The sequence below is a fragment of the Papio anubis genome, chromosome 15, assembly GCF_008728515.1.
Source record: "Papio anubis isolate 15944 chromosome 15, Panubis1.0, whole genome shotgun sequence".
Classification (NCBI taxonomy): Eukaryota; Metazoa; Chordata; class Mammalia; order Primates; family Cercopithecidae; genus Papio; species Papio anubis.
This window is the reverse complement of record NC_044990.1, coordinates 48,505,268-48,577,356: the sequence shown is the minus strand read 5'-3', so window position 1 is coordinate 48,577,356 and position 72,089 is coordinate 48,505,268. Positions and strand designations below refer to the sequence as shown.

At 36.1% G+C, this 72,089-nt stretch overlaps 1 long non-coding RNA gene across 1 annotated transcript; it reads right to left on the bottom strand.

Moving 5' to 3' along the window:
* Positions 1–39,621: 39,621 nt before the first annotated feature.
* On the bottom strand, positions 39,622–64,370 carry LOC103879307. Its single transcript, XR_001896607.3, has 2 exons — positions 64,092–64,370; positions 39,622–40,745 (listed from the first exon to the last, which is right to left on the bottom strand). It is a non-coding gene; the product is annotated as an uncharacterized LOC103879307 (long non-coding RNA).
* Positions 64,371–72,089: the final 7,719 nt, after the last annotated feature.

Here is a 72,089-nt window from a genome sequence, read left to right as displayed (position 1 = left end):
TACTGTTTTAATTACTGTAGCTTTGTAATATATTTTGAAATTACAAAGTGTGATTTGTTCTTCCCTCTGGTTACTTTTCATATTCAACATCTATATTAGTCTGTTCTTGTGTGCTAATAAAGACATACCTGAGATTGGGTGATTTAGAAATAAAAAGAAGTTAAATGGACTCACAGTTCCACATGGCTGAGGGGGCCTTACAATCATGGTGGAAGACAAAGGAGGAGCAAAGTCATGTCTCACATGGTGACAGGCAAGGGAGACTGCATGCGCAGGGGAACTCCTCATTATAAAACCATCAGATCTCATGAGACTTATTTACCATCATGAGAATAGCACAGGAAGGACCCACTCTCATGATTCAGTTGCTCCCCATTGGGTCCTGCCCATAGGTGAGAATTATGGGAACTCCAATTTGAGACTTTGGCGGGGATGGAGACAAAACATGTCATTCCACCCCTGGCCCCTGCCAAATTTCATGTCCTCACATTTCAAAACCAATCATGTCTTCCCAACAGTCCCCCAAAGTGTTAAATCATTTCAGCATTAACTCAAAAGTCCACAGTCCAAAGTCTTATCTGAGACAAGGCAAGTCCCTTCTGCCTATGAGTCTGTAAAGTCAAAAGCAAGTTAGTTACTTCCTAGATACAATGGGGTACAAGGGTTGGGTAAATACACCCATTACAAATAGAATAAGTTGTCCAAAACAAAAGGGCTACAGGCCCCAGGCAGGTATAAAATCCAATAGGGCCGTCATTAAACCTTAAAGTTCCAAAATGATCTTTTCTGACTCCATGTCTCACATCTAGGTCATGCCAAAGCAAGAGGAGGGCTCCCATGGCCGTGGGCAGCTCTACTCCTGTGGCCTTGAAGGGTATAGCCCTTTTCCCGGCTGTTTTCATGGGCTGGCAACGGGTGTCTGCAGCTTTTCTAGGTGTACAGTGTAAGCTGTCGGATCTACAATTCTGGGGTTTGGAGGATGGTGGTCCCCTTCTCACAACTCCACTAGGCAGTGCCCCAGGGGGAACTCCCTGCGGGGGCTCCAGCCCCACATTTTCCTTCTGCACTACCCCAGTAAAAGTCCTCCATCAAAGCTCTGCCCCTGCAATAAACTTCTGCTTTGACATCCAGGTATTTCTATACATCCTCTGAAATCTAGGTGGAGGTTCCCAAACCTCAAGTTTTGACTTCTGTGCACCTGCAGGCTTAACACCACAGATAAGCAGCCAAGGCTTGGGGCTTGCACCCTCTGGAGCCATGACCTGAGCTTTACCTTGACCCCTTTTAGTAACAGCTGGATAAGCTGGGATGCAGGGCACCAAGTCCCTAGGCTGCACACATCAGGAGGACCCTGGGCCGGGTCCATGAAATCATTTCTTACTCCTTGTCCCCTGGGCCTGAGATGAGAGGGGCTGGTGCAAAGACCTCTGACAAGCCCTGGAGATATCTTCCCTATCGTTTTGGTGATTAACATTGGGCTCCTCCTTACTTATGCAAATTTCTGCAGTAGGCTTGAAATTCTCCCCAGAAAATGATTTTTTTTCTATTGCATCATCAGACTGTGAATTTTCCAAACTTTTATGCTCTGCTCCCTCTTGAACATTTTGCCGCTTAGAAATTTCTTCTGCCAGATACACTAATTCATCTCTTTCAAGTTCAATGTTTCATGGATCTTTAAGGCAGGGATGAAATGCCACCAGTCTCTTTGTATAGCAAGAGTGATGCTTACTCCAGTTCCCAACATGTTCCTCATCTCTGAAACCACCTCAGCCTGGACCTTACTGTCCATATAACCATCAACATTTTGGTCAAAGCTATTCAACAAGCCTCTAGGAAGTTCCAAACTTTCCCACATCTTCCTATCTTCTGAGCCCTCCAAGTCCCTGGGAAGTTCCAAACTTTCCCACGTTTTCTTGTCTTCTTCTGAGCCCTCCAAATGGTTTCAGCCTCTGCCTGTTACCCAGTTCTAAAGTCACTTCAATAGTTTCGATTATCTTTATAGCAGCATCCTACTCTACCAGTAACAATTTACTATATTAGTCTGTTCTCATGCTGTTAATGAAGACATACTCAAGACTGGGTAATTTATAAAGAAAAAGAGGTTAAATGGATTTGCTATTCCATGTGGCTGTAGAAGCCTCACAATCATGGCAGAAGGCAAAGGAGGAGCAAAGTTATGTCTTACATGGTGGCAGGCAAGAGAGAGAGCATGTTCAGGGGAACTCTCCTTTGTAAAACCATCACATCTCATGAGACTTATTCACTGTCATGAGAACAGCATGGGAAAGACGTGCTCTCATGATTCAATTACCTCCCACCAGGGCCTTCCCACAACATGTGGGAATTATGAAGGCTTCATTTTGAGATTTGGATGGGGACACAGCCAAACCATTCAGCATCTTTTGTGATTCTGCATGAATTTAATAATTTTTTTCTATTTGTGTAGAAAAAGTCATTGAAATTTTGATAGAGATTATATTAAATATGTAGATTGCTAAGGAAATTAGGAAAGTATGCCCATTTACAATGACATGAAAAATAACACAATGATTTAGGTATACATTTAAGATGCAATAGACATACACTGAAACATACATAAATTAAAGAAATTCAATAATATTCAAACAAATGAAAAGACATTCCACTTGCCCAGATTGAAAGGCTTACTAATTGTTACAGGACATCTTGTATTTTTATTCGTGAAATCTAGCAACTCAACCTGGAAGCTACCACAGGTAATCCCAGCTACTCCCATCTATGCAGCATATTATACACCAAAGGATTTGGGGAGCCGGAAGAAACAACTGCCAGTGATCTCAGTTGACTGTTTATAACTGCCAAGAGCACAATGGCTTCTTCTGCTCTACTGGGAAAGGAGTTTAGGCTTTTCTTTTCTTTTTTTGTTCTTCTTTTTTTTTTTTTTTTTTTTTTTTTTGAGAAGGAGTCTCGCTCTGTTGCCCAGGCTGGAGTGCAGTGGTGCAATCTCAGCTCACCGCAAACTCCACCTCCTGTGTTCAAGTGATTCTCCTGCCTCAGCCTCCTAAGCAGCTGGGATTACAGGCACATGCCACCATGCCAAGCTAATTTTTGTATTTTTAGTAGAGATGGAGTTTCATCACGTTGGTCAGGCTGGTCTTGAACTCCTGACCTCGTGATTTGCCCACCTTGGCCTCCCAAAGTGCTGGGATTACAGGCATAAACCACCATGCCTGGCCCGAGTTTAGGCTTTTCTTCAGGAGAAAATAGATATGGGGATGGTGAAGAGTTGACAAAAATCAATCTACTATTTTAATTTATGTGGTATAGTCATAGCTCAAACACAAGTATTTATTAATATATTTTACTTCTATTATTTACTTCTATTATTATTACTACTTAAGTATTATTGTTTTGGTAAATGCATATCATTCCTTTAGCTTGAAATAACTCTTCCTACATTATTGGATATTTAGGTTGCTTTTAAAAAGTATTTAAAGTAAGATGAATGTAATTACACATTAATGAATAGAAAAAGTACACAAGTACTATTAGAGATAGTTTTCCAAATGAAATAAAATGTGAGACGGTCATAGCAAATGGAAGAGCATAGTACAAATACAAAGGCAGGGCAGAGATATAAAAAATCAGAGTTAAGAATTACAAAACAATGATCAAATGAATAAAAGATACATGAAGCCATTGAGTTGGGAAAGAGTTGTTTTCATGGCAAGCAGTGACATGCCTTAACAAACACTCTTTAAAAATATTAATTCAAATAAGCAATAGAATTAAGATTTTCCTAGGGTTTAGATGCCAATAATATTCAGCAGTTAATGTTTAATATTAATAATTAAGAACATTTACAGAGTTAAAATATCGAACCAACCTTCAGGAAGACAAGGTCTCAAGTTTCAATTCACTCATCAGCATTATGATACTTCGCCAATCATTTAACTTTTCTGTACTTCAATTTCTCTCCTTATTGGAACTACAGCCATACTTCCCCATAGAGAAATTTAATGTGTACAACTATTGAAGTCCTTAAGAAATTTTAATTCAAGTTAGTCCTTTGTATAGAAACTTCAGTGAAGACTGAATGGAGGCTTCAAAGTTGTATATGAACCAGTTGCTGGGATATACACAATTTCACTAAAAATTTAGTTTCTTAAAAAGTTCTTTACCTTTTTCTCCTAATAACTCCTAACTATCCCTCTCAGTTTCATAATTAACCTGTTTTTAAGGTGCAGTAGCCCACACAATATTTGGAAAAAGCAAAATCACCTTTTCATTTTGAAATGTGTCAGGTTTCTCTATTATGTGGTTTCCAAACTTTCGTCTTTCTGCACATCTTCCTTCCAATGAAGTTTGTCTAGCATGGAATATAATCACGTTCTTCAGCTTGAATAGTATGACTGATAACAATTAGCAATGATTTTTATGTTTTGAATTGTCATCCCTAAGTCAAAATTTGGTTGTAAAAATAACCCAATAAAGGTCTTTTTATCCTATTTTTAAATTTTAGAATGAATTATATTATAATTTAAGGTTATATAGGTTAGTTTATATTTACGATGTATAGTACTATTACCTGGTGATGGAAATAAACTTTAACTTTCTTTTCTTCTTATTATTATTATACTTTAAATTCTGAGATACATGTGCAGAACGTGCAGGTTTGTTACATAGGTATACACATGCAATGGTGGTTTGCTGCATCCATCAACCCGACAACTACATTAGGTATTTCTCCTAATTCTCTCCCTCCCTTACCCCCCAACCCAGCAATAGGCTCCAGTGTGTGATGTTCCCCTCCCTGTGTCCATGTGTTCTTATTGTTTAGCTCCCACTTATGAGTGGAAACATGCAGTGTTTGGTTTTCTGTTCCTTTGTGTTAGTTTGCTAAGAATGATGGTTTCTAGCTTCATCCATGTCCCTGCAAAGGACTTGAATTCATCCTCTTTTTATGGCTTCATAGTATTCCATGATGTTTATGTACCACATTTTCTTTATTCAGTCTACTATTAATGGACATTCGGGTTGGTTCCAAGTCTACTATTGTGAATAGTGCTGCAATAAACCTATGTGTGCATGTGTCTCTATAGTAGAATGATTTACAATACTTTGGGTATATACCCAGTAATAGGGTTGCTGAATCAAAGGGTATTTCTGGTTCTAGATCTTTGAGGAATCACCACCTTGTCTTCCAGAATGGTTGAACTAATTTACCCTCCCAACAACAGTGTAAAAGCATTCCTATTTCTCCACATCCTCTCCAGCACCTGTTGTTTCCTAACATTTTAATTATCGCCATTCTAATTGATGTGAGATGGTATCTCATTGTGGTTTTGATTTGCATTTCTCCAATGACCAGTGATGGCCAAATTCTACCAGAGGTACAAAGAGGATCTGGTACCATTCCTTCTGAAACTATTCCAATCAATAGAAAAAGAGGGACTCCTCTCTTACTCATTTTATGAGGCCAGCATCATCCTGATACCAAAACCTGGCAGAGACACAACAAAAAAAGAAAATCTCAGGCCAATATCCCTAATGAACATTGATGTGAAAATCCTCAATAAAATACTGGCAAACTGCATCCAGCAGCACATCAAAAAGCTTATGCAACACGATCAAGTTGGCTTCATCCCTGGGATGATTCAAAATACACAAATCAATAAACATAATCCATCGCATAAACAGAACCAATGACAAAAACCACATGATTATCTCAATTGATGCAGAAAAGCCTTTCAATAAAATTCAACACCCCTTCATGCTAAAAACTCTAAATAAACTAGGTACTGATGGAACATATTTCAAAATAACAAGAGCTATTTATGACAAATCTACCGCCAATATCATACTAAATGGGCAAAAGCTGGAAGCATTGCCTTTGAAAATCAGCACAAGACAAGGATGCCCTCTCTCAACACTCCTATTCAACATAGTATTGGAAGTTCTGGCCAGGGCAATCAGGCAGGAGAAAGAAAGAAAGGATATTCAAATAGGAAGAGAGGAAATCAAATTGTCTCTGTTTGTAGATGACATGATTGTAAATTTAGAAAACCCCATCGTCTCAGCTCCAAATCTCTTTAAACTGATAAACAACTTCAGCAAAGTCTCAGGATACAAATCAATGTGCAAAAATCACAAGCATTCCTATACACCAATAATAGACAGAGAGTCAAATGTTAATGTTTAAATTTTTTAAAAATAGTATTTTATTTTATTTAATGTGAATTTCTTAAGGCAAGATTTTGTTCCTGAAACATGACTTTGATCTTGTGTTGTAGTCACTGTGATCAAGTGAGTGTTTTGGTAGACAAAATTTGGTAGACCAATTAATAGATTGCCAGTTATTTCTAATATTACTTTTACCTCAGTGTCATTTAAATTTATCAATAAATTTATACGTTGAATATAACCAATTTAAATTTATAACATTTTTCTTTTTGTCCTTTGTAGGCCAGGATATAGCATTTATATTTACAATGTCAATTAAATGTAGTGGATTCTTTTGTTTTGCTGAAATAAATCAGCATTTGCAATATTGCGTTTACTTAACCAATATTTGTTTGAATTTGATGTAGTTAAACCTATTATGTTCCTTGATGCCTTAATCTCCAACCAGTTTTCTCTCTTTTAATGACTGTGGAATCTTCATTGGTTCCACACATTAAGATGTCATGCCCAAAGTAGATTCCAAGGTGTTCCTGACCTAGAAATCTATGGCAAGATATGAATTTTGACATTGTCGTATGTAAAATGTAAATCTACTTTAGTAGGAGATCTACTGCTATGATAGAGAAATTGTAGATGTGAAATGCAAACCATGTACTTATGTCGCATTTGAAGTTTTATCTCGTATTCCAAATCCACTTAATTGCATATTCTCCAGTGTTATTTATATCAACAAATGACACTTCCTTTAAGGCAATTTCCCAGGAAGGATTTCAGAGATAATTCTTGATTGCTTTTTTCTTCCTGATACCCCTCACCAAGTTTTCTTTATTATGCCTTATGTATTTTTGAATAAAATACTACGTATATGTTTTTGTGTTCTTTGTTTTTATTTGATGGCCTTCATCTCAAATATAGGTTGAAGAACAAAGCCCTGCCATATCTCTCTGCCTTGACTCATATCTCCTTTATTCCATGAATTACAGTGTAGCAAGAGCATTTTTTGCTTTAAATAACAAAACTGATCACACCATGGCCTTGCTTACAACCCTTATTGACTCCTCGTATCCCTCATTCTAACTAAATTTTAATGTATGTTTTTAAAACTTAGAACCAATTCCATGCTTATTGAAAGTTGCAGGTGTGGTACAAAAATATTGTTCTCTTCTTGAGCCACATAAATGGTATTTATACCTGTTGACCCATCACCATCACCCCAAGGTACATTAACAGGTGTTTTCTACAAACAAGCATGTTTTTCTACATAACCTCTGTAGAAATATTCAGTTCGCAATTATGTGTAATATTTCATTGTCATATTTCTTTAGTTTCTCTTGATATGCAAAGGGTTCCTCGGTCTTCCTCTGGTTTCTGTAACGTTGACATTTTTTAAGGAATGCAGACCAGTTTATTTTGTAGAAGGTCCCGCAGTTTGTATTTGTCTGATGTTTCCTTATGTGTAGATTTATGTGTTGTATCATTGGGCAGAATGTCACCAAGCTAATGCCATGTTCTCATTGAGTGACACATGATATAAATTCACCCTATAAATAATGATGCTTACTTTGATCATTTGATTAGCTGGTATCTTCCAGGCTTTACCTCTATGAGTGAATACCTTTTGCCTTTTGTAATTGTCAGGCATATTGCCAACAGCTTGTGGGAGAAATTTTGATGATAATATCTTATTTCTGGTTAAAATTTCAACGTGTTTATTTATTTGATTATTTTGTATTTATATTTTGGTATTTTATTCCATGGGGTATAAATCATCACAATAATTATTTCCATGTATATAATATTGCTCACATTTTGCCAATAAGATCCCCTTTATGCTGCCTTCTATGACAACTTTGACATGTTTGTGGGGTATCATGTGATGTATCAATAAATGTATATATTGTGTAATAATCAAATCAGTATAATTGGCATATTCATCTGCTCAAACACTTATTTATAACACTCTGTGGTAAAAACATCCAGAATCCTCTCTTCTAGCTATTTTGATACATATATTACATTATTGTTAACTATATTTGCCCTAGTGTGCAATAGAATACCAGTACCTATTCTTCAGATCTAACTCTAACTTTGTATCTGTTGATCAACCTCTTCTCGTCCCCTTTTGCCTACTCTCCTGAGACTCTAGTAACCACTATTCTACTCTCTACTTCTTTGAGAAAAACTATTTTAGATTCCACATATGAGTGAGATCATGCGGTACTTGTCCTTCTTTGTTTGGTTTATTTCAATTAACACAATGTCTCCTAAGTCCATCCACATTGTCGCAAATGACACAATTTCATCCTTTTTTAATGACTGATTAGTATTCCATTGTGTGTGTGTGTGTATCACATTTTTTTAATTCATGCATCTATGGTTTATCATTCTTGGAGCACTTCATTAAATTCTCCTCAAGAATATGTTCCAGGCTCATATGATACTTTCCTGTCCCAGTCCTGGAATCAGCCATTTCTTGAGGGAACCATAATTTTGCTAGTTAGTGATAGGACCTAAAAACCATGATTTGGTCGCTCTGCGTGCTCATTGTTGTTGGGTTGTTGCTGCTCCCGGACTCTACATGGAAAGAACATGAGAATGCACACACACATGCACAGTCATTTACATTTGTATTTACCTGTATATATCTAACTATTGAAGATCATGAAGTCACAGTGATAACTACAACCTAATACAAATTACAGGATTCATGCCAGCTTTCTCTTTTCATCTTTGTAACCCATGTTTCTCAAATAGTGAGAAACTTGGTGCCTAATATCCTTATTATATTTCCTTATTTGATCATTCACCATGCATGTATCTAATCTCTCATTGCTGCTGCCAATTACTCTTCCTTTGTGAAGATGTCATCTTCATCACATTCCGACTGTGATACCCCTAATTGGGTCATTCAATCCCCAAAACTCTGCTGATTCTCTGTTTACTTTCCCATTTTTTCACATCCCAATGAGAAACATCCTGTAGTGTGAAAGTCCATCTAATTTTATCTTGCTCTGATACCCTCAGTGCCCACTCCACGAGCATCCTTATCACCCCAAACATCGTTCTAAATAAATTAGGTAATTATAATGAAAACACATGAGGTTTCCTTACTGAGATTTCTGTAAACATTTACTGTATACTAGACATTATCCTTCACTGTGATTGTGCTTATTAGACGCACACAAGGCCTTACTGACATCACCCTATGGGACCTTATTGACAACCCATGTTGAAAAAAGAAAACAGAGTCAGATGGAAATGAGGTAGATTTAAAAGATTGCTTAGTTTTTGAATGGTAGAGCCTGGATAAAGTTCAAATTTCTCAACTTGGTAGATAGTTTTCTGTATGATCTGCGTTCAGGCTTTGCGTCTTAATAGTTACTAAGTTGAAATATATAAATGTACCAAATTCAACCATTTTTACACCTACAAAAGAGAAATTTCCCAAGTTTCCTCCTATTTTTATTCTCATATTTCCTGTTAATATTTTTCTTCCTATTGCATTGTAACCTACAACCTATGTAAGTATTTGAAATTTCACTATCGTGTCATAGTGACACGCACCTAGATCCTTGAGAATGTTACTACAATAGAGAATGTTTCACACTTTCCTGCAACTGTTCCCTTGGTATATATTTATTACTATTCCAGGACCTAACTTTTATCTCCAGCTCTGAGAAGATTTGCTTGATTTCTCAGATAGTATTAAATACCTGCCATATATTCTCAAGTTAGTGTGTTCTATTACTACATCTATCATTATACATTGTAAACTAATTGCTTATTTTCTAACCCTCCTATTTATTCAATAGGTCTGAATGTTTTATATATTTTTCTACTGAATAGTAGAAATAGTATTAATATGTTTTAATAATAATAGTAGTAGTAATATATTTTCTACATTTCTTAATTCTTATTCTTTGCTGTGTTTTCCTAAACTCAAGTAGAAAAATATTTTTTTTCTTTTGCTTAGCCTTCTGCCTTATCTTCTATTTCTATTCATAACCCAGTTTCTGTTCCAAAAGTTGACTGACAGTTCATATTTACTGAAACTAAATTTCTCACTCTTGAAGAAAATGTAAATATAAATACATTTGCATATGTCCTTATTTCCTCTAAGGGAACAGATGGATGGGGAGATTGTAGAGTAACTTGCATTTACCTAACAATCAATGTCATATACATAAAACTATATGTAGAATAAACATAGCACTTCCCATATAATTTTACTGCTAGTGCACTCTTTATACATGCCACTTATTCATGAAGATTGATTATGACCTTTTACAATCTCATTTGGAAAATGGGTAGATGAGAAATCAAACCTACTTTATAAAAAATACTGTTACAGGACCCATTTGTCAATCAGAATATATGATGCTTTTGTATCAATCTGTCAGCATAACTTTTTTAGTGGACTTGTAACTTCACTCATCTATCTTTATCTGCTATGAAACTTCATATTGTATTAGTCCTACAGCACAATAAAACAAATGGATACTTTATGACTTCCAATTGAAAATAAATGTTTCATGAAGATCATTTTTCTCTTCACAGAACCAGCTGAAATACAAGCATAGGATTACTTTTCTTTGTGTCAACAGATTTTTAAGAGAAAAAAATCCACTAAAGTTAGTTTACTAACTATTCAAAAGAAACTGTACTATTATTCAAAGGTGCATTATCCTCAGAGTGTTATTACTCCACTGACAATGGGTAATGAGCCTTATAATCAGTGGGAAGTCTGTGCTGTTAGCCTGTGATCAAAGATGAAAGGCGGGAGTAGGTTTGTGTAGAGCCAGGTGTCATGGAATTTGCCTGAAATTTGAAGCCAATCTAATATCTCTTTCTAGTTTAACCAAATTTTTCTTTCCTTATTGATGTAACTACATTTCTACTATTTTTGGATCTTTAAATTTCATATAGTATTCAATAAATAATTTCTGAATGAATGTTATTTAAGAAAAACACTAAAAGTATTTTGATTAACATTATTTCATATATATCATCTGCATATTGCACATTGTAATAAATACTTATAAAGGACATACATTTAATTATGTCTTTTTTCTGCCTTATAAACAAACAAAATTATGCCAATTTGAATATAAATTTCTTATCATCTCAATATTCATATGATCAACCGAATAGTTACTTTCCCAATTTCTTTATCTTACATATTTTAACGTTCAGGTAACTTCTTATCCTGATTTTATAGATCTTGGAGTTAATAAAATATGCATTGTCCAAAAAAGTAGCTTTTTGGTGTTTTTTTTGTTTGTTTTGTTTTTTAATCTCTTGCAATCCTCTTTATGTAAGACTCAATAGTCTTTTTGTTCCAATTTACATATTCATTATTACCTTTCAAGTCTTAGCCATCGGGGGCATAGTTTTGATCATAATACTAAATACTGGGTAGTAGAGATAATAGTTTAAGAATATTAATATTACATATTCTTGACTATTTTTTTACCTTTCCTGTAATTTCCATTTAAGAGCCAAGTCTCAATGATTAAAAGCAACTTCCCCTCTAACCCTGAATATGGTAGATGTCTCAACTGTAATAAGAGGCAGTCAGGTTACGTTTTCTAGAAATGATGAAAATAGAAAGTAAAAAATGTTTAGATACAGAAATGGAGAAATGGAAAAATCTACCTCTTCTCACCTGGGAAGAATATGAGAAAGGAACGGGATGAAAGGAAAAGTTTATGGTTACCATCAGGAATTTTAGTGGATTTGAAGAGCAACAGTAAAACAACTGGGCAGCATAGATTCAGTGCTACAATTAGCACATTCAACAGAATAAAACTGGTATCTCAGTGTTGCAGTAAAAGAGGCCCAGTTAGCACTCTTAACCCTTTCCCAGATTCTTCAGTTTCATAAAACAGACTCAGAAGTCTTTGTGAGAATTCAGGAGGTAATCAAATATTTAGGCTGGTAAGGTGGCTAAAGGGACTTTCAAAGCAGGAACAAAATAATGTTGGAGATGGAGTTGCTGGACGATTGCATGAGTCATGGGTGAACTTGGAAAACAACTTGACATCTAGGATTATCCCCAGTATTGGAGGGGGCAAAAGTCCAATCAATCCAGTAGGAGCCTTTTTCAAGGTAAGAGAATAAGACAAAAATGTACTGGTCACAGATTTCTGTACCAGATGATAGCAAGGCACTGGTGATTAAACGTCAAAGTGATATTGCGAAGGAAATCAGAAGAACCCTAACCCATTGACATTATTTAAGCCCCTCACAACCCCTATGTAAAGAGAATCCAATGCACAGATAAGTAGCTTGACATGCAGAAAATCTAAAATACTGAACATTTACCCAACTAAGAGCAAATCATCCATAGAATGATAGAATTTGTACTGGTAAATTCTAAAATATGATTTCTCGATTTACTTCCCTGATTCTCAAAAGAGTATCAGGAAATACTTGTCCATGGGTCTTTCATAGTTCTACATGTATTGGGAACAGAGATCATGGTGGGTTTTGATACCGGGCTGTCTTTTGAGGATGTTTAGGTAGCAAACAGCCTTGGAAGATAGAGACAGGGCCTCCCTCTGGACAAAAGGCAGGTTTGTTTGCTCACCAGTTTAACAAAGATAATCTATTTGTCTAGGAGAAAGATTGGGTAGGCTTATGCACACCACATTTAAAAAGTTGATCTTTCCTAAATTTGGGGTTACCTCAGCTGTGACAAACCCACTGTGTGCACAGAACATACCCAGACTATTTTGATTGTTCCCATGGGGCATGAGGGATGGGAAAACCAGTATGACGATGAAGCTCATGCTGGGGGCTGTGCTATGAGCAAAGATTGTCCCATTTAAAATGTGGTAGACTACGTTTTTAGCTTGGTACTAGGGAAAAAACTTACAGAACTTCCATTCTTCATATAAGGTAGAAAGTGGATGAGGAAGACAGGCTCAGATTTAATACACATAAGAAAAAACAGTGGGAGTTTACGTATACATATACACACATATGCACATACACATATAAATATATGTACATAGATACTAACATCATAAGGAAATAATTTAAAAATACCTCACTAAAAACTAAGATTTTTTATGTCCTCTGCACGTCCTTTGGTGTTGATATGGGGCTAGTAAAGTGTTTTTCTATTTTAATCATTTAAATTGGCTCTAACTCATACTGTGATCTCCAATAAATTGTAAATGATATCTATGTCTTATTCACTCTCTTCTGTATATTATTAAATCTCTTTTTCAACATTTCATGATTATAAAATTAGTAACCATTATAGAAAAATTTGAGTTATAAAAATTTCAAGAATAATAGAATCTTTTTGCTATTAGTATTCAGAAGAATGCCTGCTAATTTATTTGTGTATTTACTCCTAGTGTTTTTAACACATTTTATTTCTATTTTGTTATTGAGATCATTACTCAAATACAATTCTGCATTTTTACAGCCTTGGCTTCAGCAGTACCTTTGTCTGCAGTTGAGATTCAGAAATATCCAGGTCCTCTTGGAATCTCTTTGTAGAATGAACACCTGGGAGAAATTGTGTTCTGAGGAAACAGGGCTGACACAAAAGCTCGGCTGAATAATAAAGACCCACGTTTTTGGAGGAAATGATGATATTAAATTTAGCATGGTTTCTGTAATTCAGAGTTTTTACGAATCTCATCTTTCATGAGTTTATCCCCCTGGGTAAATGCATGCAAACATGGTCATTGTTTATTTAAAGATGGTCAGACTTGGAGAAGAAAATAAATTTCTTGGGATTCTCTCTTAATTGATTTTAATACAAGTGAAGACAGAAAGATTATCATCAATTACAGCATTCAGCACAGCAAAACTGTATCATTTTAATGATTTAAACATATCAGCAAGGGTGATAGGAGTTTCCAATGGGTGATATTGTGTAAAGCAGAAGCAGCACTGTATTCCACAGTAAACAGCAACCCCACCGTCACATCATGGGTTGAGATGACATTACCCACTAGTCATAATAGAAATATCTATTAGAATTATCAAGATGGGGTTTCACTTCAAGTAAGGAGGGGTAAATTGTATTTTCTTCCTTTTTTCTTTTTATTCCTGGAAAAAAAAAAACCAAAAACAAAAACAAAACAAACAAAAAAACCTGACAACTATTTTATAAAACAACAAAAACCTGAAGACACTGGGCAGTGAGGAAAAACAGATAAAATCAAGAGGGGATCAACACTTGGAAGACAGAAATGGCACTGGGCAGGTTTCTCATGATTATAAGACTGGTTTGAAAGCAGGAGCCAACCAGTAGGAGCCCTGCTGAGAATCTGAAACCTGAGTCTTTACTGGCTAAGGAGCTGGATTACTTAATTTGGCGTAATCACAACACATGTGCAATCAAACTAGAACTCAGGACTAAGAAACTCAATCAAAACCGCTCAACTACATGGAAACTGAACAACATGCTCCTGAATGACTACTGGGTACATAATGAAATGAAGGCAGAAATGAAGATGTTCTTTGAAACCAATGAGAACAAAGATACAACATACCAGAATCTCTGGGACACATTTAAAGCAGTGTGTAGAGGGAAATTTATAGCACTAAATGCCCACAAGAGAAAGCGGGAAAGATCTTAAATTGACACTCTAACATCACAATTAAAAGAACTAGAGAAGCAAGAGCAAACACATTCAAAAGCTAGCAGAAGGCAAGAAATCACTAAGATCAGAACTGAAGGAGATAGAGACACAAAAAACCCTCCAAAAAAATCAATGAATCCAGGAGTTGGTTTTTTGAAAAGATCAACAAAATTGACAGACCGCTAGCAAGACTAATAAAGAAGAAAAGAGAGAAGAATCAAATCGACGCAATTAAAAATGATAAAGGGGATATCACCACCGACCCCACAGAAATACAAACTACCATCAGAGAATACTATAAACACCTCTACGCAAAAAAACTAGAAAATCTAGAAGAAATGGATAATTTCCTGGACACTTACACTCTTCCAAGACTAAACCAGGAAGAAGTTGAATCCCTGAATAGACCAATAACAAGCTCTGAAATTGAGGCAATAATTAATAGCCTATCAACCAAAAAAAGTCCAGGACCAGATGGATTCACAGCTGAATTCTACCAGAGGTACAAGGAGGAGCTGGTACCATTCCTTCTGAAACTATTCCAATCAATAGAAAAAGAGGGAATCCTCCCTAACTCATTTTATGAGGCCAACATCATCCTGATACCAAAGCCTGGCAGAGACACAGCAAAAAAAGAGAATTTTAGACCAATATCCCTGATGAACATCGATGCAAAAATCCTCAATAAAATACTGGCAAACCAGATTCAGCAGCACATCAAAAAGCTTATCCACCATGATCAAGTGGGCTTCATCCCTGGGATGCAAGGCTGGTTCAACATTCGCAAATCAATAAACATAATCCAGCATATAAAAAGAATACTTTTAAGACTTATTTGTACCTTACGACTCTTGTATTATAGTGACTAATTATGATCATATATTCTATACCATGACAGCATATTTCACAAGCTATTTTTAGTTACATAGTAATGTATGTGATTGTTGCACACACTGTTTAAAATTTAATTTACAGTATAAAATTAGGTTACACCCAACATAAATACAAACCTCCATTGTAATAGAATTCATACTGACATTGAATTATATATTACTTCAAAAACTGCTAATAGTGGTACACATTTGTAACAAGATTTAATTGTAACTAAAGTTCTTAGGTTTTAAGTATCACTGGAGTTATATAAAGCTTTATACCAAAGAAGATAGAGAGATACATGAACAGGTAGGCTGACATAACACCACAATTCATTATGATATGTATATGTACACACACACACACACACACACACACACACCATTCATTTGCAGAAACAGAAGTAAAAATAATGTGAGTTGAGCAAATTGCCACAATTAATAATGATATATTATTTCTTTATATTTGTATCAGGGCATTTTAATCTCTAACAAACTAACCAACTGATATGGTTTGGCTCTGTGTACCCACCCAATTCTCATGTTGAATTTTAATTCCCAGTGTTGAAGGAAAGGTCTGGCGGGAGAGGATTGAATCGTGGGGGTGGACTTCACCCTTGCTCTTCCCATAATAGAGTTCTCATGAGATATGGTTTTTTTAAATTGTGTAACACCTCCCACATCTCTTCTTCCTGCTCAGGCCACGTAGAATGTGCTGTCTTCCCCTTTGTCTTCTGCCATGATTCTAAGTATCCGGAGGTCTCCTGAGCCATACTTCCACAGTCTGTTGAGTTGTGAGTCAATTAAACCTCTTTGATTCATAAATTACCCAGTTTCAGGTATATCTTTATAACAGTGTGAGGATGAACTAATACACCAACTAAATGAGACCCAAACAATTTATATTAAATATAAATATATGTATTTATATATATATATATGTACATAACCAGATTTCCAGAAGGATAATAGTCTGGAATTGGTATGGCAGCTCAAAAATATCATGAAGACTTAGGATTTTTGATTCTTTTTCTTAGACATCTCTATTGTATTTGTTTTTGTTGTCAAGCTCATATGCTTATCTTCACAAGAAGGCTACAGAAGATTGATGCATTATATGTTCTTAGAATTTTATTGAAAACATGAAGAAAGATAGTGCTTTTTCCTGTTCCATCTTCCTTTTTTATTATGGAAGATTATATTTCCTAATAATATCAAAAACCTTATACATGATCAAAAATAATTTAGCCTTATATCTACACCTACACCAATTATAGTCAAGGGGAGTGATTTTCTCATCATTGGTTAATGTACTATTATGGCTATTTCACAAGCCTAGGATAAGGAAACCCTTTATTCCGAATATACTGCAGCTTGATATCTGAGGAAACTCAGCAAGTAGGAAGATGTTGGGTAATATACAACTAGTGTATCAGATAGAAAGCAAATTCACATGTGTACTATGAGATAAAAAAATTATGTAATTTGGATTTACATAATTATATGAGAAGCTAGGGAAGTAATTCCAGAAGAGCAAGATGGCAAATAAGACTGTTACTGAATCTAACAGCAGATTTGGTGAAAACATAGTAGACACAGAAGCAAATTCAAATCCAGTGTTTATTGCAAAAAGAACAAAACATTCTGATTAATAATAGAAATTTTATATGATATTTGTATACTATTAAAAACTGTGAAAGTTCTGAAGTTTAAACTGACTTAGAGACAGACAAGTTAATCTAACACAGCTTCATGAATATTGGTTGAAAACATGAGACCCATGGTTCAAACATGAGAGACATACTAGTAGCAGCTAATCAATATTTCTGTGCTCATTCTCTGAACTTCGATCCTCACTGGAGGATGCAGAAGGGGCTAGATGACACTTGCACACATACTAAATAGTGCTAAAGTAAAGAAAACATGGACCTAGAAAACTTAAATAACTTACAATGAACAATAAGTACATCTGCCCTTTGCTCCAATATCTAACTTCTAAGGCTGTAACTAAGCAGACTATTAACTCTGTTACAATAAAATGTCTCTATTTCCCAAGACTGTTGGTGTAAAGCCATCGTGGAAGGCAGTCCTGAAAAAAGGACAGTATATTTCTTATTCACAAGAAAGAAATTAGACAGAATTATCTCCCAACAATATTTCTAGAGCATCTTGGCTTCCAGTGAATATTCACACAAGTATGTCAGTGTGTTAGCCACTCTGATTGACTTACAAAGCCTGGGACAAAACCATTAAATTTGTCTCATGCAGAGTTTGAAACGACTATCAACATGACACCAAACAGCAGGATGAAGCCATCCTGCAGCATTGACCTTAACCATGCTTCACCAGGTCTTAGATGAAAATCAATGCGCTGCTAGAATCTACCTTAGATATCCAGGTAGCTCTCTCCCTCAGTTTCTGTATTGACCTTTCCACTTGTCCCAAGACACTAGTCTCCTTAGAGTAGGAATTATTAGCAACTTTAAAGACTACAACTTGACTCACAAGGATTAAAAACTAGGATAATTCCATAATCCATAGCAATCCTGGCCAGTGAGTTAAAGATGACAAAAATGACCTCCATGACTGAAGTAGTATTAATGCTTACCTCAAGTAGGGTCAGGGACAAATTTTAAAACATCTCTTTTATTTCCATGAATCCAATTATAGGAAAAGTTGCCAAAGGTATACATGTAAATAATGAGTCAGTTATTCTTCCAGTAAATTCCCATGGATAACCAAGGGTAGCTTCATGTTGGAGAAATCTCTGTAGTCATCTAAGGTTTACATGATTTACTGGTAATGTTTACTTAAACATTTGAAAAATATCTCTTGGACTCCTTTACTGTACAAGTCATTGTATTTTTAGGAGGTAGTTAATGTCTTCCTTCCATAAGAGAAGTACATTGTTAAAGGTACACATGGTAGCCCAGAAAATAAAGTTAAAATCACTGGGGATCCCCAAGTATTGAACTACATTAATTGAGGTGCCTAGGTTGACATTACCTGCAACTTAAATTCCCAGCTGGTTCGGATTGGTAGTTGGTAGATTTCAGGGATTAAAGTTCAGTCTGAATAAATGATTCTAGTCTTGTTTTGAAGGAGCTGCATAAAGGCAGACAGTACAATCTGTGCTGTTAGTGCATGCTGCCAACTTGATGGCATTCTTCTGCCTCACAGAATGTCTAAGTGATGTCTTCTGGAATGAAACCTTGAAAATATTCAAAGGTAGTTAGAAGTAATTTTGCTGGAAAAACAGGATCTGGGGCTCTCACCAACTATTTCTGATCAACTTTAGTTAGAGATGAGGGGAGTGGCAGTCAATCATGGTTAAAGCTGTCTGGCCGGGGACAAAAAAGCAGTTTATTAAACTCAAGGTTTTGCGTTTTTGCAACATTTGGGGAGAGCTACTACATTTTTTTTTCTTTAAAAAGACTTCAGAACTCTTTTAAAGAGACAAATATCAACCTTCATACTTCTTTTAGGTTTTTGGTATTGCATTTTCAGGTGTCAAGGTCCCATTACAGGAAACAACATTCTTTATTATTATTTTTTTAATCACTCTCACTTGGACCCAGAACTTTAATTTGGTAAGGGTCAGGTGCAGGAGGGTTAAAAGCATATTGTACCAAACTTAAAGGAAGTAATTCAATTTAACCCATGTTGCACACAGTAGAGTAGCAGGATTTGTGATTAACTCAATTTAGTCATTGACATCTTTTTATCAGGACTATGTCAGCCCAACAAGATAATCGAGATTGCAGATCAAGAATTAAGTTTGAATCCTGTAAGTCCCTATTGGGTCATGCTTAAACCTATAGCTGTGTCAAACCAGGTTGGTATGAGGTTGCTATAAAGGGAAAGAAGGATTAACTTGCCCCAAAATAGCCGGGAGAGAATCTTGAATTTTCTAAATACTCATGTATTCCTTCACCCCTTTTTTCTTCATAATTAACCAGGAAGCAATCCAGAGGAGAAAATATCTTCTTGGGACAGCCATTTGATTACCAACCTACCTTTCCAAATACTTAGATCAAGAGGGGGAGATGGAGATAGAGTTGACATGGTTTTCAGTCTACTTTTGAGAAGGTATTTCAACAACATAGATGCCTATGGAGTGTGCCTAGAGAGTGTGAATACTTAGTCAAATACTTTGACTATCAGCCCATTTTTGAGTAACCGTTATAATTAAAGGCACTTCATTATCATATTGAAAATAATCAGGAAAACTTAAAACATAGCGTAAAATTATATTCAAGGTTCAAAATGATATGACAAGATTCAGCAGATTAAACTGAAAGAACAATTCTGATCTATGAATAATATGTCCAAATGTATTATTTTTCTTAAACTATTGCTTCATGAGATGAGCTATTTTAAAATTAATCCAAATTTTACCTTAGTGTTTCCATATACTGATGATACAACTAGAAAGAACAAAAGTTATGTTTTGACAAATTAGATGTAGATTCTCTTTGCAGAGGAGAAATAATTGAGTAAAATATTTCCTTTGAAACTGTATACTATGTCATATAAAAGAGAGTTGGCTAGAAATTAGCTTCAAATAGATATTTAAAATAGTGACCATTGTGTACTTGTCTCACAATATTTCAGTGGTTAACAGTATAAATATTTAACTCTTAAATTTAACCATTTTTATTGTATGTTCAAGATTATATTGAAAATATTTTTCAACTAGGACTACAAAGCAGAGAACCTTAATAATGGACACAGACCAATCAGAATGAACATAAATGAAAAACTGTAGCTCTACTGGAGAGTACTGGCTTATACGAATCAAGTATGGACAGAAAAATATTTATGTAGACAAAATTTTTTAGTAATTTGGAGTGTTGATTTGCTTCAAATGAATCTTAGAAGTCAATAAGAGGAAAATTCATCCCACAAATATTCATGGCAAAATATCACTGGGATAATGTACTTGATATCACTGAAATTTAAAAGCTTGGTGACACAGAAATATCACATCTCAGGTGATATTTTAATTTTTACTAATGCTCTAATATGACCAGAACATGGCTCCTTTACATACATTTTATTCTGTCTCTTACTCTTGCTTTCTTCTGCATATTACTAAAAATAGTATGTGTGTATATGCATGTTTGTGTGTGAGAACTTACAGCAAAAGAGAGCTATTGGAGGCATTCTAATCACAGTTTTCATACTGCTGTAATATCTGCATGATGAAAAAGACATTTAGAGTAAAATACCAACAAGTATAATTGTAAGTAGTTGCAATTTAAATATGAAAATGAACGGGCATGAAAATAATTCACAGTATTCAGAGATGGAAAGGCTTTTATTACAGACCTTTACAAAGTGTTAAGATATTTTGCCAGTTTATATTATAATGACAATAGGTATGATGGTATTCAAGCATCAGATTTTATTTTTACTTGGTTTGAAACATGCATTTTAATAAATAGCATAATGCTGATATTAAAATGTTATCTAACGTCAATCGTCTCTTAAAATATTTCCAATCAGGCCTAGAGTGAACGTTGGGTTTTGCTAATATGACTCTGGCATTAAGTGGTACATTAGAATAAAAAGGAATTAATAATCTACTGGACTTTCATATGTAGAGTACAGATAAAATTATGTAAAGAATGTGGGTTTTGCCATTGTAAAACAAGTAGATATTACAATAGTGAGAGAAAAAGTATCATTCTAAGTATCCTTAGATGTTTGATTTGAGGTATTTTTAGCTAGATAAAATGGAGTTAGATACTATTATTATGGTAAATGTAATTTTACTATTAAATTTAGAATTACAGGAAATTTTCTTTTCATTGTTTTAATGTTATGATTTATGTCCTTAGACAAATTAAAATGTTTTAAAAATTTCATAATCTGTGCTAAGTTTTGCTTATTTGCAGGTAATTTTCCATAGATGTCTGATAAATGAATTTTCTGAAATTATTACTGAGAAATAGGTTCAATGGAAGCTATTAGTAAAATTTAATGTTATGAAATATTAGTCCTGTACTGAGTTCAGATGCCTATACTAGACTGATGAGGTAGCTGCATGACCTTGGGCAAAATATGAATGATATTTTTTCTAACTTTTGTCACTTTCAACATGAGGGAATGTACCATCATATATTGAAACTTTTATCCTTTTAAGTTATAAGTCATAAATGAGTGTCAAATGCTTAACAACCTCTTTAGAGTTATAGTTTAAGTCAGGAATATTTAAACTTTAGTTATAACTGAAATCAGGATTTCAGTAATGGTTCCATTCCCTATCCTGGCCTAAAATATATTTGTGTTATAGAAAAGTAGTGTAGTCAATAAGAAAAATAATGATTCCACCTTCCTCTCCTGCAGACAATCTTTTCTATTTTTTGAGAATAGAAAAATCACAAGTGGAGCTCCATTAGAAACCAGACATTATTTTTTTCACCTGATTGAAGCCTTTTAGGCCTTACCCTAATTATAAATGTGATCCCCTCATTCCCAGATGAAAAGGTTTGAATGTTTTTGTCCCCTCCAAAATCCATTTTAAAATTTAATTCCCAATGCAATGGTATTGGGAGGAGTGGACTCGAGGTAATTGGTGGGATTAGATACCCTTATAAAAAGACTTGATGAGGGGAGTTCACACTGTTTTGTTCTTCCACCTTCTGTTCCATGAGGCCATAGCATTCCTTCCTTCTTGAGAATGCAGTCTTCAAAGTGTCATCTTGGAAGCAGAGACCTTGTCTTCACCAATCAACTTGCCAGCCAGCACCTCATCTTGGACTTCCCAACCTCCAGAACTGGGAGAAATAAATGTCTTTTCTTTTTGAATGACCCAGTCTGTGCTATTATGTTATAGCAGCACAAACCAACACTCTAGGGAATACATATGTTGTAGTACTTAACAACTTTGCATCCCACCAAGGTTACATGCCTAGGATACTTTAGAACAACTGGTCTTCTGGGGTTCCTCCAGAATATTTTCAGGGGCTCCTCTGAATATGTGGAACAAATTCTCATAAATATTTCCTGCAATTACTTCTTTAGTAATTCTGACTTTTATTATATGTGAAGCAGCAACCTATCCTAATCTGTGTCTTCTCTATTTACAATTAACCTTTATTGTCAACTAATATTCTTGTCCTTAGCTAGCCAATGATGTCTGTCAGTACTAAAAATATTTACACCAATTTCTGATTGTACAACAGTTTCCTATGATCCTACAATTAGCTATCAGTGGAGGCTGTGAATCTTCATGCTTAAAATTACTTATTCAATGTCTGTCTTCTTAATTGGCCTTAAATTTCAAGAATGAAGTAGGTTCTCCGTCTTATTCATACTTTTTCCTTTGAAGCTCTTATGGTGCAGGTGATATACAAGCATTTGTTAAATGGATAAATCAACCTGGAAGAAGAAGTTCTAATAACAGTCTGCCCCTTAGATGTGTTCTACTTATTCCTTGGGTTATTCACATGCAAAGTAAATGTTTATTGTTGTTCTTGCTGCTGCTGTTACTGTGTTCTTCGTTACTGACATCATAAATTGAAACTAGAGTAGAAGCAATATTTTTGGAAAAACATAAATGCAGAGAGTTTAAAGGCTACTTCAATAAGAAATGATCATACTTATGATATTATTAAATTGTGGTTTAAGTTTGTGCAACAGTTTTTACCTTAGCTCATTTTAATCTCACAATAAATCTTATAGTATAGATATTATTATCCCCTTTAACTTACTAAACAATATTTAAATCTGTGAATATTTAGTTTTGATTACCAACCTATGAATATGTTCAGGTATTTATATGTTTTGTCGATACAAATATTCTATATTTGGAATAGTTCTCCACAATTGTCAGTTGTACCCATATTTAATGATTGCTTGTACTTAAGAAATGAGGTTTTTACATGCATGTAGTTGATAATATATTAATACATGATTTGGATAAAGGTTAGAGAATGGAAAATTTTGGAGAAATATTAATGATTGTGTAAACAATATAATTTTAGGGAATAATCATGGTCCATGAATTATATAGTTAGATGGTAGCAAAGTGGGAATAAGACACAGATACTCAATTTATTCTTTCCAGTATTCTACAAACATAATCTTGCCTCCTATGGCATCTTTTTGCAAGTTCCTGTGTTCATCTTTGGCAGCACTATGATGCCACTTCCTATTTTTAGTGGGATAAGAATTAAAAGTACTCTGTCCAATTCTGTATCACATGCCAACATTTTCTATTAAATCTGTGAAAGACACAGACTAGTGTTGCCTTAACAGGGGAAGGCAGTAAGTATAGCTCACCATCAGCATGCCCTGAGTTCAAGCATCTGAGGGAATCTTTGTTCTTTGTCTATGTGTTGCTGTGGCCAGCATCAGAGGTTTGATTCTTATGTAACCCAATTAGCTGTGTGTTGTTCCATAGTTGCCAGTGGTGCAGTTCATTTAATTTTTTTTAGGATGATATCTTTATAGAGACACTTGATTTTCAAAATCCCTCTTATAGCAAGTTTCAGGCTCCAAAAAGAAATTATGTTTAGAATAAATTGTTTTTATATTAAAGAAATACCATGGAGATGTATTATGCAGTGACTGAAGGAGAATTGAAGTATTTTAAATGTTGAACCATTATAATTTGTGAAGTTAGTCGTGCAGATTTAAGAGGTATTTCTGCCATCTTTTAAGTTTGTACCATCACATTTCTGGAATGCATGTTAGCCAATGGAACATGAATGAAAAAACTAAAATCTTCATTTTCAAATGTGAACATCAGAGTGGGAATGTTTATTTTATTCTTCATGATTGACATATTTGATTTTTATACAGAATAAAATAACATCATCATCTATGATATGATTTTACATATAAAGTAACTTGAAAATTTCATAGAAATTAGAACGAAAACTTTAAATTTGTTATTTAAAAGCATCTTTTACATATACATTTTTTAGTTAAAAATGGACTCTCTCAACTAGGATATTGTATGTATCTATGACTTTCACATAATAAAATGTCAAGAGAGTAAGCAGTAAAGAGAAAGAAATACATGTGATTTATACAGGTACAAAGATCTTTTATTACAAAACTTCTAATGCCAATCTTCATCAATACAGATGTCATTTTAAAAATTCAATATTAATAATAAGTATATCAGATGTTCTATGGAAAGCATTCCTTAATAACATAACTTTAAGTTTGTAAATCATTGATTTTTTTCTACAAAATAAGATGTGATTATGAAAACTAATAGCAATGTTACACTTTCTGTAGATTTAAGTATCTACAATACTTAAAATACCAAGAAGGATATTTTTAAATGTAGTGAAAATACACATTTAAATTCAGACAGCTTTTCTATAGCGATTCTATTGGATCATATATCATGTAGTAAAGTAAAAGCATCTAATTGCCATATTCTTTTGTAAAGTTAAAAGAAGTCTGCTATAAAAATTACATGTAATCAATATGAATGCAACTATAAAAGTCACTACATATGGCACCCTGCAATTTAATTCTCTTTTCATAATTACTGCTGGTACCAGTTTTATATTTAGAGTGTACATAAGAAATGAATACTTTGGTATCAAAAACCTGCCCTATTTTACAATGATTTTAACCAAATAGATAATTTCTCTCATCAATAAGTTCATTAAGTTCCTTTTTGAGAAAAAGTAAATTAATACTTAATTTGTATTTATTGTTTAACATTTAAAGACAGATATTTCTGCTTTTACAATGAGAAACATCAATTTATCCAGGAGAAACATCACGAAATTATCTGTAACATTAAAAATTTTAAATTAATGAAGATTACAATTTAGAATAAATTTGAGTGACACTCATTCTATAATGTATACATTTCTAAACATTACATTGCATATCTTAAATATATACAATTTTTGTTTATTACATCTTATAAAGCTGGTAAAATAAATAAATAGTTTTTTAAAAAGGTTGTGGGAAAATAATCTGATTGTCCTGAAATCTGCACAAATACTGTGCAGAGTTCACTTTTACAGCGTGACTATCCCAAATTTTAGAATTTTTAATTCAGTTTCATACCAATCGCTTTGTCTGAAATGACAAGTTGTCTTTGCAATGAATTATCACAGTGAATCGTTCGGTTTTACATGTGGTCTGAAGAACTATTTACTACTTAATTGTTTTCTATACATTTTCTTCATAATTTAGTACTATAGCTACAGTTCCTGTATGGAAATTATTATAAAATATTGAAACCCTACCCAGTGCCAGGTATTGTGCTAAAAATGCTCGCCAATCTATCATGTAAGTACTATGATTATCCACATGTATTCAGGACATATGACAGATTAAATAAGATGCTCAAGGTTAGATGGAGGTAAGGGGTGGGCAAGTAGTAATTCAAACTCAAATAGTCTGATTTATTGGATCAACCCATTTATCTCACTGAATTTTAGTCAAATTTAAGTTGTGTATACAATGTTATAGCTTTAAAAAGTTATTTGAGGTATTCTTTAAAATAATTCAGCATATATTTATTTATTTAAATATTTAAAATAGCAATGTGAAATATTATTTTCAAAAAAATTGAAACAAAAAATCAAGCAGCATTTATTAGGTGTATATATATATATACACACACATATACACATGTATGTGTGTGTATATATATACACATACACGTGTATATGTATATAACCTAGTCTGTTTAGAAATAACATATAGATCCTACTGTGTTTAGAAATAAATATATTTTCTGGAGTCCAATATAATAATCTCATTTGTAATTGAGGCTTTAAAATAACTGAGTATAATAATTATCAATATGATTGTTGATTAACATTTAATAAAATGAATATATATCATCAATATATAAATATATAAATATAGTTGATTAATATTTAATAAAATATATTTATAAATAGATATGATGAAATTATATTTTATTATATGTATAAATATATTTTTAAAATATTAACATAATTATATTATTGTATTATGATTATATGATATAATTTAATATATTATTAAAATAATAGCAGCATATTAACTTTTTTCGTTAAAAAGCTAAGCTTATCATTAAGACATTATCATTTCTTAAGTTAAGTTATTCTTATATTGTAGCCACCCAAATTAAAAAAAAAAATCCCACTTTTCTTTGAGAAGGGTTCCACTTTCCCACAGCTAGCCCCAACCTTTCTTTTATCTTCGATATGCATTCTGGTCATTATTTCAGTATGCCTACTTTACCTTTGTATATTTTTTTAAATCATTATATAATCCATCAGAGATAGCACATTCACTATTTCCTAAGTACTCTTAGAGTCTTTGACTTTTATGTGATGGATTCATCATCTATGGTCTTTAAAAATGTCCAGTTTTTTCAGAAGCCTTTTTTTGCTACTGGGGACTTAACCAAATGTTTCTCTATGTCCATCATTTTTCAGTGCGGTGCTCTGGGAAACTGGTTGGCATTTTGTACTCCACGATCTTTTTTATTAAAATCATTTATATCTGGATCATCACCAATATGCTTCTAATAGCCTCTAGCAGCTGCTTAGTATTAAGATTTTTCAAGTTATCTCCAGCTCCTCACATTCCAAATATTGTAAATTACAGCTCAATATACCCCACGTTTGGACTCTGTGGTCATGTGTCTAAGGCTTAAAGGAAATGAGGGAGAGCCGAAGAAAAATTAGGCAAAATGCCTAGAAGCTTAGATTCCTCCCATTCCGTTTTTCAAAACGACAATCTGCTATCTGAATAGTGAAATATATGGGCACCAGATTGAACATAATTGTAGAGTTCTTCTGAATTTTGTTTCAGCATAATTTACTTATTAAATGTTGCCTCTATCGGTCTCCATGTTAAACCCCTTCTATCTGTTGCTATTTATGTTTCATTGTTATTGGAAAGGCAGCAGTGGAAGTGAGTTACTGGGGAATTCCTTTCTGACCTTTTCTTCTGCAGTTGAAATGAGCAGAGTTCTGAGAAGACATTTCTGACAACAGAAACAGCACTAAAATAGAGGAACCATTTTGTCTCCTCCAAATTTCTAAAAATAGAGAATCTTCCACCTCTAGGAGTAGGTTTTTCTGTGGAAATTTTTCAGAGGCAATGCATTAAAGATACAACCTGTCTGGATATTTCTATACACCTTTTTTTTTTTTAAAGCCTGCCATGATACAAACAAAATTTTTAGACATAATATACAATCTAAAATTGACTACAACTCCAATTATTGTTTAATCATAATTCATTTAAGTATGCTAATAATGGTAACTGTGTATTAATTTTACAATTTTAATTGCATTATTTGTTGTTTGATTTAAATCATATGATCATATGTTATCAACATACAAAAAATTAACAGAATATGAGGTTAAGTGACTTTGATTTGTTAATGACAATATAATTGAGCATATCTGGCTTTAGGCTATGAAATTTGCATGTGACTGTGCCACATCATACTGGTTTTACAAATTCAATAATAAGTAATTAATTTTTGATACAGCTCACTTGCATTTTTCTAATTAACTTGATATAATTAATTCCATGACAAGTCATTGATTATCTCAATAGGAAGTGTATCAATCTAATATAGCAAAGAATTCAAATGACTTATATTGATATTTGTTTAATTTTTCCACAGGAGTGAATTTGATTGTTAAAATATTTTTTTAAAAACAGTGATTCAGAAATACATGGAAATCATATCTGTTCTTTCCTCTACACATTCTTCAAATTTTACCTTTTGTTGGAAATAAGTATGTTTTAAAGACTGCATAGGTTTTTCTCTAGCTGATCCTCCTGTGTCTGGCTTTAAAGAACATGTAATTATGCAGAGTCTCTGAAGGTCCTTTTATAATTGGAAGTTTTAATTTCATCTTAGAAAAACATTGAATATTCCAATGGCAATATGTAACAATGCAATTTATTTGCTCTGGATCTATCATCCACAACCTAAACAATGAAAAAGTGTTTTATAAGAATTGCAAAGATGATTCCAACTTCATATGTTTATTTTCTCACCATTGTTGATTTAAAAAAATCTCTTTCATTAATAATATGATAAGTGCTATAGCACATTTTTGTTAGCTAGGCTTTGGGAATACTTTCTGTCTTCTTTCTGTCTCATCCGTCCTCTTTCTTTTATTAGGGTGTTAAAGTTTGCTTCTCTGGCCCAATGGTCAGGGATTAGAGTGGAGAGAGATTTAAAAGACTCCTAACTAAATGCTTAACTAAAAGTGTTGCCCAATACCAAATATTGCCAACAAGGAATAGTGATATAATCTAAATATTATAGAAGTTATTAAGCCAGTTTTGTTTTCCCTGTCTTTATATCAAAGATTTTGTGATAGCATCCCAAAAGAAATTTTGAAAATTACATGGATAAAAAAGATGTGTGCATTATGCCATTATGCCTCTGGTCCTATCATTGTCCTTTCTTAAAGACAGTCATAAATTAAAGGTATATGTTTAACGATATGCTTTACTGCTTTGCAAAAACTCAAGTTTCTCACTTCATTTTCTATTTTAGATGTTTATAATGATAATGTCAGGGAGACTAACTGGTCTATGCTTTTCAAATAAGTTACATAGATTATTGTGAGATCTAGGCTGATAAAAGAAACATGGTTAAAATTGTTTCATGGCATTTCAATGTGAAATTTAAAAATCCTTTTCTATTAGATATGGAACTGATACACAATAACACATAGGTGATTCTTTATAAATCTTGTTGAGTATTCTTTGTTAGACAAAGACAAAGAGCAGTTAGAATTAGATTTCTCAGATTTTATTGTGTAATTAAAAATGTCTAAATTTGGACACATTGTTAAGATATCTGATACCATGAGAAATTTATCTCTAGAAAACTTAAAAGTTCTGTACAAAAAGAGGAGCCCTGCTTACCCTCATGCTTTTCTCAAAACAAAACAAAATGTATTCCATTTTAAATAGCACAAAGTAAGAAAAAGTCTACCATCTTGAAACTTCATTTTACAAAATAAAGTGGTAAAAAAATTATATTGCTGATGTTTGAAAGCTCTCTTGGGGAAATAAACCTTCTACTGACAAATTAGTTCAGTCAGTTTAATGGAGTTTTTCTTTGCAAATTATTGCAACCTTAATTTCATTGAAATATTTTAAATGTGTTACAATTCACAGAACATCATCTTTACTGACTGTATATTTTAACATGTTCATGATTGTTGTTATCAAGTAAACATACAAATTTCAACCAGCTATGGCACATAGAAATAGTAATTTCCTTTAAGTATTTTATATTCAGAATGGAAGTCTGAAAGCAATAAAATGAAATCTTAAATTATGGAACTTCTTGGGAGGAGAAAAATGGACGTATACCTGGAACATATGTGCTACTTAATAAATATTAAATAAATTAATAATTAGAAAGGTACAACGGACTCCTCTGGCTTCACATACCAAAACAACTGTGAGGTTTTCTCTTCTCTCCTTTTGAAATTTAAGGCCATAAGTAAATGCTCACAATTTGGAAAAAGAAAATCAAAATAAATGATAAGCACAGTTGTAATAGATTAGATTATTGTTCAACAAATATTCACCTCCCCTCAAACACTATCTCCATGGCATATGCCTGTGACATTGGCTTTGGCCACAAAACTTTTTTGGCCAATGGGATTGTGGGCAGGAATGCCAGTGTGCTATTTTGCATTTTTTCCTTCTGACATTTTCCAAAAGCCCTAGAAATGACAAGTATGGGAGAGACCTAGATTTTAGATTAAATCAGAGCCACACCATCCCCTCCACGGAATTTATGAGTAAGAAATAAATGCTTAATATTTGCCATTTAAATGTTGTGCTGATTTCTTGCTCAAGGAAAGCTGACTGATACAATGAATTTTAAAATAAAGCTTACCTGTCAGGGGAGGCGAGAGGAAGTATGCTCCTACTTTAACATAACATACTTACTTTAACATAAAGTAGGAGCATAGGGGTAGATGAAAAGTATTCTTGGTTTTCTAGCACTTAAGTTGGATAATGGGTCAAGAGTTTATTTTATAATTATGCCATTAGTTTATAAATAAGACATTTTGTAGGCACAATATATTTAAAAATTATAAGAAAAAAGCAAAGAGAATTTTTAAATTTTAAGAGGTACACAATAAATCAGTGTTATGCCTATATATAAATTTTCAATGAGATAATATATCTGTGAAAATACACACGTCCATATTACATCATATATGGACATACCTGTGTTAATAAATTTTTTTTTAAAGTTACTCAGAACAATTCAAAATCATTAGAAACTATAGTTTTCGACAAAATAAAACTGAATGAACTTAATTGGCTTCAAAAATTGATTTCATTTTTCTTTTCAGAATCATAAAATTAAAGTTTTAAATATATTAGCAACTCTCTGAAATACTCTACACGAGACTACGAAGTATCATCTACATATGTAATAGCTTCGCATATCCTTATATTTTTCAAATGCTGTTATTCACGTATTTATATTGAATAACTTTGCACATTTGGGTGAAAAAGATATATATGCATTACCTTGAATAATTTTTCACTACGAGATCGCAGGACTTTTGAAACATTTACTGAAGTGTATTGTTTGATACAAATTCTTTCAAGTTATTGTAAGATCAAGATCTACTGAATTATTTTAAGATGCAAATTATTTTCAGATAACTTTTAATGATACATATTAAATATGTAAGTTAGCTATTAGTTAAATAATATTAAATTAACTACAGTATATATGTGGTATATACTCTATTTGTATACTCTATAATTACTGCTTTTGTAATTATGAAATTAGTGATACAATAAAAGTTTTAAAAAATTTGCTTAGAGTTTATGATCCTAAACACTGTAGGTCTTATATAGATGCAGTATAACTTACCATAATAGAATAGTATTATCTATATATTTATGGATGGTATTCAAAAACTGAAAATACAATTGAGAAATATGAGTACTAACTTAATTCATAAAACCATGATAATTCAGGTTTGTTTTCAATTTAAGAAAAAAAAAAAATTAGGCCAGGCACCGTGGCTCAAGCCTATAATCCCAGCACTTTGGAAGGCGGATGTGGGCGGATCACCTGCAGTCAGCAGTTGCAGACCAGCCTGGCCAACATGGCAAAAACCTGTCTGTACTAAAAATACAAAAATTAACCAAGCTTGGTGGTGCATGCCTCTAATCCCAGCTACTCGGGAGGCTGAGGGGCGAAGATTCGCTTGAACCCGGGAGGCGGAGATTGCAGTGAGACCTGGCACCATTGCACTCCTGCCTGATGAACAGAACAAGACTCTGTTGCAAAACAAAAAACAAAACAAAACAACGGAACAACAACAACAAAAACTTGTTTCCTATACTTTCAGAACTTTGTTATTCAAAGTCTGGTACTTCATTTTGCACTCCCTGTCACATTCAAGATTTAGTTTTGTTCTATTTCAGAATCTGGAAACAAGAAGTGAACTCTCACTCTAAGAATAACTTATTTATATTAGTGTCAACAAAAATAATATCAGGATATAAAATCTGGGGAAATTTATTGAGTGATGTTGTGTCCAGAATTGGTAGGTGCTTGGCCTCACAGATTTCAAGAATGAAGCCGTGGACCCTCCCAGTGTTACAGTTCTTAAAGATGGTATGTCAGGAGTCTGTTCCCTTAGACATTCAGATGTGTCTGAAGCTTCTTCCTTCCAGTGGGTTCATGGTCTCGCTGTCAGGAGTGAAGCTGCAGACCTTCATGGTGGGTGTTACAACTCTTAGAGACAGCGCATCTGGAGTTATTCATTTTTCCCGGTGGGTTTGTGGTCTCCTTGACTTCAGGAGTGAAACTACAGACCTTCCTGGTGAGTGTTACAGCCCACAGAGGGAGCCTCCACCCCAACACTCAGCAGCAACAAAATTTATTGCAAAGAGCAAAAGAACAAATCCGGGGAAGGGGGACCGGAGCACGTTGCCAATGTTGGGGCTGGCAGCCTGCTTTTATTCCCTTATCGGACCCCACCCACATCCTGCTGATTGGTTCATTTTACAGAGAGCTGATTGCTCTATTTTACAGAGAGCTGATTGGTGCGTTTACAACCCTTTTGCTAGACACAGTGCTAGACAGAAAAGTTCTCCAAGTCGCCACTAGGTTAGCTAGACACAGAGTTAGCTAGATAGAGTACCGATTGGTGTATTTACAAACCTTGAGCTAGACACAGAGTGATGATTGGTGCACATACAATCCTCTGGCTAGATATAAAAGTCCTCCAAGTCCCCACCTGGCTCAGGAGCCCAGCTGGCTTCACGTAGTGGATTCTGCACAGGGGCTGCAGGCCCAGCTGCCCGCAAGTCCCCAGCCGTGCCGGCACTCATCAGCCCTAGGGCTGTCCATGGGACCAGGCAACACGGAGCCCGGGGGAGCGCCTGTTGGGGAGGTTGGGGCAGCGCCGGAGCCCACCGCAGGCGGGGAGCTCACACATGTTGGGCTGCAGGTCCCAAGCCCTGCCCAGTGGGGAGGCAGCTAAGAATTTGAGTGTAGTGCCAGCGGGTGGGCACTGCAGGGGGACCCAGCGCAACCTCCGCAGCTGGCCCTGATGCTAAACCCCTCACTGCCCTCAGCTGGCAGCCCTGGCCGCCCGCTCCATGTGCGGGGTCGCTGAGCCCGAGCCCGCTCCCGCCGGAACTTGCACTGGCCAGCCAGCACCGCTGGCAGCCCCGGTTCCCGCCCGCGCCTCTCCCTCCACATCTCCCCGCAAGCAGAGGTAGGCGACTCCGGCCTCTGCCAGTCCACAGAGGGGCTCCCACGGTGCCATGGCGAGATGAAGGGCTCCTCAAGCGCCGCCAGAGTGTAGCGGAGGCCGAGGAGGCACTGAAAGTGAGGGTTGCTAGCAGATTGTCGCCTCTCAATGTTATAGTAATTCTTTTACAATTCTAAGGGAACTTCAGGTGAATGAAGTTGGTGCATTTGAAGGAGGCTCATGTTTCTTTTCTTTTTTGAGACAAAGTCTCACTCTGTCACCCAGGTTGCAGTGCAGTGGCACCATCTCCACTCATTGCAACCTCTGTCTCGCAGGCTCAAGCCATCCTCCCACCTTAGCCTCCCGAGTAGCTATAGGCACACACAACCATACTTGGCTAATTTTTGTATTTTTTGTAGACAAAGGGTTTCACCATTTTTCCCAGGCTAGTCTTGAACTCCTGTCCTCAAGCAGTCTACTTGACTTGGCCTGCCAAAGTGTTGAGGTTACAGGCGTGAGCCACCATGCCCAGCCAGGAGGCTCATTTCTAAATCAACATGTAAATGTACTTTGATCTTTAATGTTCATAAATTATGTTTGTATTCCTTAAAGTTTTCTGACTATTTCAAATTTATCAATATAGGCTTATATTAACTTATTAATATAGGTTTCCTTTAATAATGTAGGAGATAAAGTGAGAAAATATTTTTCTATAATCTACTTAAGTTTATAAGAAAATTGTCGTTAATTTTTTATACATTTATTTTAATGTAATTGAAGCTGTCCTTGGTGGATTATAGGTAACCGGTTCCACAAGATGGGACTGAAAGGTGACCATGGACAACTCTTAAAAAGAAGCTTTTCATAACCTCTTTGATCAATACATTCCTTATTTTCCTTTTTCTTTATATGAAACAATATATTTATATCTTTCTTCTATGATACATCCTGCCGTCCCTGACCTCTTCAGTACTTATTTGTGAGTAAGTTTCTATTTCCATTGTGGTTGTTGTGGTGACCTCTATAAAGCAACTGCATCTAACCTTGCATTCTGCACAAGTAATATAAAACCTTAACAAACTAGTTATTTTATATATTTTATAATAATAACAGATTCATTATTTAAGAAATTAATTTTTTTAGAATTTATCAAAATTATATATTCTAGCTTATTTTTTCTCAGTGTTTTACTAAAATGTAGTACATTCTGCTTCAAAGTTACATTTTGAGAAAAATCATACATAATCATCATCAAGTTAATACAGTTATACACTCTAAGTGTTATAATGCAGTTATACACTGTAAGTTATACACTCTTAAGTGTACAAAGTGTTATATATTTGTCACATAATTAGTTTTTTAAGTTATTTCTAGGTTTTTCTTCCCATAATCCCTTATATAGTTTTAATTTAAAAAGCCTATTGAGAATAAAATAAATGTGATTCAGAATATTATATTTAATACTTGCTTATAATAAGTATAAGATAAAACAGTGAACATTGATGGACAATATAAAAATCAGTTTTTTCTTTTTTTTTCCAAGAGAAACATTAGCCGATGACACCAGAACTTCCTGTAATTAGCCCTGGCAGGACTCACCTGTTATGTAGTTCATAGCATGTAGTATTCTAGCCCCAAATAATCTGTCATAGTTTAATAACTCTAAACATTAGGGTGTAAAATTATCAGAAATAATGGGGTATATATAAAACTAAGGTCGTGATTATTCACATGGAAAATGGCAATCTATTTTTAACAGCTACTTTGACAGGGTTGTTTAATGTGTGTGTTTATTGAGTAAACAGATAATACTAAGGACATCATCATTAACATAGAAAATAACCATGCTTGTGATTATTAGCTATTTTGGAAGTTAGAGATGTTTTATGCTTATGAGGGAACTTGTGTAACACTGAATATCTTCCCTCATTAATCTGATACAAGAAAATCCACTAAAATGCATCCATCAACCGTGCATGACATTACTTGTTGCCTTGTTTTATATTTTGAATAAGTCTGCTCAAGTAGTAGACAAACAGAAGTTATCTTTGGAATTGGAGCCTCACTGTCCCCTGCAGGTATGCACCTCTATTCCAAAATGCCATGATCTGGAAATAACAAATGGAATAAAAATCTACAGCTCTGCTCCTTGGGAAGTTTGTATGCCAGGATAAACCCAGCTTTCTTCATAGACCTCCATGTTCTGTATCTGTGTCTTCTCTAAATTTGTTTCCCCTGTCCTCCATTGGCATTAGTGAGATGAGTAATGAAGACTTTCTCCTTCTTGGTGATTGCTCAATTATGTTAGACTGCTTTCTGGTGGTGTAGTTTTAAGGACCTAGACTTTCTTTAGGGATATAACTGCCAATGGCTATTTTTTCAAGACAGGTATGTGCATATAGTAGACTTCTGATTTATTTGCTTCCAGTCCCAAATGCAAGCAACCATAGGCAAAGAGCTTATGTAAACAGATTATTTAAGATTAAAGTATTTTATGTTTCCTGTATCTGTGCATTTCCCATCTGCACCTCTCTGAAAATTGAGGCCATCTGAAATAATGAGCTTGGATAGAAAAACAACACCCTAAATTGCCTCTTTGCAGCAGAGTAATAGTATTTCAGTAAACTATTACTATTAAATCTGTGGCCCTGCTATCTATCATCTATCTTTACTGTGCTTAGCAGCATCCTTCCAAAATTCATGATCATAGGAAATCTCAGAAAATACTCTTATTTGGAAATAGAGGATATCTAGCAGATATTATTTGTTAAGATGTGGTCATACTGGATTAGGGTGAGTCTTAAATCTAATGATGGCATCTTTTTAAGAAGCCCATATGAAGACAGAGAGAAACACAAGGAAAAAAAAAAGTTTATGTGATAATGGAAGTAGAGTGGTATGATTTCAGCTGCAAGCCAATAAATGCCATGGATTGCCAGTAGCTACCAGAAATCAGAAGAGAAACATGGAACAGATACTCCCTCAATGTCTCCATCAAGTACTCACCCTAACACTTTTATTTTAAACTGCTAGCTTCCATAACTATGAGATAATTATTATTTTTTGTTTCAAGCCACCAAGTTTGTGGTAATTTATTATATCAGCCCTAGAAAATTTGTCTATCTATCTATCTATCTATCATCTATCTATACACCCATCTATCTTTCTACCATGCATAAATACACATCACATCTAGGACAGAAGCTGTTGACTTTTTAACCTAGAAATCTGCAATATAAGGGAGTCTTATTTCTGCTTAAAGATAGGCTTCTCTTACGTTGAGTCCATAACCATTTTGCAGTATTTTACCAAAAGCAACAAGCAGCAATCATGAAGTGATCCTGTGACTCCCTTTACAATTCCATGTAATAACACCACCTTAGCTAGCCTGCAGTTTGCCTTCCAAAGCATAAAATGCAACAGTTTGCCAAAATTGTTTGCCAATGCAAAACAAAGGTCTAGGCAGGTAGCTTTTAAAGCTATTACTCAGCATCTGGGTCTTTGCTTGCATTGCATTTCCACAATTAACGAGGGTCCAAGTTCCTTCATATTACTGCTTTTGTATGTGATTGCATATGTATTACAACCAGCAGGTAATAGAAGGAAAGAAGGAAGATGAAACACTATTTCCTTAAGAATGATTCCTGAAAGTACTATAAAATTGGCATATTTATTTACCAGTTTTTAGTTAAATGGTCCAAACTAGCAGCAAAGTATAAAATTTTGTCTTTTACTTGGGTCAATTGCTACCCCGAAAAAATGAAGTTCTCTTACTAAAGAATAAGATCAGACAATGCATTAAGCAATTTGCAATATATCTGACATACATCATTTTATTATTGCATGAAATAGAAAACATAATGATAAAGTAGCCATTAATATGGGGATTAAATTATCAATTATAAGAGATAAGGTAGTTATGTAAACTTTTATAAAAAGTAAAATCAAATCATTGAGAGCTAAACAGTAAATTGTAAAACAATATATTCAATGCACAAAAAACATTTATATAAATATGTACACATAATATAATTATCTGTAGGTAAGGTAATAAAATTGGGAGTGGCGGTGGACCAAGAGGAAACATTACATGTTTTGATAATATGAAGTTCTAGTTGCTTATGACAAAAATGTTTTAGTACTAGAAAGGTGTTACTTCCTAAACATGCGATGTAACAAAATACAGAATTGAATGTATATATGTGTGTGTGTATACCTAAATACATGTAATACGTTTCTATATCTATATTTGTATACGTTTCTATATTTTATACTTTTAAATACAGGTTTTCGTGTATAAATTTAGATAATTAATCCACCTGAAAATGTTTATCTGATGAGACCTGACTTTATTTTTATCATATGACTATTGAACACATTAGTAAAATAAAGGAAAACAATACAAAACGCTCAATAGAAAAAATACCAAAACATTTTTATTTTGTTTTATTACATTTAATTGACACAGAATAATTGCATGTATTTATGAGATACAATGTGATACAACCTGGAATGATTAAATAAATCTAATTAGCATATACATCACTTCACTTATTTTTTTGTGGTGAGATATTTGACATTTAATCTCTTAGCAATTTTGAATATACAATGCATCATTAATATAGTCAACCATGTTGTGCAATAGATCTTAAAAACATATTCTTCCTGACTAACTGAAACTTTGTACCCTTTGACAAACATTTTCCCATTTCTTCTCCTGCCTCCACCCTCTCATAACCAACATTTTACTCTACTTCTGTGAGTTTGATTGTTTAAGGCTCCGTATGTTAGTAAGATCATGTGGTATTTGTCTTTCTATGTCTGACTTATTTCACTTGATGTTCTCCAGCTTCATCCACGTTGTCAAAAATAACATAATTCCTTTCTTTTTAAAGGCTGAATAACATTCCATCAGGTTTATAAAACACATTTCCTTTATCCATTTGTCTGTTGTTGAGCATGCATTTTGATTTCATATTTTGACTATTGTAAATAATGCTGCAGTGACCATGGACATGCAGGTATCACTGTGATATATTGATTTCAATTTCTTTGCATTATATTTTTATTTTTAAAAGTCCCCTCTGACTACTGAGTGAAGGTTTTATTGGTGCTAAGTAAGGGTGGAAGGAGACTCTAGTTTCAAGGATAGAACTGACATTGGCTTAGAATTAGGTGGTGGCAATTGGGATGAAGGAAAGTAGATTTATTTGAGCCATATTTGGCATGGACAGAATTTGCTAATAGATTAAATGGGAGAGACACATGTAAGTATAATATTTCAAGGATCAATCTCTAATTATTTATTAAGATATGTACCAATGAGCATGTTTATCTCTTCTGAAGATTGTCACCTATTTGAACACTTTGTAATTTGTGGATTTTTTAGCTGAAAAAATATTTATAAAGTTTGAATTAAAGAAATGTATTCTGATAAAACTTCATCCCAGAGAAATGCGTGTTAAGAATATTAATTTCTAATAGATAATTTACTATATAACAACTCAATTTGTTATCAAAACACTAGGGGTTTAGTCTAGGCCCTGCTACTCACCACACAGGAATTCAACCAAGTATTGCTAAGTAAGAAGGCCTTAATCGGGTGCTACAGCTGAAGAGATGGGAGCGCAATCTCAAATCCATCTCACTGAACCACTAAAACCAGGAGTTTATAATAATCAGGGGAGAAATGCAACACTATAAGAAAACAGGAATTAGGAAGGGACAAAGAAGCAATCATGATGAATGAGGGGTCTGAAGTCTCATTATCTGGATGTGGTGATCTGGTGAGTTTCAATTCTTTGATACATTTTTTTTTTTTTTTTCTTTAAGAGGCCTGAAGGTTCTTTCTTGAGGAAGGAACTCAGATAAAACAAATATAAATTTCAAGCTTTAAGAACAGAAAGGTCAATTTCTATGTTTATCCAAAAGACCAATCTATGGGACTATTGGGTCAGTTTCAAATTCAAACGAGAAACATCAGAAAACTGATAATTAAAGTCCAATGTTTCTGAAGCAACACTTGTGTACGTGAACCAGGATTAAATAAATTTGAATCTATAATATTAAATAATTATCTTTAATTATTAATATAAGACAATCCTTACTGGTTAGTCTGTACTAGGGAACTTTCCTTACATGTGCTCCAGGACATGTATTTGGGGAAAGGTTTCTGGTAGTAAAGGGATTAATCTCTACTTAGAAATCATTATTGTTTTTAATTTCAATGTTCCCAAGTCTCAATTTACAAATCAAACGAAATGAACAATGGAAAAGTTAGTAGTTTTGCCCATGGAGACTGATTTTATTTGGAACAGAGTATGGAACCACATGCCAAAAGAATTGTCAAAAATGATTAAGATCTTGGTGGAGAGTGTTTAAGAGGAGGCTAGTAGCTCCAACATACGTGCAAAATGGCAAAACAGTCATATATTTAATGGAACCAGGAAAAAAAGACAGCCTAAAAGAGGCTTCCTGAGAACCAGATTGACTCTGTGTTTCAGAAAGACCATTCACATGCTCTAGGTTGCACCCACTCAGGAGTAAGTAGAGAAAGACATGGGACAGTGTTGAAAGCATTCACGAAGCTGTACACAGACCCATCAACATAAGGTGGAAATCTAGTAATACAAGGCACTTAAATGTAACCTTTGACAAAACACTGAGTGAAAAATAAGCTGCACTAACCTAGCTACATAGGACTGTTTCAGTGCCGCTTCACCAGCTGGAAGCCTCTTTGGCCACTGGCTCCTCTGTTTGAGTTTTGCTCACGACAGCTGGGCTGGCTCCACGCACTCAGCCTGGCAGGCTGTGCTTGGTTCGTGCTACCAGCCCAGATCCCACACTTCCCCGCGGGTGAGCCCAGCATGGAGCCATGAGGGATGTGTAAGCGAGGGAGCACAGGGTCCGGCCACTACGCGAAGCCAGACGCACTGTCTTCTGCAGTGGGACGGGCAGCTCCAGGCACTGGCACAGGCATAAGCTCCAAGCGAGACTGTAGCTGGACCAACTGTGCCTCCAGTGTCTTCTGCCTTGGGTTCCGCTGTCTGGACTAGGGGAATGCAGTAGTGTCCGAAGATTCAGAGAGACCAGCAATGGTGGAGCCCCAAGAGGCGTTACACGGTTTCATATCTCTGGCTCGGGGAGTCCCAAGATCTGGGCGTCCAGAAGGGTCACAGCTCTTCTCTCCAAGTCTGGCAAATAGGAGTGTGTCACGGCCAGCAGCCAGGCAGGCAGGCCAGGAATGTGTTTTAGCTGGTTTGCGTCACAGCTCATTTGGTCCCACTGCCCCACTCAGGCCCATGGCTTCTGTGCTTTACCGGCCTTACCACTGCTTCCTGTCATGTGGAAGGGCTACAGTGTTACAGCTGTGTTCGTACCTATGGTTCTGGGTTCTTGTCCTGCATCCAAGAAGAATGGTGTTACATGACAACTGGAGAGTGAGCAAAGTAGAGAAGAGTCTTACTGAGCCACAGAACAGCTCTCTACAGGAGAGGAGACCCAAGATGGGTTGTCCCTACCCCAGGGTGAAGCCAGAAAGTCCCTAAGTGTGACTGAGTCTGGGGTTTCTATGGGTTCAGAATGGGGGTGTGCACGCTGATTGGTCCATGGGCAGGCCTGGAAAAAGCACCATTCAGTTGGCTAAAAGGCATCAAGGAAGTTCTCACTCTGGGTCACAGACTGCAACCAGAACTAGCAGCCCAGTTTTCAGACTTCAGACTGTCTTTGGCTTGAAAGTCGGGTTTCACTGGACACCTGCCCCTTTCTGCCTGGCGATTTGTCTTCCTTCTGCTGCTATCAGCAGGAGGAATTCTATGAAGTGAGAATAAAAATTAAATTACACCTATCCCCTCCAGTCTGGAAGACTGTGTGGATGCCCAAGACTTTGCAAGTTTAGAAGTGATCATAGAGCAAACATCCAAACCTCTATTTATAGGGAAATGTGGGGCAAAAATCAACTACCAGAGCTGTTTGTGTGGCCCTCGAGCCACACAAACATCCACTAGTGAAGAGTAAAAATCTAATGAGGTAAAGTAGCTTAACAACAACTTTTGACCAGTAAATGCTTATGTCAACCCACGGACAATTTCTAGGTAGCTGGAATAAATGACAGAGGGAGAGAAAAGGAAACAGAGCAGGTACATGAGAGGCGGAACACTGCAGGGGATGTACACTACAGAATTTGTATAGCCAAGCCTCCAGACAAATAGATAACCAAACAAAGAACATAAACAGCAACTTATAGGAAGACATCATTATCGAGTATTATTGCAATATTTTATCTAATATATCCAATTTTTAGCAGCAAGAAAAACTGAGGACATGTAAAGAAACAAAGTGTAACCCATGCACAGAAAAAACAAGCAAACAAACAACAACAACAAAAAACAGGTAATAGAATCTCCAAGTAGAATAAACTCAAGGACATTCACACCCAGACACATCATAGTCAACAGTGAAAGCCAAATAAATCAATACCAGAAGGAGATTTGATGAATTCGTGCATTTGTAGAAATTAAGTTGCTCAACTGCATTGCTCATCAGGTAAATTCAAATCAAAACTAAAATGACATACCACTTCCCAAACACTAGAATTGCTATAAGCAAAAAGACAATTTATAACAAGTATGCGCAATCCTCACCCTTTTCTGGTGGGAATGTGAAGTGGTACAGTAACTTTGGAAAACAGTCTGACAGGTCCCCAAATGATTAAACACAGAGGTATCATATTACCCAGCAATTTCACTTCTAACTATATAATCAAGAGACATTTGCACATGTCCACACAAAACCTGTACATAAATGTTTATGGCAGCATAAATTATAATGGCCAAAACTGTCATAACTCAAATGTTCATTAATCAATAAGTAAACAAATGTTGTATGTCCATACAATGAAATATCATTTAAATATAAAAAAGGAGTATCCTACCAATATTTGCAAAAACATGGATTAACAAAAGCCTTAAGCTAAATGAAAGAAGTCAGATACAAAAGGAAACATATGGCATAATTCCATTTATTTGAAACATCAAATAGGCAAATACATAAAGTCAGGATGTAAATTAGTAGCTGCTGGGAGGTGGAAGCAGGATAGAGAGTGACTACTTACTAATGTTTATAAGATTTCCTTTTGGAGATATGACAGTGTTCTAAAATGAGACTGTGATGATGATTGCACAACCTTGTGACTATAGGTAAGACATTGTACACTTTAATAGATGAATTCTAGGCTATATGAATCACATCTCAATAAACCCATTAAAGTTGAAAATAAGTCATTTCTGAAGTTCTATTTATCACTCTTTTATCATGCTTACAAATATGCTAAATTTTTCAAAACACTAAAATTAAATTTCTTTTTTTTTTTACTTTATTTATTTATTTATTATTATACTTTAAGTTCTAGGGTACAAGTGCATAACGTGCAGGTTTGTTACATATGTATATTTGTGCCATGTTGGTGTGCTGCACCCATCAACTCGTCAGCACCCATCAACTCGTTATTTACATCAGGTATAACTCCCAATGCAATCTCTCCCCCCTCCCCGCTCCGCATGATAGGCCCCGGTGTGTGATGTTCCCCTTCCTGAGTCCAAGTGATCTCACTGTTCAGTTCCCACCTATGAGTGAGAAACATGCGTACTGGTTTTCAATTCTGGTGATAGTTTCGTTAAGAATGATGGTCATTCGCATCCATGTCCCACAAGGATTGCCAAACTCATCCATTTGATACAGTATTCTCATGGTATAGGGTGCCACATTTTCTTAATCCAGTCTGTCACTGATGGACATTTGGGTTGATTCTAAGTTCTTTTACATAGAATAGTGCCACAATAAACATATGTGTGCATGTAAGTTCCTTATAGCAGCATGATTTATAACTTTCGGGTATATACCCAGTAATGGGATGATGGGTCATATGGCACATCTAGTTCTAGATCCTTGAGGAATCGCCCATACTGTTTTCCATATAATGGTTGAACTAGTTTTAAAATCCTACCAACAGTGTAAAAGTGTTCCCATTCAATAGACCTTCCAGTTCCTGTTTCCTGACTTTTAATGATTCCTATTCTAACTGGTGGAGATGTATCCATTGTATTCTTTGATTTGTATTTCTCTGATGGCCAGTGATGCTGAGTATTTTTTCATGTGTCTGTTGGTTGCATGAATGTCTTTTCAGAAACAACGCCTGCCATCTCTTTTGCCCACTTTTTGATGGAGTTGTTTGTTTTTCATGTAACTTTGTCTCGAAAGTTTTGTAGATTCTGGATATTAGCCCTTTGTCGATGAGTAGATTGCAAAAATTTTCTCCCATTCTGTGGCTGTCAATTCACTCTGATGGTAGCTTTGTTGCAGGCCTTTAGTTTAATTAGATCCCATTTTGTCAGAATTTTGGCTTTTTGTTGTTGCTGTTTTGTGTTTTAGACATGAAGTCCTTGCCCATGCCTATGTCCTGAATGGTATACCTAGGTTTTCTTAGGGTTTTATGGTATTAGGTCTAACATTTAAGTCTCTAATCCATCTTGAATTAATTTTCATATAAGGAGTAAGGAAGGATCCAGTTTCAGCTTTCTGCGGCTGTGAATTTTCCCCAGCACCATTTTAAATGGGGAATCCTTTCCCCATTTCTTGTTTCTGTCAGGTTTTGTCAAAGATCAGATGGCTGTAGGTATGTGGGTATTATTTCTGAGGACTCTGTTCTGTTCCATTAGTCTATATCTGTTTTGGTACCAGTACACCATGCTGTTTTGGTTACCGTAGCCTTGTGGTATAGTATGAAGTCATGTAGCGTGATACCTCCAGCTTTGTTCTTTTGACTTAGGATTGTCTTGGAGATCGCGGGCTCTTTTGGTTCCATATAGACTTCAGCAGTTTTTCCAATTCTGTGGAAAACTCATTGTTAGCTTGATGGGGATGGCATTGAATCTATAAATCACCTTGGGCGGTATGGCCATTTTCACAATATTGATTCTTCCTATCCATGAGCATGGTATGTTCTTCCATTTGTTTGTGTGCTCTTTTCTTTCACTGAGCAGTGGTTTTGTAGTTCTCCTTGAAGGGTCCTTTACATCCTTGTAGGTTGGATTCCTAGGTACTTTTATTCTCTTTGAAGCAGTGTGAATGGAAGTTCATTCATGATTTGGCTCTCTGTTTGTCTGTTACTGGTGTATAAGAATTAGCATTGATTTTTGCACATTAATTTTGTATCCTGAGATTTTGCTGGGGTGCTTATCCAGCTTAAGGAGATTTTTAGGCTGAGACAATGGGATTTTTCTAAATATACAATCATGTCATCTGCAAGAGGGACAATTTGACTTCTTCTTGTCTAACTGAATACCTTGATTTTCTTTCTCTTGCCTGATTGCCCTAGCCAAGAACTTCCAACACTATGTTGAATAGGAGTGGTGAGGGCATCCCTGTCTTAATGCCAGTTTTCAAAGGGAATTTTTCCAGTTTTGCCCATTCAGTATGATATTGGCTGTGGGTTTGTCATAAATAGCTCTTATTATTTTGGTACGTTTCATCAATACCGAATTTATTGAGGCGTTTTTAGCATGAAGGCTGAATTTTATCAAAGCCTTTTCTGCATCTATTGAGATAATCATGTGGTTCTTGTCTTTGGTTCTGTTTATATTCTGGATTATGTTTATTGATTTCGCGAGATGTTGAACCAGTCTTGCATCCCAGGGATGATGCCCATGATCATGGTGGATAAGCTTTTTGATGGGCTGCTGAATCTGGTTTGCACCAGTATTTTATTGAGGATTTTTGCATCGATGTTTACCAGGATCGCTTGGAATGCAAAATTCTTTTTGTACTGGCCATCTGCAGAATAACGACAATAAGATAGTTGAAACTCATATAAAACCAGTTGGGGAGGGACATTTTCTTTTTCCCGTAAGATGCGGGTGTTTAGAAGGGCTGCATCACTACTTACTTTCTAGGTAGAATTAAAGCTGTGAATTCCCATCTTGGATACCTGGTTGAGCGTAGTGCGTACTTTCCGCCAGTCCCATTCAGGATTCCGCTTGCTATGGACGATCATGAAGTGTCCGGAAATTATCCCATTCTTCGGTTGCAGTTTTTCGCGGGAACCGTTTATAAATATTCCGGTGTTGATTTTATTTCTGGGGTTGATGCGGCATTCACTCCGCCTCGAGAGGCACCCGTTAATCTTTTGAGTTCGCCTTCTTTCGCTTCGCGTGAACAACGCGCCAGCGACTCATCGATTTTCGGTGAACTCGCCAAAAGTTCATCTGGATGCTGATTTTTGGAGGTTTGTCTTCGTTCTCGTCAGTCGGTTATTGCCGCTTCGCGGCACTGAATCATGTTTATCACGCTTCTCCCGTTCTTTCGATTGCCGATGTTAAGGCCATCGATTTTCCGGATCTTTCCACTCGCGTTGTATGCAATTTCCTCCACTCGCTTTTAATGTGTTCCAAAGGATTCCTGGGTATAATTTATCTTTGGGCCTATTGGTTCAAAATTTATCCCTGGTGCACTGTTTATGCTGTTGATGATGGGGCAGAGGTTGTTCAGTTTCCATGTAGTTGAGTGGTTTGATTGAATTTCTTAGTCCTGAGTTCTGGATTTGATTGCACTGTGGTCTGAGAGAGACAGTTTGTTATAATTTCTGTTCTTGTACATTTTGCTGAGGGTGCTGGATTCCAATTATGTGGTCAATTTTGGAATAAGTGTGATGTGGTGCTGAGAGGAAGAATGTATATTCTGTTGATTTGGGGTGGAGAGTTCTACTTAGATGTCTATTAGGTCTGCTGCAGAGATGAGGTTCAATTCCTGGATATCCTTGTTAACTTTCTGTCTCGTTGATCTGTCCTAATGTTGACAGTGGAGTGTTGAAGTCTACATTTATTTATTGTATGGGAGTCTACGTCTCTTTGTAAGTCTCTGAGGACTTGCTTTATGAATAATGGGTGCTCCTGTGTTGAGTGCATATATATTTAGGATCATTAATCTTCCTGTTGAATTGATCCCTTTACAAATTTAATGTAATGGCCTTCTTTGTCTCTTTTGATCTTTGATGGTTTTAAAGTCTGTTTTGTCAGAGACTAGTATTGCAACCCCCTGCTTTTTTGTTCTCCATTTGCTTGGTAGATCTTCCTCCATCCCTTTATTTGAGCCTATGTATGGCTCTGTATGAGATGGGTCTCTGAACTCACAACAGACTGATGGGTCTTGACTCTTTTATCCAGTTTGCCAGTCTGTGTCTTTAGTTGGAGCATTTGATCCATTTACATTTTGAGTTAATATTGTTATGTGTGAACTTGATCCTGCCATTATGATATTAACTGGTTGTTTTAACTCGTTAGTTGAAATGCAGTGTCTTCCTAGCCTCGATGGTCTTTGTTTGGCATGTTTTGCAATGGCTGGTACCGGTTGTTCCTTTCCATGTTTAGTGCTTCCCTTCAGGGTCTCTTAAAGGCAAGGCCTGGTGGTGACAAAATCTCTAAGCATTGCTTATCTGTAAAGGATTTTATTTCTCTCTTTCACTTATGAAAAAGCTTAGTTTGGCTGGATATATGAAATTCTGGGTTGAAAATTCTTTTTCTTTAAGAATGTTGAATATTGGCTACTCTCTTCTGGCTTGGGAGGTTGCAGGAATCTGCTGTTAGTCTGATGGGCTTCTTTTGTGGGTAGCAACCTTTCTCTCTGGCTGCCCTTGAGATTTTTTTCCTTCATTTTCAACTTTGGAGGAATCTGGCAATTATGTGTCTTGGAGTTGCTTTTCTCGAGGGTATCTTTGTGGCATTCTCTGTATTTCCCTGGATTTGAATGTTGGCCTGCCCTACTAGGTTGGGGAAGTTCTCCTGGATGATATCCTGGGGAGTGTTTTCCAACTTGGTTCCATTCTCCCCCCTCACTTTCAGGCACCCCAATCAGACGTAGATTTGGTCTTTTTAATAATCCCATACTTCTTGCAGGCTTTGTTCATTTCTTTTCTTCTTTTTTCTTTTTGGTTTCTCTTCACCATTCATTTCATTCATTTTCATCCTCAATCAGCTATTACTCTTTCTTCCAGTTAGTCGAGTCAGTTACTGAAGCTTGTGCATTTATCCGCATTTCGTGTCATGGTTTTCATCTTTCATTTCGTTTATGACCTTCTGCATTAATTACTTTGGCTATCCAATTCTTCCACTTTTTTTCCGGGTGCAGTTTCTTTCCCGGCTGGGTACTAATTCCCCTCCTTTAGCTCAGAGTTTGATGGACTGAAACCCTTCTTCTCTCATCTTGTCAAAGTCATTCTCCGTCCAGCTTTTGATCCGTTGCTGGCGATGAGCTGCGGCTCTCTCCTTTGCCGGGGAGATGTGTGCTCTTACTTTTGAATTTCCAGCTTTTCTGCCCTGCTTTTTGCCCATCTTTGTGGTTTTATCTGCCTCTGGTCTTTGGTGATGGTGACTTTACTGATGGAGTTTTGGTGTAGGTGTCCTTCCTGTTTGATAGTTTTCCTTCTAACAGTCAGGACTCTCAGCTGTAGGTCTGTTGGAGATTGCTTGATGTCCACTCCAGTCCCTTTTTGCCTGGGTATCAGCAGCAGAGGCTGCAGAAGATAGAATACTGCTGAACAGTGAGTGTACCTGTCTGATTCTTGCTTTGGAAGCTTCCTCTCAGGGATGTACTCCACCCTGTGAGGTGTGGGGTGTCGGTCTGCCCCTAGTGGGGGATGTCTCCCAGTTAGGCTACTCAGGGGTCAGGGACCCACTTGAGCAGGCATTCTGTCCCTTCTCAGATCTCAACCTCCGTGTTGGGAGATCCACTGCTCTCTTCAAAGCTGTCAGACAGAGTTGTTTGCGTCTGCAAAGGTTTCTGCTCCTTTTTTTGTTGTTTAGCTGTGCCCTGTCCCCAGAGGTGCAGTCTACAGAGACAGGCAGCTTCCCTTGAGCTGCTATGAGCTCCACCCAGTTCAAGCTTCCCAGTGGCTTTGTTTACCTACTTAAGCCTCAGCAATGATGGGCGCCCCTCCCCCAGCCTCCCTGCTGCCTTGAGGTTATATCGCAGACTGCTGTGCTAGCAATGAGGGAGGCTCTGTGGGCGTGGGACCCTCCCGGCCAGGTGTGGGCTATAATCTCCTGGTGTGCCCATTAGCTTAAAGCGCAGTATTGGGGTGGGAGTTACCCGATTTTCCACGTGTTGTGTGTCTCAGTTCCCCTGGCTAGGAAAAGGGATTCCCTTCCCCCTTGCGCTTCCCAGGTGAGGCAATGCCTCGCCCTGCTTTAGCTCTTGCTGGTCGGGCTGCAGCAGCTGACCCGCACCGATTGTCCAGCACTCCCTAGTGAGATGACCCCAGTACCTCAGTTGAAAATGCAGAAATCACCGGTCTTCTGTGTCGCTCACGCTGGGAGTTGGAGACTGGAGCTGTCCCTATTTGGCCATCTTGCTCCGCCCGATTCTTTTTTTTTTTTTTTTTGACACAGTGTCTCTCTGTCACCCAGGTTGGAGTGCAGTGGTGGGATCTCGGCTCACTCCAAGCTCCGCCTCCCGCTCCGCCTCCCAGGTTCACACCATTCTCCTGCCTCAGCGTCCTGAGTAGCTGGGACCACAGGCGCCCACCACTGCGCCCGGCTAATCTTTTTTTGTATTTTTAGTAGAGACAGGGTTTCATCATGTTAGCCAGAATGGTCTTGATCTTCTGACCTTGTGATCCGCCCGCCTCGGCCTCCCAAAGTGCTGGGATTACAGGCATGAGCCACCACGGCCGGCCTAAAATTAAATTTCTGACACGTGCTGGATCTAAAATTAAATTTATATCCTTCATATATCAAGGGATATATGAAGACAGTCAATCCACAGTTCTGAAGAAGACATATGGCTCCTACATAAAATTTATCAAATTAGTTAATACGTATGTCATTTTTAAGCAATTTGATATTTTCATTTGGCAATTTTTATAAAACCTATCAAAATTTTACAAAAAGATAACGTTCATAGATCACAGGTGTCATATGAAATCAGTACATTGATATCTATCAAAGCTAATTTTTAGAGACATACGGAGAAAACTGCTTTCTAAAGCAATTTCATTATCTTATTTAAAAAAATAATTTTGCAAGCTTACTTTCCTGAAAAAGCAACTGCCACTTTGCTTTTAATACTTGGTGTACTTAGCTAAAAAAGACAAACTGGGATTTTACTATATGCTATGTTTTTCTAAATGTTAATGTTTACTCTTATGCTAGAGCATAGAAATTCTATGAAAAAGTTTGCTTATCGAATGTGTAAAATTTACCTGATGCATATTTTTGGAATCATAACTATTTGAGATAATTACGTATAATAATATACTTTGATTCCTAAATTAGGTAACCTGTCAAGAGTTCATACAATTTTTGAACATTTTCATATCTCAATTATGTAAAATAATTTCTGTTACTCAGTGTTCATATTCTCAGGATTAAAGGGCACTCTGAAAAAAATCTATGTAATACTTTTCTGCTCAATTGTATTTCTAAATGTTGACTTGCCACAAAGACTGTTAAACAATACTTTCTTTGTGATATTCAAGAGGAATTTACTAGTATGTGTTTTCTATAAAATAAACCGCTAAGATTCTGAGAGTTATGCTACAATAATTTTCATATAAAGGCACATATATTTATGTACTACCACATGATTGAAAGACGAAAATTTTTATGTTCTGCATATACAAATCCATTTCCCAATGTCTTTGTTGTTTTCAGAACTAAGAATTTAGTAAGCTTAATTGTGTTTCCCACAGAGAATTAAAATCAATTAAATCCTTTCTGTGAAATGAATAAAGGCAACATAAACACCTTTTGTTCAACGTTCAATCATGCAGAGAAATGGCACATTTAAGTGCCTGCATGTTGGAACCACTGTTATAGCCCAATATGTTAGCCAAAATTTAGTCTGATGTTTTAGAAATTAGTTAAGATTTGTCTCAATTTGTTGTACTTCCAAACATATTAAGAGAAGCAGTATTTTGCCCCAGTGGGCAAATACATAAAAATAGTCCAGTTAGAGAAACCTGAATGAGGAAAAGCAATGAAAATGAGAGAAGGCATGCTTCTTTTCAGGGAAATGGAAGTAGATGAGAATTCAAGAAACAAAGTTTCAGGGATACACAGACAGAAGATTAAACTTAAGCAATGGGCAAGAGCAGATTAAGAATACCAGGCCCTGTCATGTTAATTTTCATCCTGATATAATGGGAAGCCAATAAATTATTGTGAACAGGGATATCATATTACAAATTTTCTATTTAGAATAATTAGTATGACAAGAGATTTGAAAATATGAAAAAAGAAATGAAGCTTAAGACTGAAATATGGATATGGAAAATATGGATATATTAATAACCCAAGCAAGAGATGGCAAGGTCATGAATTATGGAGTGTTAAAAAAAGTTGACAGATTTTTAAGATCTAAAGTTAATATGACTTAGATATCATGGTAGTTTTGTTACTTGTGGCAGAGATCTGAGTTACCCTGTTACTGTCTGCCCATCTGTATGGGTCCGTGCAACTTCAGTCCTTGCCTCCTCAGAAGAAAGAATTCGACTGAGGGTCATCAAGTGGAAAAAGAGACCAAGGCAAGTTTGAGAGCAGGAGTGGAAGTTTATTAAAAACACTTTAGAATAGGAAAGAAAGGAAAGAACCCTTGGAAGAGATCTAAGTGGGCACCTGAAGGTCAAAGAGAGAAAAAGGAGCCCCTGTAACCTGATTCTGGAATCATGGGAAACGCTCCTCTCTTTCCCATGATTCTTCCCCTAGCGTTGGCTTTCCTCAGGAGCAGTGCTTTCCTTACTCTTCAGATTGAGCAGGCGCAGTGTCCTAAGAAAGTTATACGCATGCCCATCTGAGGCCTTTTTCCATTTTCCAGTGCCATGTGCCCCAGAACGTCATACTTCACTATTTGGCTCTTAACACTCATGCCCGAGAAGCTGCTGCTGCCTGGGGCTTGCATTCAATGAACCCTTTTAATACTAACAGGTGTGGACCATCAGGAGATGGTATCTCGGCCGGGCACAGTGTCTCATGCCTGTAACCCCAGCACTCTGGGAGGCCGAGGCGGGCGGATCACCTAAGGTTGGGAGTTCAAGACCAGCCTGACCAACATGGAGAAACCCCATCTCTACTCAAAATACAAAATTAGCGGGGCAAGGTGGTGCATGCCTGTAATTCCAGCTACTCAGGAGGCTGAGACAAGAGTATCACTTGAATCCAGGCGGCGGAGGTTGCCGGTGAGCTGAGATTGCACCATTGCACTCCAGTCTAGGTGACAAGAGCGAGACTCCGTCTCAAAAAAAAAAAAAAAAAAAATAGATTGTCTCTCCCTGGTGGCCGAATTAGCATTTTTAGAGAAACAATGTGATAATTGCTGAAACATCAACTGACATTTCTAGCGGGTGGGGGATAGCCCTCTCCTGCTCTGCTTATGCCTAACTACCTGTAACAGCTTCATTGACTCTAAATTGTCTTCCAAACTGAAAAGGACACTTAAGGTAATAGAATCTAGGTGAGATTACATGATATGATTTTTTGAGAGGAATATGTTGAACTTCAAGTGGAAATATCCAGTACGATTTGGGGAAAGAGTCTGCATTTCACTAAAGCAATCTGAATTGGAAGCATGTAATTATCAAATATGGGTAGCAGAAAAAGACATGTAAAGTAGACATTATCAAGTAGTAGAAAATAATAGATTCAAGTTAGTAAAATAAGAGAATTTAAAGTTTATGCTATCAATAACTTCCACATTCCCACCTCTCTGTCCCATCTTCTCGACACGTCAGTTGCTATAGTTGACTTCTCCTTCCTTGAAATTTTATCTTCATATGGCTTCGCCTCTGTGATACCTTTTTTTCTTGTTTTCTCCTATCTCGTGTACAGTCTCCTTTTCTACATTCTCTTTCTCTGTGACTGAAAAAGCCTAACGCTCAGTGTTCTGATCTGTTTTCTTCTAAAGCTATTTACTAAACAATGTCTTTACCCAACACATGCCCTCTCAATCTATTTATCATAGAGTAGTCGGTGATAGTTTTAAATATAATCCAGATATTATTCCTCTGCTTAAAATCTCCAGTGGCTTTCAAACACATTCATAGGGCAATGTAAGTACTTACATTGGCTCTGTGTTATCTGCCCTCCCAAAACAGGTTCACTAATAACCAGTCACAAGAAAATACTCTCACTGCATAAAGCACAGAGATCATCACTAGGCGAACTACCAGGAATAGGAGTCGAGCGCTTCCACCTACACCATCCTCCTCTGCAACGTTGCTAATACCTGAGTCTGGTGAGACAGAACACACTTACATGCCATAGGTTGTATGAGGCAAGTTTACGATGTGCACATGGCTGCAAGGGAAAAGGTAAGACGACTTGTTTGTGAGCCATTCCCCCAAGGCTCAAGAAAGCTGACTAGCACAGACAGTGCATGTGCCTCCACTTACACTACAGCTGAAGGACTCTGAAAGGCAGCCTACCCAATCTGGGTTATATGCCTTATGGGCCATATGACTTGCTGTGCAAAACTTTCAAGTACATCCTGCTTCCAGGGGAGAGAGAAACAAAACCTTGACTGATCTGGGCAGTTCCTTCCTGACTCAAAATGGTACATTCCTTAACATGGACAGGAACAAAGCTTGGGCTGTTTCAGGCAGTTCCTCCCTATCTCACACTGTTGTGTTTTCTAAGCACATGACTCACACTGACACGTCAGAGCCTTTTTACTTACTGTTTACACTGTCTACAGTGTGCCTCCTCCAGAAGGTCACAGAATATTTTGGAGCCTTAGGTTTCTCATCAAATGTCCCAAATAAGAGAAGTCTTCCATGCATATCATACTTTAAATAGCATCCTTATGCCACCAGTTCCTGAGTACTCATGTGCTCTACTTATATTTTCCTCTGTACAATGATCACGCAGGAAATATTATTTTCTCTCTCAGCCCACAATATGATCAACACATGAAGGCAGTGTTTCTGTTTAGTCCTTTGAAGAGTTCCTGGTATCTGACATTTATAGGTACTAAATTGATATTTCTTGAGTGACTAAACGAACAAATATAATTAAGTTCCAAGTATAGGGAGAAGATTCTGCAAAAGCAGCTGGAAAGTTACAACTCAAGATAAGGAGATAAATCTATCGGAGCTCATAGCTGCACAAATGAACACCCACTTTAACTTGTTTAAACAGAAAGTAATTTATTTAAGGACATCTGGTAACTCAAAGGATCTCCCAGAAGACCAGATTTTTAGTCTCAGAATTAGGAACTGCATAGTCCTCACCACACACTGTGGTGGTTCTCCAGTGGAAATTCCACAACTGGGCACAAACAGTCCAGAAGACACTGCTTACAATGGGAATTGGATAATAGATCCTTGGCATTGCTGCCCTAAGTCTTATATGAAGAATGGATTCCATGTGGTGCCCATGTCTTCACATTGTTGATTGTTACATCTAAATTTCACTTAAGTGTATCTAATTAGTGGAGCCCAAGTAGCAAGATAACATCTGTATGTACCGCAGTCAGGGAAAGTGAAATCTCTGATTTCTACACTGGAATGGCAGGCTTTATAAACTGAACTATTAGCACAATTAGGAAGAGTATTTGAATAGTGTTTGAGAACCCCTAGAGGAAAAATGAGGAGAGTGGAAACAAGTTTTAAAATTGCAATACAAAGGAGCTTGCTATCAAAGTAAAACATTAGGGGAAGCAGTTAATTCTTTCAAGCAATATTTATTGAATGCTTCCTAGCAAGAAATACCTGGACCCTACACTACAGTAGCTGGCAATGATGGGAAAGATTAACATCTAAGCAAATAATTGCCACCATGGAAAGTCTTTGCCAAGAGAATTATATTGTGCTGTAGTACCAAGTCTGTAAGGGGAAGGGGAAACTTTTTGGAGGAAATAATTTTAGCAGATCAATTAAAATTTTCTTCTCTTTTCTTTTCTTTTTTTTCTGTTAAGTGCGAAGCCAAAAAAGGGAAGGGGGGTTTAAGGAGAGGAAGCAGTGGTGAGATTTCACATAGATTTCGGGTACAAGAATCCATTTAAGTCCTGATAGTGGGGAAAATGTGGCAATTTTGAGTAAATGATAAAAACTCATTATGCCAGCATTTTGGGAGGCCAAAGCAGGCAGATAGTAAGGTCAGGAGTTCAAGACCAGCCTGACTAACATAATGAAATCCCTTCTCTACTAAAAATACAAAAATTAGCTGGGCGTGGTGACACGTGCCTGTTATCCCAGCTACTCAAGAGGCTAAGGCAGGAGAATTGCTTGAACCCAGGAGGCGTAGGTTGCAGTGAGCCAAGACCTCACCACTGCACTCCAGCCTGGGTGACAGAGTGAGACTCTGTCTCCAAACACACACACACACACACACACACACATGCACACACAAACACACACACACACAACGACTCATTATGTCTGATCGGGTTGAATTTTACAACTAAGATGGGCTTGATGCCTTTTTCCAGAGCAGTTCTGGAGAATAATCCATGTGGAATAATCCAATGTTTTAAAAATTAACCAGATAATAGTAGAGTGAAGAGAAAGTGGATCATTTATTCTAAAGGCTTGAATAATAAAAGAAGGGAAACTATAGTGAGACAAATGGTCAGACCGATTTTAAAAGAGTTTAATATGCTATGAGAAAAAAGCTGGGATTTTAATGTGATAAACACTAGAAAAGGAATGATGAATCCAAAATGATTATTGAAGCAAAAGCAAGATTAGGCCATACCTGGGTAGAATAATTTGCTTATGAATGAAAGGGGGATGACTCTTTGTGGAGATAAGGAAAATGAAACACGTTGATAAAAACCTTTGTCGAAACAATCTATTACTGAATAAAATGATGGAACTCGTGTCTACACATTACAGCATTTTCCATATAAAATTCATTTTCTGTCTTATACATAAGAGGTAGTCTAATACTTGTCTCCTATAGTGTGGGTTTTTATAGTAAAACAATGTTAATAAAAAGTTCTCCAAAATCAGTGATTTTTGTACTTTTAAGATTATTGGAAACTTGGGAAATTGTTAAAAATATAAACTTTCTGAGCCAGGCACAGTGGTGTGTGCCTGTAGTCCCAGCTACTCAGGGGACTGAGGCTGTCGTGGTGCTTGTGAATAGCCACTGCACTTTAGCCTGCGCATCATAGCAAGACTGCATCTCTAAAATATATAGAAATAAGCCTGAGCAACATAGGGAGACCCTGTCTCTTCAAAAAATAAAAAAATATATATTAGCTGAGGGTGGTGATGCTTGCCTATGATCCCAGCTAATCTGAAGGCTGAGATGGGAGAATTGTTTGAGCCTGGGAGGCCAAGCCTGCAGTAAGCTGTGATTATATCACTGCATTCCTGCTTGGGCAACAGAGTGAGACTGTGTGTGTATGTGTGTGTGTGTGTGTGTGTGTGTGTGTGTGTGTGTGTATGATATTTGGAAATTTTTATATATAATTCTTTATAATACTTTTATATAAATATATATAACTATATATAAATAATTATATATGACTATATTTAACTATATATACTTAAGATATATATACTTAAGATATATATAAATAGAGTACCACAGACTTAGTGTATGGCAAACCACAAATCCTGAGATCATGGAAATTTTCCAAACTAATTTCAGTTGAAATCTATTCAAATAAATGGACTGCAAAGCAAAAGATTGTGATGAGTTCCTTGAACAAAATCACACTGTGTTATGGACTGGAGGCCTATAGGCATAGTGCCGTCTCACTGTGTGTTTTTCTTAAGCACTATAAACATGCCAAAAGGCTGCTCTTAAAGGATGGTATATTTCCCTCTTGTTATATTCTAAAGGTGCTTTTGATTATCTTTCTAAAATGTATCCCCTTGATAGATACAGCTTCTAATATTGAGAATAAACTGTGATTTATTGTTTTCCTTATGCCATATACCCTTTTATTTATCTCATCTCCTAATTTTCTTAACTGTTGTGAAAGCTTCACATATATCTCGTTGATGTATGAGGACACATCACATTATTTCTCCTGAGGTTATATTTTAGATTTTTAATCACTTTTTTTTTTTTTTTAAATTAATGGCAAACAAAGACAGATGAGTGGAGAGTAAAGGGGTTATTTGTACACATATTTTACTGCAATGGCCTAATTTTTTCCAAAGGTGATGCTCACCTCCAACTTGAGTTATTCATTAGTTTATTTAAAGTCCTATTTATTAGGCTAGGCACTATGGCTAATGCCTGTAATCCTAGCACTTCGGGAGACTGAGCTGGGGAGGATAACTTGAGCCCAAGTGTTTGAGAGCAGCCTGAACAACATAATGAGATTCCATCTCCACTAAAAAAATTTCAAAAGTAGCCAGGCGTGGTGGTGCTCATCTGTGTATATATATATACACACACACACACACACACACACACACAAAATTATATTCTAAGTCCTATGTGCATGACAACAGAATGCAAAGAAAAGTAAGGTAACTATCTATGCTCAAGAACTATACAGTATATGTACATTAGGGGAAGAAATTACAACTTATCGCTAAGAATTCTCAAAAATCATGAGAGAGAATTAGGGCATCTTATTCTATAACTCTTTAAAAATCTTGGTATTTAATCTATAGTCCTTAATCAACAATTCAACAATACAATAAATTATCATAATAATTCACTTCATGAATTTCATCAGAAATTGGAGGCATGGCTATGTTTTGGTTTGAAAGTGATATTTGGACGGCTTATGCCTGTAATCCCAGCGCTTTGGGAGGCTGAGCTGGGCAGATTGCCTGAGTCTAGGAGTTTAAGACCAGCCTGGGAAAAATGGTGAATCTTTGTCTCTCCAAAAAAATACAAAAACTAGCCTGGGCAACAGAGAGAAACCCTGTCTAAAAACCAACCAAACCAAACAAAAATATTTGATTCTAAAATTCATTTTTATAAAATTTTTTCTAATACTGAGTCAACTTACTCCACTTTTAAGAAACTTGACAAAAATAGACAAATAAGTTTTTACAACACATATAATTTTGTATTATATTCTAGTAATGTTAAGTATAATATATACTTTAAAATAATATTTTATACAAAATCCATTATGCGTGTGGAAGGATAATAAGAAATATATCGAAGGGTTAAAATGCAATAATGCATCTTAGTTGTGAATGTAACTGTCATATACTTTTTAAAATTATATGCAGCAGGATGCTTTAGAGAGTTACTTTTCTTTGAGAATTTATTTTTTTCACTTAAGGACATAATAAAATAATAATCATATATGAAGTATTTATTAATATCAAGCTTTTTTTAACTTTGTACCTTTTTATTCTTTTTGTTTTTTAATTATTTTATTATACTTTAAGTTCTAGGGTACATGTGCACAACATGCAGGTTTGTTACATATGTATACATGTGCCATGTTGGTGTGCTGCACCCATTAACTCGTCATTTACATTAGGTATATCTCCTAATGCTATCCCTCCCCCCTCCCCCCTCCCCGCAACAGGCACCTGGTAAGTGATGTTCCCCTTTCTGTGTTCAAGTGTTCTCATTGTTAAATTCCCACCTATGAGTGAGAACATGCGGTATTTGGTTTTCTGTTCTTGTGATAGTTTGCTGAGAATGATGGTTTCCAGCTGCATCCATGTCCCCACAAAGGACATGAACTCATCATTTTTATGGCTGCATAGTATTCCATGGTGTATATGTGCCACATTTTCTTAATCCAGTCTATCATTGTTAGACATTTGGGTTGGTTCCAAGTCTTTGCTGTTGTGAATAGTGCCACAATAAACATACGTGAGCATGTGTCTTTACAGCAGCATGATTTATAATCCTTTGGGTATATACCCAGTAATGGGATGGCTGGGTCAAATGATATTTCTAGTTCTACATCCCTGATGAATCACCACACTGTCTTCCACAATGGTTGAACTAGTTTACAGTCCCACCAACAGTGTAAAAGTGTTCCTATTTCTTCACATCCTCTCCAGCACCTGTTGTTTCCTGACTTTTTAATGATCGCCTTTCTAACTGGTGTGAGACAGTATCTCATTGTGGTTTTGATTTGCATTTCTCTGATGGCCAGTGATGATGAGCATTTTTTCATGTGTGTGTTGGCTGCATAAATGTCCTCTTTTGAGAACTGTCTGTTCATATACTTTGCCCACTTTTTGATGGGGTTGTTTGTTTTTTTTCTTGTAAATTTTTTTGAGTTCTTTGTAGATTCTGGATATTAGCCCTTTGTCAGATGAGTAGATTGCAAAAATTTTCTCCCATTCTGTAGGTTGCCTGTTCACCCTGATGGTAGTTTCTTTTGTTGTGCAGAAGCTCTTTAGTTTAATTAGATGCCATTTGCCAATTTTGGCTTTTGTTGCCGTTGCTTTTGGTGTTTTAGACATGAAGTCCTTACCCATGCCTATGTCCTGAATGGTATTGCCTAGGTTTTCTTCTAGGGTTTTTATGGTTTTAGGTCTAATATTTAAGTCTTTAATCAATCTTGAATTAATTTTTGTATCAGGTGTAAGGAAAGGATCCAGTTTCAGCTTTCAACATATGGCTAGCCAGTTTTCCCCAGCACCATTTGTTAAATAGGGAATCCTTTCCCCATTTCTTGTTTTTGTCAGTTCTGTCAAAGATCAGATAGTTGTAGATGGGTAGTATTTTTTCTGAGGGCTCTGTTCTGTTCCACTGGTCTATATCTCTGTTTTGGTATCAGTACCATGCTGTTTTGGTTACTGTAGCCTTGTAGTATAGTTTGAAGTCAGGTAGCGTTGCAGTCGCATGGCCTATTGGATAAAGTGTATGATTCTGGATCAGGAGATTGAGGGTTTGAGTCTTCGTGGTGGTATCCTTGCTATTTTCAGGAAATATCAACCTTTTAAAACCATTTCCAAAATGCCAAGTTTTCCTATAACTTGCATAATAAATACTTTTATATTTTTATTTAAAATATGCATTTATTTTTTCAGTATGATCTTCTATCATAATAACATTAAAATATTAATTTTTAATATATATTATATTAGTTCAGCAAATACTATAGGCACTTATAAATTTGATTATTGTGTACTGTTGACCATTCTTTATGTAGGAATTGTATTAGCATGTTATTTCTCAGATTTAATAGATACAGTCTTTGTATCAATCTTTGTCCTTTGAGAATGTGTTCATTTTCTGTTTCCATTGTTCCTTTCCTGATTGGGAACCTCTTAGCTTACTATCTGCTAGGCTTTACATATATAGATACAGTCTGTGGTAATATGTAATAAAAAATATGGAATACCTTGAAATTGAAAATATATGTAAATATTTTATTTAGGATTACATGTGACATTGAATGAAAGTGAATATAAAACTAATGTCTAAATAATTATAGTACAGTAATGTACATTAAAATATATCACCAGCCTTGAAATTCACTACAATGGAAATAAGACATATGCAAATATTGTCATTACTAAAAATCACCATGGGTATTGTGACAGCATTAATACCACAGAAGTGAATGGGATTGGCTACATATTAAGTTAAGTCAAAGTGAACCTTTTCATAAGATATTGCAATTAAAATATTTTATTAACATTTCTGTGTTTGAGAAAAGAGTGTTCTATAATTATGACAGATGAGGTTGAGCTTTCAAAGTGTGTTGCATAGGTAGGTAAACAGATTTAATATTTTGAGTAAAATTATAAACAAAGGTGTTGTGTACTGTACAACTATGCCAGGAAAGGACATATAATTCACAACACTTCTTTTTCATCTTTTCTCATATATGTGTATGTGTGAGAGAGAGAGTGCCTCTGTACGTTCTTGCATGCTACAAAAAGAACTTGTTTGAGTGTCTGAGGAATATTACTTGCCTCTTTTACCAGTAAGCAAACTTTAAAATGTTGGCTTTATTAATTTTATCTCAAACATTGCTTTGCTCTTTATCTCTTGCAATGACTGCTTATATCTAGCAAGATCTTTATAAAGTTGAAAGGTGAAGACTTCACCTTTTGACTTTACAATACAGCAGGTCATTTCTAAGAGACCCATATTTATCATCAAAATGCTGCTTTTATGGTTTGAATGGGATCCTTGACTATTCTTTGTATTCATTTTGGCTGTATGTGGTAAGCAACTATTCAATGGAAGAGGAAGACAATAACACAAAAGAAGACGTGTGTCTAACTTCAGTAAACATTGTTCTTTGTGTTAATGCTAGTGAAATTTCAAGGTCTATTCCACAATGCTCGCCCAGTGCTAGAGTCACCAAAAGAAAACACAGTGAAAAACCAGTGTAGTATGCAGTCACTATCTCCTGCAATAGACAATACTATTTGTAGTAATGTAAATATAGGCAGTTTCTTTTCTCCTTATTTCTATTAATTTCTACCTTCAACTAGACCTGAATTCTAAATATTTTAACACTTCCCTACTCCATAATTAGCTCTTGCCACAGCAACTTAAATGTGAGGAATGGCACTTTTCTCTCCTTCACTAATATTTCCCATATTGCCACTATTTAGAGATTTCATCATATTGCTGAGAGTAAAAATTATCCCATTGTGACAGATGGGAAAAATAAAGCTGAAAATGTTACATATTGGCTTCAGTTGGTAGTTAGAACAAGAGCTCAGAAACTCAGGCATTCACTCCCAATCTGTAAAACTCAGTAGGCCAAAGGAGTAGTATTTTGGATTTTTTTGTTGTTTCTTGTTTTACAAGTTGCTATTTTAAACAATCCCAAAGTTCACATCTGGCATGCCGGAATGAGGTCTTTAAAGTGTTCATTTCACTGCGTGAACCTTCAGCTGTTATCTTTGAATAGAATACAGTACATGTCTTGAGGAAGGAAAAAGCTTCTGAACCACAACAACCCTGAGTGAAAGGCTTTGGCACTACCCGCCAGTGTTAATTCCACTTTATTTCAAAGGCTATCCTGGTGAGAAAATTTTAAAAAGAAAAAAAAAAAAACACAAAAAGAAATATCTTAAGACTACAATCTGTCACTCTTTATGAAACATCCAAGAAAGTAGGCTTCAAAACTCTAGGAAAGATTATCTATGTTCATAAAATCCTGAATCACTTCCAAAGGTGCATCCTAGTTACTAACACTACTGTTCTAAAATTTTCCCTCTAGTCTACTCAGTAAAATTTCATGTAGTAGCATTCTTAGGAATTTGTCATAGTAACAGACAGACCAAAAAAAAAAAAAAAAAGAAACAAATAAAAGAAAAGATGTATTTTCAAGAAATATTTGTTAATTAAAATCAATAACTTTAACTTTGAAAAAGATGCTAAAATCCCATAATATTATTAGAGTGTACCCTTTTGGGAGATATCGTGATTAGTTTAATGTAATCTATTTCTACAATTTCTTCTTAACGATTTTAATCCCTTGGTGACAGGTGAAGAAATGTGAATCTTCAAGAATGTCAACAGAGATCCATTTTAATAAATGTAAATGACTGGATAAAAAGAGGAAAAAATTACACAAAAGATAATTTTTACACTTCTTTACCAAGCATATCTTTCATAATTATGGACTATGTCATCATGCACCTTCAAAAATGCTAAATCATTTTACTTGTGGGAGTCAAAGGTGGGCAGAGAAGATACATCTCTAAACTTGGCTATGTGTTGTGCAGGGTAAATGCCAGATGGTATATACAAAGAAAGTGGTTAAAACTAACAGTGTTTTTGCTGTTGTCCATGTGTCAAAGAGAAGAAAGTGGTCTAGCATAGAGATAATTTCTCAAGAATTCTGTGGCCCATGTAATGAGGTTGATAATGGGGTGAGACTGGAGAGAATTACCCATAGCATACTGTATATGCCCTCAAGAAACCTAGATCATTTGCCTTTTAGTAAACATTTCATTATATCAAGGAATATTTAGTAGAAATAGATTTGAAAAATTTGCTCTCAGAAGTTGTTAGTAAGACTAACAATGAAGAATCTCCAGGAGGTTATGGGGTTAGCAAAGAGCATGCATTTATCTGCTAAATGAATCATTAATGCACCCCTGAAACACTGGGAATGGAGGGGAAATTGATGTGATAATAAACACTAAAGAGCTTCACAAAGGCACCCTGTAGATTTATCTTTTTTTTTCCTTGATAGAAGAAACCAAGAAGTCATAAGAAAAGTAACTTAATTAGACAGTGACATCTTTTTTACCTAAGTCAATGAGAGAGTGGGTACTAAGAAAGGCAGAGAAAAACAAGCAAGACTCACAAACCACGTGTTATAGACGAGCCTGTGTTAAAAATGTGTGAGCTAATTGAAGAATGTGTCTTCTGAGTTTCTATTGCCTCTATTCCAGTTATCTAAATTTGCATTACACTCTATATCCGAAGATAGATAGATATGTGTGTGTGTGTATTCACTTTACAGTGACAACATAATAACATCAGTAAATCTGTAGTTTGTAAATGTGAGAAAAGTTTTTCCCTCTAAGAATAATGGTTTAATTTGTTCTATTACTTAGGTTTCATTTACAGGTGTTAGTGTACCACAATGAATCATGTATATTGATGTTTTTGTTTGTGTTTATACTTTAAATATTACTTGAATATCAACCTCCTAATGACAACAATCATTTCATTCACTTCCTAGGTATTTTGAAGGTAATAAGTGGCAATACACTGCTTGAGAAATGTATGAATTTGTTATTTATTGAAAAAAAAATTAAAAACTTAGAAATCCATGTAGACAAGTATATACATTACTAATAGGGTTTGATTGTTTTATTACATAGTAGCTACCATTCTAATTCATTATATATTTACTTAATGCTTACCTTAATCTGCCTAGTTTTCGGCACTTTGAACATAAGACAATAATAAGATGTCTATGTTGTAAGCCTGTATCCCACGTTAGAAAAGGAGGTCTGCATTCAGGGAATCCTCTCTTCTGAAATTTTAGACTATATTTTAATGCTAGCCATTATCTTAAAACTTCTGTTCCTCTTATCATGAAGAGGTCATAACAAGATGTTATACATACTTCAGAACCAATTTATGGTTGAATATATGCTAGATCTAAAACATTATTGTTTATTACTTTGTAAAATACAGACAAGAACTCCCATAGAGGATAAAGAAAATTGGAATTCCTAATGTATAAACAAGTAGTAAGATGTGTATATATTTTTAAAGTAATAAATCAGAGTGAAAAACATTTTACTACTAAGAAAATAATTATAATTAAAGACTAGATCTCAGTTTCTCACAAAATATGTTTTAATCATTTATATAATTCAAGTGTATGCATTCATTAGGCCTCAGCAATTATAATTATAGCTAATATTTAGTGTTTTCCAACTACTTTATTTACACTGTCTCTTGAAACCTTTATCAAATTCCTATAATTATTTTTAAAATGTAATTAATTAATTTATTTATTTTGAGTCTTACTCCATCACCCAGGCTGGAGTGCAAGTGGCACAATCTCAGCTCACTGCAACCTCTGCCTCCTGGGTTGAAGCAATTCTCCTGCCTCAGCCTCCCCAGCAGCTGGGACTACAGGCGCGCCACCACACCCAGCTAATTTTTGTATTTTTTGTTTCACCATATTTGCCAGGCTGATCTCGAACTCCTGACCTTGTGATCACCCGCCTTGGCCTCCCAAAGTGCTGAGATTATAGGCATGAGCCACCACATCTGGCAATGTAATTATTACTAAATGCATTTCACAGATGGAGAAATTTAATTCTATAAAGTTTAAGTATCATCCAAAAAAACAGAGGTAGAAAGTTGTAAACATACTTTAACTTCAGATTTTTCTGATACCCGAAATCCTCTTTCATCATTGGGGTGGGTGTAGAGGTGAAGTTAAATCATGCAAAAAAAAAAAAAAAAAAGAGCAATGGCCCATCCTAAACAGGTAGTAAAGCTTCTCTGGGAGTCTTTGTTACCTGAGTCAAAAACAGCTAGACTTTGTTGCCCTCATAATTGTATCCATAGTGACTGCAAAGCTGGGCATGCAATAATAACTTTTGCATTAAATGAAAATGTTCACCTATTCCCAAGTCATTCCTGCATATTGAGTTTCAGAACCATGATCTTAGATCCACAAGCTATGTAAATAAGTATATAATATTTCCAATCACAATTACAACTATAAGAGATAAAATTGGAAATCTACATATTACTTTTTCTAAAAAAATATGATATTAATATTTTAATAGCCCAAAATAAGCAATAGTATTCTCATTGACATTTTTATTTTCAATAGATATTTCTTCTATCTTGTGAGAATATAGATTTCTTCAAGTGGGTATCAATAAAATGATTTTCAATTCAAGTAAAAAATATTTTTATCTCCCAAGATAAAGAGAGTTCATATTCTATATAGTTTCGATGAAAATAGGCAGAAAAATATTTATAAACAGAGAAAATTGGTAGAAATAGCACAGTGATCACTCACACAGCACTAATGACTTTGTAACTTCAGTATATTCTACAGCAAAAGCAGAGGGTCTCACCCATAATGAGAACGAAAGTTGAAAATTTATCAGAAAATAGGAATGCATTAATTGTCAAAACATTTCAAAGACAGAGAAAAGATGGAAACTATCATCATCCCGGAGAGTTATTTAAAACCAAAAATAAATAAATTCTTACCTATATTTGCTACAATGATGGTAAAATATTACTGATATTACTGAAAGAAAGGAGTTCCCTGATCCCGTGATGGGACTTGCAACAGGGGTGTGGCTTGTTTGTTTAGCTGCCATAGGTTCAAACCCCTTATCGGAGGGGGGCCTGCAGACACGCAGGTGCAGGAGCCAGGGCTCTGACCCCATGGTAACATCTAAGGTTGTGTTATAGTTAATGCTTTTTTAGCAGTTGCCATCAGTAGATGGCTAAGTGTTAAACCAGCTCAATAGAGAGTCAGGGTGACAGCCTTTTACACTCTGCCCTCTTGGTACCTGAATCTTTGTCTGGCATACAGGAAGAATCAGGTCACTCGAACTTGACAGATGGTAAATTCAGGGATTTTCTTGTGTGGTAGAGGTGGCTCTCAGTGGGATGGATGAGGAGCCGGAAAGAGGATAGAGTGGGAAGACTTCCTCCCCTGGAGTTCAGCCATCCAACGGCTGACTTCCTCTCCAACCATCCTTAGCCGAATTCCTCTCAATGTTCAGATACCCCTTTTCTTCTCCTCTTCTATGCCACGCTGCTCTGCTGCTCTTCTGCTCTTCCACTAGTGGAACCTGTAGTTTGGGGTTTATATGGGTACAGGATAGGGGGGTGTAGAGTGCCAAAAGTCAACATTTGGGTGGAAACACGGGAATGCCTGTTCCCATTTAGGGTTGCGAGTTTCCGGCTTGAGGGTGGGGTTTTTGCCAAGGAACTGCCCTCTTCTACCCAGTAGTTCCCTGCCTCCAGTCCGTATCATTACAGCTAGATACTATATGACTAGGTATACTTATTTGCATCCCCACTGCCTCTTTTCTGTTTACTGTCCCTACAAACCGTTTCAGCTTTTGCAAAAATGTCTGTGTCTAAAGGATTCTACATAAAATTCTTCCTGTTACTCAAGCATTTCTTAGAAAATTTAGTTGGAAAACGTTAGCAAGTAAGTGCAGATGTGTTAATTGCAGCATTTTCTGTAATAAAAATATGATAAAGCAGTATAACTTTCCATTGGTGGTAGACCAGTTCTGCATATCCTGATACATTAATGAAATAGGCTATATTTCAACCATTAGATGAAAATCTGGTAATTAGCATGGAAATCCAAGCAAAGTGAAACAAAATAACTATCTGAAGAACTCATTGCAAAATAAAATTACAGAATAATCCAAGTTTTTATAAAATGCAACACATTGTGTTATACATAAATGTATTTTGCCTGTCTTATACATATGCATAGCATGTCATCCACTGTCCCTCTACTTAAATTTTCAACACTCTCTCTTTTCTACCTGTATACCTGGGATGTACTACACATTACAGCTACTAACCATTCCTTAAGTACGACTTTTACTATAAAAATAATGGATTTCTTTTTTGATTTTTGGTGGGGATCTGTTCAATAAATATAACAAATTTATCGTATTTTACCCCAAGTCTGCCTTTTGAAATCCTGGAAGCATAATCCCCTCTTATCCGTGACTGATACTTTCCAACCTGAACCCATAAATAGTGACAGATCCTACATATACTATATAGTTTTTCTACACATACCTACATATGATGAAGTTTAAGTTATAAATTAGGTGGAGTAAGAGATCAAAAACAATAAGTAATAATAAATCAGTAAGTAAAAATAAAAGTTACTTCAACATAAGCACTGCATACCACAGCCAGAGTTCTGATAACTGAAATGGCTACTAAGTGACTCATGAGTGTATATATTGGACAAAGAGATAATCAATGGCCCAGGCTAGCTTGGTTCAAGAATTCATCACATTACTCAGAACTGCACAAAATTAAAAACATATAAATTGTTTATTTCTAGAAACTTTTAGTTAATATTTTCCTACCATAGTTGACCATGGGTAACTGAAACTGTGAAAAGTGCAATGTTGGTTAAGGGAGCACTACTGTGCTTCTCTGTGGTAAACTCAAATGTGACCTCTATCAGGACGATTTTCATAATTCCCACAGGGGTTATCAAGCTCAGAACTACTTAGTTTTTGACCCAAATAGTTTCTTGTTCTAATGGCTGTCTTGAGCATTATAAGATGTTTAACAGCATCCCTGGCTCCTACTTGCTGTATTCCACAGCCCCCCTAGTTATGAAAACCTAAAATGTCTACAGACATTTTCAAATGTTCATTTTGTGTGTGTGTGTGTGTGTGTGTGTGTGAGAGAGAGAGAGAGAGAGAGAGAGGGGGAGGGTGTTTGTCTTTTGTCTGCAAAATTTCTCCTGGTTGAGAACCACAGTCTTAGTAGAGCACTGTCTCAATCACTCTTCACACTCTTATGATACTTTATTTGTACAGAACTTCTCTCTTTTAGCACATATCATATTCATGTCACATTTTAGTAAGCTGTGTCTTCAATCATCTCTCCTATTTTGTATGAGGAACTATGCTTAATGCATATTTCATACACAGTATTGTACAAAAGTATTTTTCAAATAGTGAGTGCATTTTTTATTATGTATAATTGAATCCAAATGCTTATTCACCATGTTTAAAGATAAATTCAGAACTCAAGGAGGCCTTCCTGTCTCTGTAGACTCCACCTCGGGGGACAGGGCACAGCTAAACAACAACAACAACAACAGCAACAACAGCAACAACAACAGCAGCAGCAGAAACCTCTGCAGATGGAAACAACTCTGTCTGAGAGCTTTGAAGAGAGCAGTGGCTCTCCCAACACGGAGGTTGAGATCTGAGAACGGACAGACTGCCTGCTCAAGTGGGTCCCTGACCCCTGAGTAGCCTAACTGAGAGACATCCCCAACTAGGGGCAGACCGACACTCCACACCTCACACGGTGGAGTACACCCCTGAGAAGAAGCTTCCGAAGCAAGAATCAGACAGGTACACTTGCTGTTCAGCAATATTCTATATTCTGCAGCACATGCTGCTGATACCCAGGCAAACAGGGTCTGGAGTGGACCTCAAGCAATCTCCAACAGACCTACAGCTGAGAGTCCTGACTGTTAGAAGGAAAACTAACAAACAGGAAGGACACCCACACCAAAACCCCATCAGTACAGTCACCATCATCAAAGACCAGAGGCAGATAAAACCACAAAGATGGGGAAAAAGCAGGGCAGAAAAGCTGGAAATTCAAAAAATAAGAGTGCATCTCCCCCTCCAAGGAGCGCAGCTCATCGCCAGCAACGGATCAAAGCTGGACGGAGAATGACTTTGACGAGATGAGAGAAGAAGGCTTCAGTCCATCAAAATTCTCAGAGCTGAAGAAGAAATTGTGTACCCAGTGCAAAGAAACTAAAAATCTTGAAAAAAGAGTGGAAGAATTGATAACTAGAATAATTAATACAGAGAAGGCCATAAACGAACTGACAGAGACAAAAAGCATGACACGGGAAATATGTGACAAATGCACAAGCTTCAGTAACCGACTCTATCAACTGGAAGAATGAGTATCAGCGATTGAGGATCAAATGAATGAAATGAAGCGAGAAGAGAAATCTAAAGAAAAAAGAAGAAAAAGAAATGAACAAAGCCTGCAAGAAGTATGGGATTATGTAAAAAGACCAAATCTACGTCTGATTGGGGTGCCTGAAAGTGAGGGGAAAATGGAACCAAGTTGGAAAACACTCTTCAGGATATCATCCAGGAGAACTTCCCCAACCTAGTAGGGCAGGCCAACATTCAATCCTCGAGAAGAGCAACTCCAAGACACATAATTGCCAGAATCACCAAAGTTGAAATGAAGGAAAAAATCTTAAGGGCAGCCAGAGAGAAAGGTTGGGTTACTCACAAAGGGAAGCCCATCAGACTAACAGTAGATCTCTCATCAGAAACTCTACAAGCCAGAAGAGAGTGGGGGCCAATATTCAACATTCTTAAAGAAAAGAATTTTCAACCCAGAATTTCATATCCAGCCAAACAAAGTTTCATAAGTGAAGGAGAAATGAAATCCTTTATAGATAAGGAAATGCTTAGAGATTTTGTCACCACCTGGCCTGCCTTACAAGATACCCTGAAGGAAGCACTAAACATGGAAAGGAACAACCGGTACCAGCCGTTGCAAAAACATGCCAAAATGTAAAGACCATCGAGGCTAGGAAGACACTGCATCAACTAATGAACAAAATAACCAGTTAATATCATAATGGCAGGATCAAGTTCACACATAACAGTGTTAACCTTAAATGTAAATGGACTAAATACTCCAATTAAAAGGCACAGACTGGCAAACTGGATAAAGAGTCAAGACTCATCAGTTTGCTGTATTCATGAGACCCATCTCACATGCAGAGACATACATAGACTCAAAATAAAGGGATGGAGGAAGATCTACCAAGAAAATGAAGAACAAAAAAAAGCAGGGGTTGCAATACTAGTCTCTGATAAAACAGACTTTAAACCATCAAAGATCAAAAGAGACAAAGAAGGCCATTACATAATGGTAAAGGGATCAATTCAACAGGAAGAGCTAATGATCCTAAATATATATGCACTCAATACAGGAGCACCCACATTCATAAAGCAAGTCCTCAGAGACTTACAAAGAGACGTAGACTCCCATACAATAATAATGGGAGACTTCAATACTCCACTGTCAACATTAGACAGATCAACGAGACAGAAAGTTAACAAGGATATCCAGGAATTGAACTCATCTCTGCAGCAAGCAGACCTAATAGACATCTATAGAACTCTCCACCCCAAATCAACAGAATATACATTCTTCTCAGCACCACATCACACTTATTCCAAAATTGACCACATAATTGGAACTAAAGCACTCCTCAGCAAATGTACAAGAACAGAAATTATAACAAACTGTCTCTCAGACCACAGTGCAATCAAACTAGAACTCAGGACTAAGAAATTCAATCAAAACCACTCAACTACATGGAAACTGAACAACCTGCTCCTGAATGACTACTGAGTACATAACAAAATGAAGGCAGAAATAGGGATGTTCTTTGAAACCAATGAGAACAAAGATACAACATACCAGAATCTCTGGAACACATTTAAAGCAGTGTGTAGAGGGAAATTTATAGCACTAAATGCACACAAGAGAAAGCAGGAAAGATCTAAAATTGACACTCTAACATCACAATTAAAAGAACTAGAGAAGCAAGAGCAAACACATTCGAAAGCTAGCAGAAGGCAAGAAATAACTAAGATCAGAGCACAACTGAAGGAGATAGAGACACAAAAAACCCTCCAAAAAATCAATGAATCCAGGAGTTGGTTTTTTGAAAAGATCAACAAAATTGACAGACCGCTAGCAAGACTAATAAAGAAGAAAAGAGAGAAGAATCAAAGAGACGCAATCAAAAATGATAAAAGGGATATCGCCACCAACCCCACAGAAATACAAACTACCATCAGAGAATACTATAAACACCTCTACGCAAAAAAAACTACAAAATCTAGAAGAAATGGATAATTTCCTGGACACTTACACTCTTCCAAGACTAAACCAGGAAGAAGTTGAATCCCTGAATAGACCAATAGCAGGCTCTGAAATTGAGGCAATAATTAATAGCCTACCAACCAAAAAAAGTCCAGGACCAGATGGATTCCCAGCTGAATTCTAGCAGAGGTACAAGGAGGAGCTGGTACCATTCCTTCTGAAACTATTCCAATCAATAGAAAAAGAGGGAATCCTCCCTAACTCATTTTATGAGGCCAACATCATCCTAATACCAAATCCTGGAAGAGACAAAACAAAAATAGAGAATTTTAGACCAATATCCCTGATGAACATCGATGCAAAAATCCTCAATAAAATACTGGCAAACTGGATCCAGCAGCACATCAAAAAGCTTATCCACCATGATCAAGTGGGCTTCATCCCTGGGATGCAAGGCTACTTCAACATTTGCAAATCAATAAACGTAATCCAGAATATAAAGAGAACCAAAGACAAAAACCACATGATTATCTCAATAGATGCAGAAAAGGCCTTTGACAAAATTCAACAGCTCTTCATGCTATAAACTCTCAATAAATTTGGTATTGATGTAATGTATCTCAAAATCATGAGAGCTATTTATGACAAACCCACAGCCAATATCATACTGAATGGGCAAAAACTGGAAAAATTCCCTTTGAAAACTGGCACAAGACAGGGATGCCCTCTCTCACCACTCCTATTCAACATAGTGTTGGAAGTTCTGGCTAGGGCAATCAGGCAAGAGAAAGAAATCAAGGGTATTCAGTTAGGAAAAGAAGAAGTCAAATTGTCCCTGTTTACAGATGACATGATTGTATATTTAGAAAACTGCATTGTCTCAGCCCAAAATCTCCTTAAGCTGATAAGCAGCTTCAGCAAAGTCTCAGGATACAAAATTAATGTGCAAAAATCACAAGCATTTGTATACACCAGTAACAGACAAACAGAGAGCCAAACCATGAATGAACTTCCATTCACAATAGCTTCAAAGAGAATAAAATACCTAGGAATCCAACTTACAAGGGATGTAAAGGACCTCTTCAAGGAGAACTACAAACCACTGGTCAGTGAAATAAAAGAGGACACAAACTGATGCAAGCACATACCATGCTCATGGATAGGAAGAATCAATATCATGAAAATGGCCATACTGCCCAAGGTAATTTATAGATTCAATGCCATCCCCATCAAGCTACCAATGAGTTTCTTCACAGAATTGGAAAAAACTGCTTTAAGGTTCATATGGAACCAAAAAAGAGCCCGCATTGCCAAGACAATCCTAAGTCAAAAGAACAAAGCTGGAGGCATCACGCTACCTGACTTCAAACTATACTACAAGGCTACAGTAACCAAAACAGCATGGTACTGGTACCAAAACAGAGATATAGACCAATGGAACAGAATAGAGTCCTCAGAAATAGTACCACACATCTACAGCCATCTGATCTTTGACAAACCTGAGAAAAACAAGAAATGGGGAAAGGATTCCCTATTTAAAAATGGTGCTGGGAAAATTGGCTAGCCATAAGTAGAAAGCTGAAACTGGATCCTTTCCTTACTCCTTATACGAAAATTAATTCAAGATGGATTAGAGACTTAAATGTTAGACCTAATACCATAAAACCCTAGAAGAAAACCTAGGTAGTACCATTCAGGACATAGGCACGGGCAAGGACTTCATGTCTAAAACACCAAAAG